Source organism: Miscanthus floridulus, unplaced genomic scaffold (assembly GCF_019320115.1).
Source record: "Miscanthus floridulus cultivar M001 unplaced genomic scaffold, ASM1932011v1 fs_742_3_4, whole genome shotgun sequence".
NCBI classification, from domain to species: Eukaryota; Viridiplantae; Streptophyta; class Magnoliopsida; order Poales; family Poaceae; genus Miscanthus; species Miscanthus floridulus.
The window spans coordinates 1-60,000 of record NW_027097206.1 but is presented as its reverse complement, the minus strand read 5'-3'; the positions used below and the strand labels follow the sequence as shown (position 1 = coordinate 60,000).

Below are 60,000 nucleotides of genomic sequence, written 5' to 3'. Positions count from 1 at the left end.
GGCGACGCGGGCCTGGGAGCCGCGTGGCCGGGCGGCGTGGCCGGGCTAGGGGGTGCTCGGGGACAGGGGATACAGGGGCGAGGGCTCGCGGTGGCGGGGGCTCGCCGGCATGGGCGCGCCACCGGCGGCGGAGCAGGGGTGGCGGCGGCGGCGGGCGCGTGTGTGAGCTTCGCGTGCGGGCGGCGCTACCCCGGGGCAGCGCTTGCGCGGGCGGGCGGGCAGGGGCTGCGTGGGCGGGCGGGCGGTGCTAGCGGGCTTGGGGATGCACGGCGGATCAGGGGTGGCGGCGGCGCGCGCATGTGCGAGCTGCGCGGGCGGGCGGGCGGACGGCGCTGGCGGGCCGAGGATGCGCGCAGAGCGGCGGCGGCGCTATGGCGGCGGCGGGCGGCGGGACCGAGCGGGCGAGCGGGCGCAAGGGAGAAGATATGGTTCTAGGGTGGGGGGTGATTTTGGGCCGGTGGCCCATTTTCTATTGGTCCTTTGCCGAGTGGAGATATCTGGGTTTTAGGTATCCGACATCACATCTTGCTCGAAACTTTCTCAATTTTTTACCACGGCCTCCGCATGTGATAACAAGACACCTCGACAAGTTTCGTGATTTTCGGACTTCGTTTGGATTTTATATAATTTAAATATACTTTCCCCGCAAGTACCTCGTCATGTTACGACAACAAGATGCTCGTAATTTCATGTGAGTTCCTGGATACGGCCTCAACGTACGCTAAACATCATGAATACCATTTTTTGAATGACCAAATTACATTATTGCATGTACCTGCAGTTCAAATTTGGAATATTCGAAAAAATTCAACGAAACAAAAATAATTAAGGAAATATAGTAAAAAACTCAAAATTGTCCCAATTTTTGAAATGGAGGTATAATTACTGTAGCAAGGCCCTACAAAAAAATGGGACAAAAAAAATTGCCGAGTGCCACCCTTGGCACTCGACAAAGAAGTCTTTGCCGAGTGCTAGGGCACGTGGCACTCGGCAAAGAATTTAAAAAAAAATAAAAAAAATTCTTTGCCGAGCGCCAAATGGCGGGGCGCTCGGCAAAGGCTGACGGCAGGTGGCCGCCGTCACGCCGGCCACCTTTGCCGACGGCCGGAATTTGCCGAGCGCCCGACACTCGGCAAAGACAGATTTTTGCCGACGGCCAATCTTTGCCGAGCGCCCGGCACTCGGCAAAGGCAGATTTGCCGACGGCATTTCTTTACCGAGTGCCGCTGGATCTGGCTCTCGGCAAAGACTGCCTTTGCCGAGTGCCCGATAAAATACACTCGACAAACTATTTTGCACTCGGCAAAGTAGTTCTCTCGGGTAGTGGCGGGCCTGTGCGGAACTCGACCATGCATTCATCATGCCAGTAGTAGGGCCTAGTACGATGTTGATGCAACTTGCATTGGGTCATGTGGAGTACATCGTTGCTCGCTTCGTACGTGTCCGCTGAATGTCTGTTCAGACCTGCAGTGCGCGTGCGTGACAGGGACGGCTTAGCCGCCGATCGAGCACTACTGCTACGATTGGTCATCAGCGTCACTCAACTGGGGAAATTAAAGCATGAATATCCCCATCAGCGACCGGACCGAGTGGCCAACGGTGTTGTACGAGCGTGTCGGGTGGTTGGTAGTTGGTACAGTACAGTACCTTGGCGGAGGATTGGCCGGCGATGAGCCGGAGCCGGAGCACGGGAGCACTAGCAGCATATATGGACCAGTACCAGCCGACCACGTCGTCGCGGCGGCGGACGGACGCCCGCCGTGACCCTTCGATCCTCGGCGCCGGCTTGCCTGAATGATCAAAGTTTAATGCTACAGTACTTGGTCATGAACGGCGACGCTTGCATGGAAGCACAAGCGCTCACGCGCTGCTAATGAAGTGCCGTGAACGGAAGCGTACCGGGTACACGTACTCATTATCTACCACACGGCAGCCCATGCCGGCTGGGACTGGGAAGAGAGGAAGAGGACCACTGGTCACAGGATGAGATGCCGGCGCATCACGTACGTCGGGATTGATGGACCATCTAGAAGCCCTGATCGAAGAATGAACAACCGCCGTCCGATCGATGGCGAGTAATGAGCCAGCCGCCATTGCGGTGGTGCCACTGCCACCCATACGTTTACGTGCATGCATATGCACGCACCGACGCCACCCGTGCCCGTGACGACCGCGGCGTCGCACCAACCATGCGTGTGTACGTGACAGCGCGAGGCTACGGTTCACGGTCACCGATGGATGGATATCGACGGGCGGGCGAACCAACCAATTATTAAGCGAGAGCCAGTTAGGTCAGGTCGTTCAGGTCAACGGCCGGTCGATCGCCCGTGAAGGACGCGCGCGCGATCCGGCCGGCGTGTCGTTAATGCTCGATCCGTACGGCCGCATCCGGCCAGCGGCGGCCGGATCGATCTATCGTCGGCGTCGCGGCGGCGGCACACCCATATCCGTACGATCATGCATATCCGGTCCGGCGCATGCATGTGCAAGTTGACTCGAGTTCCTTTAAAGTGAGTGGTGCTGATGGGCGGCTGGCTGCGTCGTCTCCACCAGCCGCCGGCCGGACATGGCCCTGGCACCTGGCGACGACGACAACAGCCCGTTCGACGGGTGCTGATACGATCGTGAATTATTATTGCTGACTGATTTGGTGTGAGAGAAAAATACTTTTCTAGCTAAAAATTTACGATCGTTTACGATGAAGCGAACAGTCCACCCGTCCGAGGTACAGTACGTAGCTGCAGGTGTGTTCTGGGCCACCCAGAATGTTCAGCGAAACGAAACACATGGCCTAGCTAGCCAAATGATGGACACACGTACGAATAAAGACGGTCGGGAAGGGAAATGGTGTTTGACAAGGCTTCAACTCTCTATACATATATTAATCGGGCTTTTTTCCTCTCAGCAGGGCATATGCTCCAAACTCCTGCACCGCTGGATGTGTACGATATACTATGATGGATACACTATTATCTTTCTCCTGCAATACATCCATCTTCATCCACATCCAATGGTGGAGGGAAAGAGGATATATAGCTAACGGTAAGCGAATCACCGAATCGTCAGGTTCAGTAGCAGCAGTTCATGATCGAGTGTAGTATGTGTAATTGTGCATCTCCCTGCACTGCAATGCAGGCTTCCTCTGAAAATCTCTCCTTGTATTGTACTCACCCGTGTACACTACAGGAACTGCTGGCTTCCCCGAGTGCCAGTTGCACTCGGGGAAGGCCCAGTTGCACTCGGGGAAGCCTTTCCCGAGTGCAATACTCGGGGAAGAGCCTTCGGCTAATCCTCTCACGGGAAATGCGCCTTCCTCGAGTGTCGAAAATCGTACACTCGGGGAAGGCTTTGCTGAGTGCCGTGCTGACACTCAGGGAAAGACTTGACGCCGTTGGCCGACGGCCGACGCCGTTTTTTTTTTTATTTTCTTCCCCGAGTGCAACACTCGGGAAAGATTTTTAAATTTTTTTTAAATACTCTTTGCCGAGTGCCGCAGCTCAGTCACTCGGCAAAGAATTTTTTTTTTAAAATCCCTCTTTCCCGAGTGCCACAGCACAGGCACTCGGGGAAGATTTTTGAAATTTCTTTTTAAATACTCTTTGCCGAGTGCCGCAGCTCAGGCACTCGGCAAAGAAATTTGTTTTTTTAAAAAAAAATCCCTCTTTCCCGAGTGCCACAGCACAGGCACTCGGGGAAGCCACCTCTAAAATTCTTTTTTTTTTGTTTTTTGCTTTTCCATGTAAACAACAGAGCATATATATATATATACACACACACACAAATCAACACCAATATATCACAAACCATATTTATATATCACAAACGACCAAATTTATCCGAAATCCACAATATATTACAAACATGATCTCAATGGGGTCCTAAAACATGATTCACCAGTAAGATAGCTACCATGTGTTTTATGTATCACATGAAAGAAATCATGGTAAGCAACAGAATCTAGAAGTCCAGCACACCACCACACTTCTGGTAAAGCCAATGTCGTGCACCTGAAACATTTAGCAAACTGTAAGAACCAGACATATAACACACCATGTTGAAACCATGAGAATTCATGGGATCAGAATTTAGAAGAGCACTCATATTACTTGATTCAGTCTAAATTTAGTGAAAGAAATCATATTACTTGATTCAGTGATCACTACAGGAACTACTATGGAATACTACAATATTTGAGGATGGAATTTAATTAGCACCAGGGAAAAGTGTTCTGATTACCTCCTTCCCTAGCTGTGCAATATGATATGCCTTCCTTCACGTCTCCGAAGGTGGCTCACGTCGACTGTGAGGGGTGGGACGCCACAGCGTGCGATCCCTGGCGACGGTCCTAGGTGGGGATGGCCCGACGTGCGATGCCGGTGACCCTTCGACATGGTTCGACGCCACCCCCGATTGATGCTACAAAAAAGAGAGGAGATTGCACGTGAGTGACAAGATAAAAATGTAAGGAGTGTAAAGAAAAGTTGAAAATTTCGGCAGCACCTCCCCTGCACGGGGAGGTTTCCAAAACCTGCAAGAAAAACGTCGGCACGAAGGCCGACAACCATATTTCCGCCACGAAGGCCAACACATCAACAAATCCGGCACGAATGCCGACACATCAACAAATCTGGCACGAAGGCCATCACTAGGTTTGACACTAAGCATGAGCAAAGAAAGTAAAACATGCGTACTCATACTCACCGGAGTAGACTCTCGACGATATGGTGGTGGTGGTGCAAGCAGCTCTGCTGGGATCTCCCAACCTTGTTGCTGCCCAAGTTGTTGCACGAACTTGAGCAAACCATCTTGCTGGGCCTCCAAAGCTTGTACCCTCTGACGCTCGGACTCCCGCTCGGCCCGCTCAGCCTCCCGCTCAGCCAGCAAACTCTTTTGCTGATCTCGAAGTTGCTGCAGCTCGGCCTGCAATATTTGACCCCAATGTTTCAATAATGCAGAGCTAAGGAACGTAAAAGTGAAAGAATGACGAATGAAACTAGAATACTTACCTGGATTGAAGCCACCGCTGTCGGCCGTTGGCTTATGGGCACGCTAGAGCTCGTGCTCGCTGCTCGTAGACGGTTGAGAGGAGGAGTACAGCCCGTCTCGAGGATGCCGTCGCCCATGTAGAACCGCCCATGCTTCTTTCCTTGCCCAATCCTCATCACTAGCTCAGGATCAAGGCGCTCCTCGGTCCTCGGATCGTAGTCCGACCCGTGGACTAACCTTGACGCCTCCGTGTACGAATTGAGGCGGGTGTGGACGCTGGAGTTGATGTACGCCTCTGGGCCCGCATCCGGGTTGTACTCGATGTTGGACTTTGCCGGGCCCATGTGGGCCAGAGCATACGCCGTGAGTTGGCCAATTGGCTGGCCACCGTGTGCCGCCTCCTGCGAGAAAGACAACATGTGGTTAGGAATCATGCAGAATTGAGCGCGGCTAGATTAGACAAGTGGTGGAGACTTACATATGTCTTTTTGTATTTGCTGAGGCTGGCGCTGCCCTGATGGTGAGGTACACCTGGCATCAGCATATGGTGCTCGCTTTTCTCTTGGTGCGCCTTCTGCCAGTCCGCGTCCAACCATTTGTCCACTATAGCAGCCCAGCAATCGGGAAAGGTGGCGCACCAGCTCGGAATCACCTACAAGCCATCAGAAGATCAAATTAGGCATAGTTAATCTAAAAAGAGATCAATAGGAGATGTTTTCTATTTACCTGTAGGTACTGCTCCCTTGTCAGAATCTCTATCTCTCTTCTTGCCTGAGTTCTGTTCATTCTTCTATTACGGTAGGTGGCGTTGTAGTCAATGTGCGCCTGGAGGCGGGACTCGTGATACAAGTCCGAGACATGCCTTCTACAGGAAGTGGCAGCCACCTCACGTGCCCTTAACTCCTGTCCCGGCTGGCATCTGAAGAAGTCCTACATAAAGACACGAGGTATCCATTATTTATTTCAAGAATGTCCAATGAATGCAATGAATTGAGGGTCGTAGAGTGAGAAAGGCTTACCCACAACTCCGTAAGCACCTGATCCGCCAAGTTTAGGTGCCCAGCGGTGGGGAAGAGGGCGTAGTGGTCGAACGAGGGTATCTCTGGGTCCTCACCCTCCGACGTCCACACTAGGCCAGGGAAGTGTTCCCTGCACAGAAGTCCCAGGATCCCATTGACATTGCGAGCCGGGACCCCCTCCTCCACAAGCATCCAGTTCCTGCACAAGTGGTTAACAATAGTTATTATTAGCTCTTATTATAATTTTTAACATATCAAATGAAGAACATATGAAGTTACTTACCTATCCCCCTCGGGTGCAATCAGTGGGCGGCGGTCAACAAGAATCGGTCGCTTCGGGAGCTGGCTGGGACCTCGCTTATAGGGTTTCGAGGCTGCAGAGGAAGTCGAACCCCCTACCCCCTCCTTGGACGTGTGCGGAACCCCCTCCTCGAACGCGTGCGGAACGACGTCGTCGTACATCTGTGGAATGGCGTCCTCGCCCACCGTGGGCAGAGGTACGTCGTCAGCCCTAGCAGAGCGCGAGGAGCCAAGGTCGTGGTCAGTCGGCGGCGGGGCCCCCCGCCTGGGCCTGCCCCTCGGACGCCTCTGCCTCTCTGACGGCTCCGTCTCCGTCTCCTCAGCTGCTGACGTGTCCCTCGATCTCGAGTAAGTCGAGGGACAGCTCCTCCTAGTGGGTCCCATCACCTACAATTAAAAAGAATAAACCATTATTAGTCATGATAAACGAGAAGTACTTAGCAAGGGATGCAAAATAAAGAAAATGTAATTACAAAATAACATAGTATTACATGTATTTCTAATATTCTTCATGATCGGGATTATCTGGACAGATACGGTCATAGATATGCGGAGATCCGCATACCTCCAACCGTATCTGTTTCGGACGGGAGACACCTAACTGGGCTACACCGATCTACGTACGACAACGGTAAGGAAAAGAGCTTAATTATACCTAGGGTGGCGGTGGAGAAAGGCTAGCGACGCAGTGGCGAGTCGGTGTAGTGGCGAGTCAGCGCTGTGCAGGCAGGACCGCAGCGCTGACGAAGACGATCGGGGTCGCCTAGGTGCTCCGATTCCCCTGCGACAGGTCCTGCTCTGCAAAAGAAGAAAAACAGCACTATAAGTACAAAATTTCGGCAGAACCTCCCCTGGACGGGGAGGTTTCGGTAACCTGCAAGAAAAACCATCGGCACGATGGCCGACGTCCATATTTGGGGCACGATGGCCCACACATCCACAATTCTGGCACGAAGGCCATCAACACATAAACGGCGCGATGGCCGACAACCAGAACGGGACGGTTCGTATACCTTGGGTGTTGGCGGGACGTGCACGCGGAGAAGAAGACGTCGACAACGGGACGGGACGCGGAGAAGAAGACGCCGTCTCGGGCTGATTAACTACAGAGTTAAGAAATGAAAGTTAGCATAGTTACGAGCACGCACCCTGTGCTGATTCAGTTGGTTGCAGGAAGAAGACATACCTGAAAGCGAGCTCGAGCTCGCAGGTCCGGTGTGGGGGCAGCTGGGCGGTGAGTTTGAGTAGGTCCGACGTCAGTGGGCAGCGAGCTCAAGCAGATCCACTGCATGAGATGAGTAAGCAACACATATTCAGAAATTAAAATTTGCAATATAGTGTTTCACAAAATCTTTTTTAAGATAAAAATATGTTGTACTTAATTAGTTATTGTATTCCATGGATAGAAATTTTAAATAGAGTTTCACATGAAGAAAAGAAATTTTCATAGTGCATCTCTACTGTATGTATTTTACAGCAACTTATTTCTAGAGCAGCTATGCAGAGAATACAGTCATGCTTGCCATCCAAAAGATCACAAGTTCCAATCACATGTTTATTATTATTAGATGACCATCCTTATTTTAAGAAAATATAAATGCTGCATAGGCCTGCACAACTTGGCCAGCTTTCAAGGAACATTTTACTCATTCATGTGAGACTACTTGTGAGACGTAGGAAGCAGCCCAAAATAAAGTTCAAATTCCATTACCATGTCAGGTGGATCAAAAAAATGCATGAAGTGATGCATACAGATAAAGATAGGAATTAGTACCTGATGAACTTGCAATGCCCAACGGGCCAAACAACAAGATGCATCGTTTAGTCCAGGTGGATCACAGGGGCTACTGCAAGAAACAAGAGGACTGTAAATGGAACAATTGCTTGATCTATAACAACAGTAGTAACTATGACAATAAACAAAAGTAACATATAAATCTAACCTATGCCTTTGTTTAGAATAACCCAAGTAATCCCTGAACCTGCCATATTATGGAAAAAATCCAAAGTACCCTCTCTCTACACATATATATACTTCTACATTTGGTAAAATATAGAAAAAACAGTTAAGGTAAATTGATCTATCATTGTCTACTATATATAGGGAGGGTACCCTCTCTCTCGCTCTCTCTACTATTTCACTAGTGAAACCATTTCACTGTATAGAGAGAGGGTACGATCTATCATGATCTATCACTGTCTTAACCATTTCACTAGTGAAACCAGTAAACACCATGAGCATCCACGCCTCAAATGAAACACCTCATTATTACATTTTTTCCAACATTGTACTGAAGAACAGCGACAGTACATTAACTATGCCACCATAAGCATCATATCTTAATGAATCCAACGTGTAACTCATCACTGCATTCATGCTAAATGACAATGGCTGGCTAGCACGCAGTACTCCTAGATGACTTATAGCATTCATCCTACAAATGCTTTGCACTGACAGAAAAGGCAAAGAACAACATCCACCCTACAAATCCTATAAAGTGCCTGGAATTTTGCAATGAACTGGAGAAGATCGTCAGCAGGGGTGAGGAAGATGAGAACCTGGCTGGAGTCGCACGTCAGATTTGGGGTGAGCCGTCTGGGGCCTGGCAGCTCCTGGGGCGGGCGGGCGTCGGCAGATCCTGGCCGGGTGTTGGCGGGCGGGCGGCGCCTGGGGCCTGGCCGTCGGAGGGGCCGGGCGGGCGGCGTCCGGGGCCTGGCCGCCGGAGGGGTAGGGCAGGCGGCGTCGGAGGGGCCGGGCGGGCGACGTCCGGGGCCTGGCCGCCGGAGGGGCAGGGCGGGCGACGTCGGAGGGGCCGGGTGGGCGGCGTCTGGGGCCTGGCCGCTGGAGGGGGCGGGCCTGGCCGCCGGGGGGTAGGGGTGTGGAGACGGGCGAGCGGGAGCGCGAGCAGAGGCGGCGCGTGCGGGCGGCGTCTGGAGCCGGAGTGGGAGCAGAGGCGGCGCGTGCGGGCGGGTGATTGCTGGCGTGCGGCGTGCGGGGTGGAGACGGGTGGGTGGCCGGTTAGGTTTAGATAAGGCCTGGTGGGCTTTTTTTTAGTCTTCCCCGAGTGCCCTGTTCTGGCACTCGGGAAAGGGCCTCTTCCCCGAGTGCCAGGGAAGGCACTCGGGGAAGTATTTTTGTTTTTTTCCTTCATTTTTTTGTGAGGCCTTCCCACATTATTTAAAACTCCATGTTCAAATTTGGGACAATTTTGACTTTTTTTGTTATATTTCGTTAATTTTTTTTGTTTCGTTGAATTTTTTTGCATACTTCGAATTTGAACTGCAGGTGCATGAAATAATGGAATTTGGTGATTCAAAAAGTTATATTAATGATATTTGGTGTATGTTGAGGCCTTATCCAGGAACTCGCATGAAATGTCGAGCATCTTGTTGACGTAACATGACGAACAACTTGCGGGAAAAGTGTTTTTAAATTATATAAAATCCGAACGAAGTCCGAAAATCATGAAACTTGCCTGGGCGTCGTGTTATCGCATGTAGAGGCTATGATAAAAAATCGAGAAGGTTTCGAGCAAGTTGCGACGTCGGATGCCTAAAACCCAGACATCTCCTCATGCCTCTACAAGTGATCATATGCGGAGATGTCTGGGTTTTAGGCATCCGACGTCGCAACTTACTCGAAACCTTCTCGATTTTTTATCATAGCCTCTACATGCGATACCACGACGCCCAAACAAGTTTCATGATTTTTGGACTTCGTTCGGATTTTATATAATTTAAAAACACTTTTCCCGCAAGTTGTTCGTCATATTACGTCAACAAGATGCTCGACATTTCATGCGAGTTCCTGGATAAGGCCTCAACATACACCAAATATCATTAATATAATTTTTTGAATCACCAAATTTCATTATTTCATGCACTTGCAGTTCAAATTCGAAGTATGCAAAAAAATTCAACGAAACGAAAAAAACTAACAAAATATAACAAAAAAAAGTCAAAATTATCCCAAATTTGAACATGGAGTTTTAAATAATGTGAGAAGGCCTCACAAAAAAAATGAGGCAAAAAAAAAAACAAAAAAAAATTTCTTCCCCGAGTGCCTTCCTTGGCACTCGGGGAAGAGGCCCTTTCCCGAGTGCCAGAACAGGGCGCTCGGGGAAGGCAGCCTCTTCCCCGAGTGCACTGTCCTGGCACTCGGGAAAGGGCCTCTTCCCCGAGTGCCAGGGAAGGCACTCGGGGAAGTATTTTTTTTTAAAAGTTTTAACGGCGTTGGCGGGTTGAACCGTCAAGTAGCATGTTTCTTTGCCGAGTGCCGATCTTCTCCGAGCGTTGCACTCGGGGAAGATGGCCTTTCCCGAGTGCTGCTCTTTACCGAGTGCCAGGATCTCTGCGGTACTCGGGAAAGCCTCTCTTCCCCGAGTGCAATTCTTCCCCGAATGCAACACTCGGGGAAGATTCTCTTTCCCGAGTGCCCGATTTTTGGCACTCGGGGAAGCCAGAGACACTCGGGAAATTTTGTCTCTCCCGTAGTGGTAGGAAGGAATCAAGCATGTACCAGTGACAAGTACTACTATGAACAAACATGTATATATATTGTCCTGTTCACTTGGCTGATAAGACATGACTGAAAGTATTGTTGACGGGTTTATTGTGAGAGAAAAATACTGTTTGTTGACCGGCCAAGCCAACAGGCGATAGACACCATGCACGGCGGCACATCGATCTAGAGCTCCGCCGCCGCGGCGACATGCCGTCAGCGGTCCGATAGCAGGGCACCGGACCACCGGCAGGAGCGGCTGCTCTCGCACGTGCCTTGTCTACGCTACTGACTGACAAGCAAGGATACACATGCTGCTAGGGATAGATCTCGGCAAAAACATGCATGTTCGTTCCAGCAGCAGATTTATTTTGGATCTGCAGATGGACTGCAGGTCGCGATGAATGACGGCGTGGTGGGGTACAGGGGTGCCCCTGCAGTGCCACTTGCGCTGTGGTGAGAAACGACGACGACTAGCCGTGGATGGCAGGCATTGGCGCTGCCACCGTCTCGCTTCGGAGGTGTTGGGCTGGTCTAAGCTAGCTTACAAGAGATGGTATAGTATTTTTCTCTTTTAAAAATTTAGTCATACAAATTAGCACCAGCGGCTTTACAGCCAGGAGAGATGGAGATCGAGACTGGCGTCCAACAGCCAACATGACAGCGGACGGCAAGAGAGATGGAGATCGAGAATGGCATCCAGCACCTCCACACTAATCTCCACAGTGTAGTGTTAGTGTTACTGGTCCCGGTAATAATCTGCACAGACACTTAGGAGCTGTTTGGTTGTAGAAATGGAAACGCAAATGTAAATAGAATTGAACGGCAAATGTTACCGGCGGGAACAGATTTGAACTAGCTAGCCTTTACGTTTGCGTTACTGTATAGGAACCAAACAGCTCGTTACTGTGGCTCATTTGAGTGCATCTCACTGACTCTGACTCTCTGAGCTCCAAGAGAAATATACGAATGGCCTTAGCTTGGAGTACAGAGAAGAGGCTGAGGCAAAAGATTCAGTCAGTCAGGTCCCAGCAGCGGTACAGGGAGAAGGTCCTTAGTGGCACGGGAAAGAGACCATATGGCTAAGGAGTTATCTGCACGTTGTCCTGCAGGAACTCTCTCACACACCAATCACGATTCACAATCAGTGTAGGAATCAAGCAGCATTTACAGAGAACTGCACAAACGTACAAGTATGATTGTATGAAGTATGAGCAAACAGAAAAAGCCCGTCTGGAACGTGTCAAAGAGACATAACATGAACACTGACTGGCCTTCAGAGGCATTTACCTCTGAATGCTGACGGCAAGTGTACTTCGTAGTGCCGGAATTATTGCATCAGAGATAGCAATTTCAAGGAGTTTGTCGCCTGGAAAGGCAGCTCTGTAGACCAGGGTTTATCGGAAATAAACATCCAAAGTTCCAAACACAAACAGCTTTGTGCTCACATGACATGACTATTTCCTAGGTTGAAAAGAACTGTTTCCATAGAAATTTGCACGAGATAAACTTGCATGCTTGTTCAAGATTCCGATGCTGTTTGCTCCAGATTCACGCACGTCTACCTTTCTCGGAGGATCTAGCTGACCGACGCTAATAAAAAAGGATCACCTTCAGGGTCAGAATACTCGTTGCAAATGTTCAATGTTGAGACAAGTATGCTGACGAATCCTGGGACTGTGCTTCAGAAACCAACGTCCAAGAGAACATGTTGAAACAGGTATGCAGAAGAATCTTCAGGGTAATGGCACGGGAATGCAGATCATTCGGCCAAGGAGTGTCAGCACGGTTGTCTGAAACTCTCACACCAATCAGTGTAGGAATCAAGCAGCATTTACAAAGAACTGTACACAAATACTGGTATGAAGTATGTACAAACAGACACACACCATGTGACCATATGGAACTCTGTTTCAGAGGCCATGTCGAGGAGACAGAACATGAACAGTGGCCTTCAGAGGCATTAACTCTAAACGCCTGGTAGCATACTGGCAAGTGGACTTGGAAATGCACGATTTATCAGAAAAGGGGCACAATGCACAATTCTTACATCAGCAACTGCAATTTCATGGAGTTGGCCGCCTGGAAAGGCAGCTCTGTAGATTAGGTTTTATTAGATTATATAAATATCCAAACATATGCAGCTTTGAGCTCACATGATATGATCCCAAGGGCGAAAAGGCTGCTTGAAAGGTGAAGACAAATTTGTACGAGATAAACTAGGCATGCTCGTTCAAGATTCGGACGCTGTTTGCTCCAGATTCACTTCCACCCTTCTCGGAGGATCTAGCTGCAGGTAGGTATAGGGCTCGGTAGGTTCCTCCCTGCAAACCACAGGTCCATACGTGAAATACTGCTGATGCTAATGAAAAGGATAAATATTCAGGGTCAGAATACTCGATGCAAAATTTTCAATGTTGAAATAAGCATGCAGAAAAATCAAGCATCTTTTTGGATCATGGCTTAAGAACACCTAGTGTTCCCACACTTTTTTGCCTAGCTTGTGGCAAAGAAAAAGCTCACCATAGCTTAGAAGTTTGGCACACCTAAGGGCCACTTGTCACAATGCCATGGGCATATGGCATGTGACCTAGCTCAAACGACGTTGCCATGCCTAAGTTGTGAACCAGATGCTTGCCTAACCAAGTCAAACCGTTATCCTAGTTGGATCATCTGGCTGCACGGCTGCACGCAGGACGCTTGAATGAAGTCCCCAAGTTGATGTCTTCTGTAAAACAGTTTTCTGAACTACTTAACTCTTATTTTTATAGGAATAAATTTATGTTCAATATCAAATATGTCATGACATTAGAGGTTTTCACACCCTTTTCGAGTCATGGCATAGTAGAAAATTATACTTCCTGTTCATTTCAGTGGCATTTAATTGCTTATAAGCTGTTCTAACCTTGGCTTGCTTAAACTGGTTGCTCCTGGCCAGGTTGCCTCAGTGCACCAACTTGGCCAAATGACTAATCAAGCTGAGATGGACATCATATTTTGACTAATCATATGCCAGGTTTCACATCTACCCTATGCATAAAAGAGCATGCCCTATCCTTCCAAGCAACCTAACTAAAAGAACCTCCTTCCCAAAAGATGCAACATAAGTACATTACATGTGGAAGCAGGCAACCCAAAAGGCCATTTTTCTGAGAGAAACTAACTAGCTGATGGCACAGCCAGTCGCCCAGTCCCAGTCCAAAAACTATGCAGGCAGACACTCCATGAACTATGGTGATTCACAAGCTATTAAGCTAATGCATGCAATTCTGTAACTATGTCAGTTATAGGGAAAATAAAATTGAGCAAATCCATGCATAGTTACTAGTGGATATCCTCAATGTGTTCCTTGCTAAACAGTTTCCAAACCAACTATGGGAGCTCATATAACTTCTGTGAGAATGCCAAAATTCATATCACAAGCTAATGCCAAAATTCTGTAACTATGTCAGCTATAGGGAAAATAAAATTGAGCAAATCCATGCAGAGTTACTAGTGGATATCCTCAATGTGTTCCTTGCTAAACAGTTTCTAAACCAACAAAACATTATCTCTTGAGAGATTAACCTTCATGAGCAATCTCCGCACTTATTCCTAGTTAATATCCTCCTCAATAAAAAAATAGCAAAGATATAGCAAACAAGATAAAGTGGCCCTCCTTAACTTCACTGTAGTCAGTACATGCTAGTTTAGATTTCCTAAATAAGAGCTTGTCTATTTCTATTTATCATCAGCCTAAATAGATTCTATGGACAAGATAAAGTGGCCCTCCTTAATGCACTAGAATCATCTAAAAGTGTCTCCCACCATATTGCAGATCAGATTAGATATGTCAAAAGCCAAGCAAATAGATATTATGAGAAGGTACACCTACCCAGGTTTTGAGCGCATGCATTGCCAGAAGAGCTTGAACGGACCTGGAACTGTCTTGAATGGGTTCCCTTCAAAGCAAGCCTGCAAAAATAAATGACAAAATAGAAGTATGTTCAACATATGTATAACTATAAAAATTTCAGACTTAACAATGCAGCACATGACCTAATGTTGACAAAATCATTAGAAACAAAGCCAATAGCTTCATCTTTATATGGAAAACATGCAGTAAGTGGCTACGTCAGATAGGCACTCACTACCAAGAATCCGAAATGGGGTAGGATCATATTTGTTAAAATCACGATTCTATGGACAATCTTAGTTTATCAGGTTGATTCTACGATTCTGCTAAGTAGAATCTATGATTTTAGTAGTTATGATCCTACGATTTACATCCCAAAATTGGAGTTCCGATTCGATAGAAGATCACGATTTTAACAACCTTGGGTAAGATTGTGGACGCTGGCAGTTCAGTGTTAGCACATAGCACGGCTACCATGTCATGACAGTGGACAACTAAGGGCGTACCCAGTGCAGAGACCTCCCGCTCTGTGCGGGGTCTGGGGAAGGGTGTCAGTGGCAAGCCTTACCCTCGCCTGTGCAATGCGAGGAGACCGCGACTCGAACCCGGGACCTTCCGGTCACAGGCGGTAAGACTCTACCGCTTGCACCAGGCCCACCCTTCGACAGTGGACAACTCCAACTGACTAATGATGGTTTTCATGCAGTTCTCTACTGAAAATGCTGCACCTATGTCCTGATGTTATCAGTACATTTTTCAGGGATATAACAGAAACAGAAAGCATCTGGATGGTTTCTTCAGCATTCCTAATTGTGTTCTTAGGCATATATATGGGGTTTATTCCATCCTAGAAGCAGGCACATCAGTTAGACAGCTAGACTTTTTGCTCCTTCCAGACTTTGCTTTCCAGATTTATATTGGAGCTTCCAACAGTAGCCTGAAAGCATTAACAGCAGTGCAAAGCAGAAACAGTACTGATTAAAGGTTGTCGAATCATGGTCTCTCCTAGGGTTAGTTACAAGGTAGGACCGTAGGAGCCTAGGTAGCAACATTGTGCACAAACATATCAGGAAGACATTTCAAGAGACCAAAGTCGAGTTATAAGCCCTGATGACTGAGAAGCATTGGGGACGAAACAACACAGTGCCAGCGGCCAGCCTGATCCCAATTTGAAGCGACTCTAAGTTGGGCACAATCAAAATCGATAGACGGTGGAAATAAGTACTGAGGATACATCACTAAACTGGCCAAGAATCATCATTTCCCCATTCAGAACTTCAGATGGTTATGAGCCGTAACTACCCCCATTCATCTGTTGGAGGACATAATGGACCGACTGCTAGAAGCAAACATGTGACAAGACTACAAGAGGGCGAACGGACCTGGACGACGTCCTCGGCGCGGTCGTTGCAGCGGTGAGCCTTGGGCTGCCGCGTGTCGCCCTCGGGCAGACCCCACGGGCTCTCTCGCCGCGGCACCGGCCTTTCCGCGCTCATCCTGCCCCACTTCTTCCACCACCACCTCTTCTCTTCTCCCCTGCCCCCCCTTCCCTCCTGAATTCAAAGAACAGAAAAAAAGAGTCAGATTCACCAGCACGACGCACCCACCCACAAATCCTGAGATCACGGCAACGCAGTAGAGAGATCGGACGGGCTCACAGAGCGGACTCGCCTCCTCCCCTGCGCGCAGCGTGCGATCCCGAGAAGAGACGACGGCTGCTTCGGTTCCCCCTGCTCGCAGCAGCCGAGCCCAGGGAGAAGAGGAAATGGGAAGAAGACGAGACTAAATGGGCTGCATTCTTATCCAGCCCATATAGTCTAAATTCTTTTTGGCCCGTTAGGAGTTCAGGCCACCAAATTACAGGCACTGTCCTTGTCTAAGAGATGGGGCCCACCCGCAGTGACAGAAGAGCGAGGGCAAAAGAGTAATTTTTGTTGGGCGATGGTGGGTCTAAACCCTAATGGGCTGCAGCCTCGTATATAAATAAACGCGCACCACTCTTCCGTCGCCCCTCTGAAGTTTCGGCGGCGGTGCAGGCGGCGGCGGCGGCGTGCTCGTGATCCCAACCCGAAGCGTGCCTCTGCTCCGGTCACCCGTCGCTCCACGCAACCATGGTAAGCGAGCCTCTTCTCGTCTGGTTAAGGCCCGTACGCGGATCTAGGTGCAAGCACGGTAGCGGGCGGTGGTTCGATTGTTTTGTTTGGAGATGGGTTCCTAAGAGCGTTGATTTGGCTGTTGATTAGGGCTATTGTTGTTTGGGGCGGTTGCCCGTGGTGGAAAGTATTGTTTGGGCTTGTAAATTACAATTGGAGATCTGTCCTTTGGTAAATTAGTTCGTACTACTATGTTGAAGATTGAAGTGATTCTGGGTCAACAGTTTTGCTAATCTGATCATGATTTATGAGTGTTCTAGGCGAACATGTTTTATCTGCCAAATGCAATATTTGAGAGATGCTGTTAAAACCGTGGAAGCACTGATATGATTAGAATCTACTATTACAAACTACAGTATAAGAGTGAGAAATGCTGAACATGTGTGGGTTTGCTTGGGTTGAATTGCTCACGAAGCTGGAAAGCATATGTTTTGTGGGGATAATTGTTGGCAATATATATCGTGATAGTCTTGTTTGAGTCCTTGATGAAATGGTAGGCTTGATTAGTATACCGTGACTGATTAGCTGTTGAATGCCGTCTATCATTTTTTGTCCAATGCAATTTTTAGTACCTTTTCCTTCATGTAAATCCACTACGGGGTACAGGCTAGTGGCTACTGTTGGTTGGCTTGAAATGGTGGGCTTAATTCTGCTTACTGTATTGAATTACTATCCTTTTGATCCCCTTAGGCTCTTATTGTCACAACACCACTATATCAACCCAGGTTCACTTGTGTACTCTGGAATAGTTTCTGGAGGTGGTTGAGACGACAATAAGTTAAATGCCATCATATAGTTGTATATGATTGCAGTCGAGGAGGAAGACCAGGGAGCCCAAGGAGGAGAACGTCACCCTTGGACCCACTGTCCGCGAAGGAGAGTATGTCTTTGGTGTTGCTCACATCTTTGCGTCCTTCAATGACACCTTCATTGTAAGTGCAGTATATGTTGTATCTGTGCATAGACCTTTTCATTCCATTCCCTAGTTTAACTGTGTCATGTTCTAATATGCAGCATATCACTGATTTGTCTGGGAGGGAAACTCTGGTTCGGATCACTGGTACCATCCTAAAACCTTGGTTCATACTTGACCTTGAAGGCCGTTGTACTTGGTTTTAACCGTGATGTGCTAAACCAACCATGTAGGTGGCATGAAGGTCAAGGCTGATCGTGATGAGTCGTCGCCTTATGCTGCTATGCTTGCTGCTCAAGATGTTGCACAGCGTTGCAAGGTATGTGTCGTGAAGTCAAGAATTTCATTAGAGGTTCTACTGCAATCACTCATCGATTTGTCTGAGTATCCAAAGATGATGTTTGCTTAATTAAATTGAAGCCTAGGATTATGTAGGGATACTTTAGAGTTGCTGTATCCAGATAAGTAATTTTTGAGTTGGCCTTTTGTAGTGAAGGCAATAATTTCATTACAGAGGTTCTACTGCAATGAGCAATCGCTCATTGATTCGTCTGTATATCCAAAGATGATATTTGCTTAATTAAATTGAGGCCTAGGATTATGTAGGGATGCTTTAGAGTTGCTGTATCCAGAAAAGTAATTTGTGAGTTGGTGTTTTGTCTTCAGGAGCTTGGTATTACTGCACTGCACATTAAGCTTCGTGCCACTGGAGGCAACAAGACCAAGACCCCTGGACCTGGTGCTCAGTCTGCTCTCAGGGCTCTTGCTCGTTCTGGGATGAAAATTGGACGCATTGGTAAGAATTCTGATTCTTTTTTGAGTTTTTAGGGCTAACTGTACTTCATTGAAGTTGCGTCAATTACCATAACATGATGCTCTATTTATTTTGTGTACAGTATACTTAATGCAACATTTGTGTTATGTGCAGAGGACGTTACCCCGGTGCCCACTGACAGCACTCGCAGAAAGGGTGGTAGGAGGGGAAGGAGGCTGTAGGCGTCTTCTTCATGCTATTTGCCATCCCTTGGCTCTGGCCATCAAGAAGCTAGTCCTCTCTGGGGTAGTGTTGCTTTTTCTATGCTTGTCAAGAGGAGCTTTAATTTTGCTCTATGTTGGTGACCATTTACCGTTAGTCCTGAATCTATGATGTTGCATGGATAATGTTTTTGGTTGAGGAATCGACTTGTCATATTTATATGCTAGGTATGCATTTTCACTCTATATAAACGTGTATTAGAGTAATTTCCCGTTTCGATGAGGTGCAGTGCAGCAGAATTGCGCGGTTTTGCTTGCTGTCTTGCTGACTTCAAAACATTCATTCCGAATGTTCAGCATCATGGTGCGATCGTGTGTTATTGTGTAGGGTTAATTTCTGTAGAAAATTTGGGCTTTTGCCTGCAATCGTGCATATTGAGCAGATCAAGAAAGATTGTTGCAATGGAGAAAAAGGCTACAACAAAAAGCAATCGTGCATGTATTTATTATTAGGGTTATACATTCGACAAATATTTGAACAAATGCAAATGCAAATGCGAATTCAAATGATGTCTCAAGTCTTCACAGTGCAAGTCATCTCACTAGAGTCACACTGGCAAAAGAAAAGAACACGCCGCAGCAGATCGTCTCAGGCTGCAAGCATGGCGTAACCGATGAATGCGCCGAGCGAGCCGACGAAGCCCGCGACCATGGGTGCAGCCGCGGAAGGCGGAGGTGGCGTGTTGGAGCTGCCGCCGCCCTCGCCGGCCGGCCCGTTGGCGGAAGCAGATGGTGGCGGGGAGGACCCGCCTCCTGGTGTTGGTGTCGTGGACGGCGACGGGGTCTGGGCAGCGGGCGCCGGCTGCGAGCTCGGGGTGGTGGTCGTGGGAGCGGGCGCCGGAGCCGAAGCCGCCGGGGACGGCGGCGAGGTAGGGGTGGCCACGGGAGCTGGTACGGGAGCAGCGATGCCCGAGGGTGGCGACGACGACGGGATCGTCGCCGGTGCAGGGGCAGCAGCAGGAGGCGAGGAGGGCGGGCTCGGCAGCGGCGCGGACGACGTCGGCGGCGCTGCGGGAGGCGTGCGGGTGCCGGAGCGGTCGGCGAGGACGACGACGATGAGCTTCTCGTTGGCGCGGCAGTTAGCCTCGTTGCCGCTGACGAAGAAGAAAGGGCCCGAGCGGTCGAACTTGAACACGGTGCTGCCGTCGTCGAACCTGGCGACGTACGACGAGGTGTTGCAGGCGTTGTAGGCGTCCGCGTCCACCAGGAGCACCGAGTCCGTCTCCTTGGGGTACACGAACACTGCACACGCACGAACAGGCAAAGAACTCGTCATCACCATATTCACCAGCGACGACCAAGATGAGCAGCAGCAGGTGACGCCGCGCGGCGTGCGCGCGCACGGCCATGGCGACTACTTACGCAGCTGGTCGCCGATCTGGAACCGGAGCCTGCCCGCCCAGGTGTTGTAGGGCTCGGAGCCCGAGGCCGGCACGCTCCACCCGCTCTGCCCGCCCACCCTGAACTGCGTCGCGCCGGCCGACGCGGCCAGGGCGGCCACGGCGCAGACGAGCACCAGCAGAGCGGTTGGCCTCGCCGCCATGCCTGGACACAGGGCACACTGGATCGCAGCACGCACCCTGCGGCTCGGTCGGGAGTCGGGAGGAGTCTCGCTCGAAGAGGGACTGTGTGCACTTGTTGGACTCTGGATCGCAGGCTGGGGAGAGACGTCTGGTATTTGTAGGTCGTCGTGCCGCGTCGACGCCGCGGGCGGGTTTTACACGGTGCCAGCTTCGCTGCTTTCACCTCCCGTTAACCGCCGCCTGGAGGCAGGAGCTAAAGCTACGCATGCAAGTTACCAATAGCTACCAGCAGGGCCATGGCGAGCGCCTGGTCTGGTCTTAGGATGGCAACGGGGTGGTACCCATCGAATATCGTCGGAACGTTCTCTTTCCCGCTACGGAGAATTCATCCCGTCCCCGTTCCTGTTAACTGTCTCGGGTATAGATTCTTGCTCATCCCCGCACCCGTCGGGTATCGGTCGGGTAACAGATACCCGACGGGTACTGCATACCCGATAAACAAGGGCACTTGGGGTCGCAGCTTTGCAATCGGAGACGTTTCTTCTTCACCCGGGTATAAGTGTCGGAGTCTCGGAGATGCCGAGGAGAAGGAGCGAGGTTGCGAGGAGAACGAGCAAATGTGGCAGAGAGACCGAACTGAGGAAGCGAGGGGCACGAGCGCTCGTGAGGCAAGCGTGCTTGTGCTGCTGGTGGAGATGGTGAGGAAAAATTAAACTACGGTTCCTAGAACACACAAACTATATATATATGTGTCGGTGCAGAAAGTGACCAACTAGTAAATATTTGTAGTTTTGATGTACGTTGTGGTCGGAGGTGGCCTAGGACTCAATGACACGGGATTTAAACTGGTTCAGACAACGTGCCCTACGTCCAGTGTGGGTCGGTCGGTGACTTTATTCCCGAGCCCAGGTGCTCGAAGTCTATAGTGGGGTTACAAACGAGAGAGAGAGATGAGGTGTCCGGTCGGTCCGGTCGGAAGGGCCGAGATCGACAAGAGCTATGCTATGAACGAAGTGTCCAACCCTAAACTTGAACTTGAAGAAGTCGACTTGGGTTAACTGCCCTTTGTTTGGAGGGAGCACATCCCCTTTTATAGAAGAAGGGGATGACTTTACAAGTGAGAGAGAAAGAATACGGACGTTTCTAAGCCTTGTTGCCCATGCCGATGGGGATGGGACAATGGTGGGCGCCCACAATACTGTTGATGTCACTGCGGAATGTCAGGTACATGTGGGAGGTTGAGCTGCTTTCTTCAAGACTGGAGGACGTCGGTACCTGCAAAAATGTTGTCTCGCCGACTGGAGGCATGGCTTTACCATGTTCGCCTGGTACGGTGAATTCCGGTGCCCACAATACTGTCGATGCCCGGAGGCACGTGGGGGGTCTTACCGTACGGGTGTTTTTGATCGGCGCCTACAATACTATAGAGGTAAATGTTGACGCCTACAATACTGTTTGTGGCAGGGCGGTTGTAAAATACTGTTCCGCAAGGTATGGTCCCTGGTGCCGTGGTTTGACTTGCGAGTCCTGTCTTGCCTTTCTTAGTATGCATTCTGGTTCTTTCCGAGCGGGCGTCCCCGGTCGGATGGCCCCAGTCGGTACTGGCGCGCCAGTCGGAGAATAGCGATGGGCAGAGTTTTCTATGAACCCCGGTCGGAGACACGGGGTCGGAGGCGGAGGCGGTCCTCGGGTCAGGCTTTCCGGGTGGAGGCCGTGCCAAGGCGGCCGGGGCCTGACGCTAGCGCTCCGATCGGAGAGGCCGTTCAGAGTTGGCCTGAGCCTGAGCTAGTGCTCTGGTCGGAAAGATGGGCCGAAGGCGGCCAGGGTCTGAAGCGAGTGCTCCGGTCTGTTGAATTTAGACTCTCGGGCCGGTCCAGAAGAAAAGAAGGCCGTCCTCCTGGGCCGAGCCCTGGTGTGGAAGCCGGTACCCGAGGGACCCCGGGTTTATGAACCCGACAATATGATTGTTCAGATTTGAACCAAAATACCTATGTTGAGCTTCTTTGGGCCTAATACTTGTATGACAGCTCAAATAGTCGGGTTCCCCAACGGGTAACGGTGACGGTTAAACAGGGAACGTTCTCGTACCCGTTATACCCGTCGGGGATGGATTTTTGCCCATTTAAATACTCACGGGTAAAGATATGATCTCATCTCCATTCCCTAATAGATTAAATACCCGTCGGGTATCAGGTATCGGGGCCGTCGCCATCTTTAGTCTGGTCGCGGCCATTCGCTGGAGGCATCGCAACATACGCACGCATATGATCCGTGCGTAGCGGATGCTCGTCGATCGACTCGTCGCTTTCGGTTTCAGAGGAGCATATGATCCGTGCCTGCCTTCCAGCAATGCAATGCACATTTGCTGCAGGCGCTGTCCGTCCATGGCGCACACACGTGGCAGGGCCTGGACCGTCCCCTGGAAAGTTCCGTGCTCCGCGCGCGTTCCATCGGTCCAATCGGATGCATCCACGTTGAAACCAACGCAGAGGAAAACAAGGAATTGAGCTCGTCGCGTCAGTCGACAGATCATCAGGACATACTAGAATGAAAGACGATAACGACAATCTTTATTTCACAGGGATGGGTCTTGACTCTTGAGACTTGAGAGCATATATGTTTCAAAAGAAAAAACTCTTGAGAGCACAGCACAGCGGACCGTGGTACTTCTGAGACCGTGTCCGAGAGGTTATTCGTGACTTCACCTGGCCGCCAGGAAAACAGAGGAGCTCCACCTGCGGCAGCCGGGCATGCACGCGGAGCCACGAGAGTGGCGAGTGGGGGGTGGAAGCGCCGGAGACGGAGAGGACCTTTCTTTTCTCGCGAGCTGCCACATGTGACTGAGACCGTGGAAGAGGAGACTCGACTCGGCCTCTCTCTCTCTCTCTGGGGGTGGTTAGTAGTTCTTGTGCAGTGCAGGTCAAAATCGCCGAATGAATGAACGAAGACTCGAAGAGGCTGCTGATTTGTCTGCATCTCTGACGTGCTGCTCTCGCAGAGCTCAGTCAGTCACAGCTCAGTCATCAGTCCGAACGGGAACCGACGGAGTGGCCGGCTTGAGTTGACGTCTTCTTCCGCTTGTTGGCTGTTGCCGACAGTTCGATCAGTTGACGAGCAGAAACCACGACACGACCAATTCAGCAAACAACGCATTGCTCGAATACAGATATACTCAGTCGCTCTTCATCCGGCTCCTGTCATTTTTTCCGAACAAACCGAAGCCGCCGCCTCCGTATCAATAGCAAGCACCGAATCGAGCACACAAACCGTTACAAGAAGGAAAGCCGTGTCATTCCTTCACGAGTGAATTTGCGTGTATACACATACGACAGTGATGGTCGGCGGAGCAGCTACACGGACGGGACAGAGGCGTCCAGCAGCGTCCTCGTCCGGCCATCCCGTCCTGCTGCTGCGACATACAGTGTCAGGCTCAGGCGGCTTGCAGGCCGGCGGGAACGTGCAGCTCGCAGGAGTGGCCGTCGCACGCCGTGGACCGCCACGAGGACGACCCGCCGGGCGATACCGCCCCGGAGGATTTCCTCGGCCTCGCCGCCTTCTTCGTGGTCGCGGGTCCGCCGCCTCTCGCGGCGCCGTCCTGGCCCGAGCTGCTGTCGGCGCAGGCCTCCGTCGGCGGCGCCGCGCCGGTCGCTGGTTGCTCGAAAAAGTCTGCAGCAGGACAGTGTCAGTATCCGAAGAACGTGTGACGGAAAGCCCAACAGGGCACTGACCACTGAAGCGTTTTTTTTTTGGCACAAGTGTAAGCAGGCCGGGGTCGCAGAGAAAGGCCCAGAATAGCGCCAAAAACACACTGCCTGGCCCGGTTGCGCCGAATACTAGTGCCACAACCAAGCTTCATTATTTTGTTCGGTGACCCTTTTCAATTGCCTCAAAGGTACTACTATCTCCATTTCAGATTATAATAAATCGTCTTACCTTTTTTTTACATACATAAATTTTACTATATATTTACATATACACTATATCTAGATATAAATTAAAAATTATGTACAAGTATATAGAAGAACCAAAACGACTTATAATTTAGAATATAGAGAGTAGAATTTTTGCTCTTTTATCTATGCATCACGACCGAGGGCGTGGTAAGTTTATAAAGTATACTCCCTCCATACTAAAAAATGAAGTCGTTTTGGACAGCGACACGGTCTCTAAAGCATAACTTTGACTACTTTTTTTTATAAAGATATTTATCAAAAAGTGATATATGTAAATTTTTGTGAAAGTATTTTTCAAGACAAATCTATACATATGGTTTTCACATTTCCAAACTCAACAACTTAAAAGTTATTCATGATTTATATTCCCAATGTTTGACCCGAGCTTTGTCCAAAACGACTTCATTTTTTAGTATGGAGGGAGTATTAAATTACTTTTTCTTATACTATTCCATGATTTCTACCACCTCCATTTTACGAAAAGGGTCATTTTGTTTTTTTTATAATAAGTCAAATGATCTTAGGTTTGTCTAAATTTATATTAAAAATTCAAATATTTATGATTTCAAATAAATATCATCTGATTCATCGTTACTATATTTTTCATAGTAAATCAATGTGTTATCATAAATGTCGAGAACCTTCTCTGTTAGCTTGATCAACCAAACATAAGCTACTTTGACTTAAACAAAACTAGAGTATCACTTTTGACGTACGGAGGTAGTAGTTCAAAGCCTTATACTCCTATCTTTAACAAAAAATTTTTTTGTTCAGGCAATAGCCAAATTTTATCATCGCTTGACTATAGAAATAAATTACCAACTGTCGCTTGTGATTGTTCTTTTAATTCTACGGCTGTATAGCTGCTCCTGTCTTTTGAAGGAAAACCAGAGCAAAGTGAAATGAGGGGGAAAAAATTTTCCGCGACACCGTCGCATGCAAGCCTATTTGCGGCACCGCTTAACCGTGTTGCTGCAGGTGGGACCTGCCTGAACCATGCAGAGGATGCCGCATGGAGGATTCTATATGCGACACCGTCGTATAGAATTTTTTTCCTGAAATGAGGGCGAGGTACTTACCTAGGGAAGCCCAGGAGGTGTGCCTGGACTGCGCAGCAGAGCTTATGATGGATGCTCCCCGTCCTCCTGCTGTCACCTCCTCTACTCCTCTGAATTCATTCATCTGCTCAAACAGCACAGCCATCAGCCATGCTCAGAATCAGAACCAGAACCAGAACTCACTCTTTTCTTCCAATGATAGACAGATTACACAAGCCAAAGCCATGAGGTGGGTGTTGATCCTTACCCAGCTCGGACAGGAGTCGCTGGCGCCCAGGCCTACGTGCGATACATGCCTCACGTCTGTAGGGTACCCGATCTCGATCTCATGCTCCCTCTGCACTGCTGCAAGGCCACAGAGATTCAAAGCTTATATCAGCCAACAGCCATCGGTATGAGCTGCACAGATCCACAGCTTATCAACTATTCCATTTTTTTTAAGTAAAAAAGAATTCTTGGCGTGTTCCATTCCATCCTGTTATGCAGCCAAGGAGGTGAGAGTGAGACATGGAAGTCGGAAGAAATGGCACTTACTGAATATTTGTGCGATGATCTTCAGACCTCTGAATATTCCCTTCATCGCTATCGCCATCGACGAGGCCTTTGGCCTTCCCTCTGAAAAACACAAGGTTCAGAAACAGGGGGAACGGGAGCTGCTGGATATACAGAAACCCCGGTTCAGAAATGGAGGCAGCGGCGAAGAGAAAGGTGGTGACGAGAATACAATGACAAGGAAGGAAGGAGATCTGAACCTTCTATCTATATTGACAGCACAGCACGGCACAGCTCCCCCTGTGATCTGATTGATCACAAATTAGGTGGGGTTTCCTCTTCCACTTCTCTCCAGCCATTTCTTGAGAACAGGTGTCTAGTCGTCACTCGCAGTCCTGTAGCTCCGTACCTCGAGTCCGTTGCGTCACTGTCCCTCATAATCCCTTCTTGTTAGTAGTAATAACTATGTAGTACTACTACTGTTCTGTTCTGCACGATGATCTTTATGAAAAGGAAATACAGTTGTTTCATTGTGTGTGTGTGTGTGTGTGTTTCAAGATGATTAGATGAAGATGGATGTGTTTCACCAGCGCAAAACATCGGTTGTACAGTCACTTTCTCACATTAGTGAAGTTATTATATTAAGTACTCCTAAGTCTCAAGGGTACGCTTTTCTCCTTTACACATTTAACCTAACATCCAAAACTTTTCCGAGACCATTTTCAAAAACAAGTTTTCTAAGCCCAAGTTTTCAAAAGGGTTTGCTGAGCTCATTATTCAAAAAGTTTTCTCAGCAAGGACACTCTACCAAATCACTGATATCGAGTGTTGATCTGAATATATAGCTGTGTTAGATATATTCTTTACATGGATGGCAAACGCTGGATCTACCATATATGCCCTCCAGTACCATATCAATATATCATGCAGCAAACTAATAACTATCCAAGCAGTGCATTGGTGTTTCCACCGGTTTATGTTCTTTTAGACGCGGATTGCACCGACTCAATCACTGGATAGAGATTCAGCATTAAAGGATGGACGCATCGTGGCTAAAATATGTCATGCTCAATGCATGCATGGGGTCTGAATGTCTGATGGTCCTATTGATTGATTTCTAATCATCACAAATTACAGCAGCAAATGCAAATGTTTGGATGCTGTACTGGAACAGTAAACAAATTAAAAGATGACTGACACCAACAAGATGCGTGCTTGTTTAGGTACAATCATTTTGACTAGTATCAAGTGGAATAGATTTTAGCTATTAAACATGTGAGTACAAAACTTGATTCCTGAGGTCAGGAGGTTTTCCTTACCAAGTACGTACAAATTTTAAGCTGAACCAGTATCATTGACCAATTCCTTGGGTTTCACTCTTTCAAACTTTTGCGCATTAAAATGTACTTTTCTAATTATTATCCAATTGAAAGGTTTCCGGTTGTTTCCATCTATGAGTGTCGTTAGCTGTTAAATACTCCTATGTGATTAAAGAATTCCAAGTCCAATTTTTAGCTGAAAGTTCAACATCAGCACCGTATTCCTTTGGTTTCACTCCTCACGAATTTGGCTTATTATATCATTTTGATTGACAAGATACTCGCCCGAATATAAATAAACCGCAGATCTTCAGACTCCAGCTTTTTCTTGATGACTTTAGGCTTGAGAAAAGTGCAGGTTTAAGCGATAACAGTTTTTTCAACCAGGAAATCATGCTTGGCTCATGTCCATGGTGACGTGTCCTTTTCCGGTTCAATTTTCAAAATTAAATCAGATCAGTAGATAATGCCAAAACTGTAGTGTAAAACGCCACAGTAAGCAACTTTTAATGCTGCCGTAAAATTTGCTCTCCCGTGTACTCAAAGAAGAAAGTTAAAAAAAAAAAAATGGGCCGGCTAATTTCAGCCCGAAAGCTTTGCATCCAGTTCGGCTAGACTTCAGTGTATATACTTACTCGGGCCTGGCCTATTGCGGTATCAGACCCACTCAGAACTCCAAGGACGTCGGTCATGGCCTCATTGCATTGGTGGTGATGGCGTTGTCGTGTGTTTTTGGAACACGAGCAGGTGATGATTTTACACAAAAATCTTTCTGAGCAGCACACAAAAAAAACCCTCTGCTATTTATGAGTAGAAAATCCTGCTTATTTCCGGCTGAATTTCTTCAAAAATACTCTCTTCATTCTTAATTATAAATTATTTTAGCTTTTTTATATACATAGTGAACAGGCACGTGCAACATGTATGTGCCATACAATTTTATTCATAGTAGAAGCATTGTATACATTCATTTAATATATTATATATTTAATAAGTTTTTTCACAATAAAAATAGTTTTAACTAAACAACCAGTAAATAGGATTAAGGACAAAACTTTAGCAAGGATTGGACACAAACAGCCAGTAAAAGCATCTCCAAGAGATTCTCCATATCCTTCATAAATGTTAGAAATAGAGATTTTGATGAAAAACTATCCTCCAACAGATTTTCTAAATGGTAATTCAAATATAGTCATCTTCTATTCCGGATTTTTCGCTAGCAAAAAATAGAAGACGATAATGGCTCTTTAGAGTACGCATGAGATATAGAAACACTGTTGGAGAGTGAAAAGATATAGAAAACGATTTTTATGCAAATGGTTCTTCAAATGATGATTTAGAGAGTGAGATTTAGAAAGACTCTTGAAGATGCTCTAAACAGGATTAAAGACAAAACTTTAGCAGGATTGGAAACAAGCTCAAATTGATGGCCAATGGGTGTAGCAAAAATGAAGCACCTTGACTATGAAATTCTTTATATCTGAATGTGCTAAATCTTTTGACACTTGTACTGTATACATGGGCAACCATTTTTGCAATAATCCATCCCAACATGGATCCCCAGATCTCTGAAGTGTATGCCGGCCGCCGTCTGCCTCGATCTCATCAAGATGCTTCATGCTGCTGCTGAAGCTGAACCCAGGAATGCTAGTCCCTCAGCAACTGCTCTCCTAGCATGGGAACAAGCTTGTCCAGCAGGCCTTGCATCAGACAGAACCATAATGTAGTGCAAATGTCAAATCGGAGTGTCATTATTAATTGCGAAAACTGACCACACTACAATATGAGCCAACATAATTTCATATGTTTGCTTTCAGAATCAGAGCTAGTTTTGAACAAGATTACCATGTTGTCGCCATCCTTCATTCAATCTGAAATAAGCCATGATGACCATGGAGCTTCAAAAATTCAAAATTGCAAGCAACAAGTGGAGCAACCATCTCTGATAAGAGCTAAAAAAAGTATCCAAAGTGAAATAATTTATTAGAAATGCTAATAGATCCCGAATGGACAGAATGCTAAAAGATAACCAGCAACCAATGATAAATTATTATTTGACCTTTAGTTCATGTAATGCTCACCTCTGGAGCTCAGTGGTTGCAGATGTATCCCACTCTCCTTGCTAACTAATTTCTTACCCTTTCCAAATGTCGGCAGAGAAGAAATTAGAGAACCACTGAACAAATGGCTATACCAAATTAGTTGAGGCTAGCATGAATGATTGAATGATCAAATTCCATGTGTACCAATGATTGAACCAATACAATCAAATTTGAGAGTATTACCTTATCTTTGTTTTGTTACTATCATCATGATATTTTTCTGCATTGAAATCATATACAACAAAATGTGAGTTACTAAGGTTTTGATCAATATTGGAGAACTAAAAAAAGTCAGACACATACTTCTTTTCTTAGCTAAAATCAAGCGCAACCTTTTTTTTTGAACGAAACATTTAAGGCTACAGTGTAGACAAGGCTGTGCCTTGAAACTGAACATAAAATCAATCAAAAGCTCAATAGGTTATAGTATTAAAATGATCAAAGTGCATTAGATCGAGTTGGCACATCCGAAATCCATGCATCAGTTTACCAAAGGTAACCAAAGGAATACGATGCAGCAGAGCAATAGAAATATGCTGATGGCTTGTGGATCTGGTGGTAGCTCTGCTACTTGGGTTGGCTGTTGATGCTGATGAGAATTTGAGAGAGACAAGTAAAAAAAAATGAGGAATCACCCGTAGGAGGCTCATCCTCCACTTGCCAGTCAGCTACTGGTGCTCCAGGAACAGGGTCTGGTCCAGCTTCTGCTTCTCCTCGTCCTCCTTCTTGAAGAGCTTGATCTGCAGAACCTCGTAGGAGCCTTCCTCCAGCAAGGGTCGCCGTACACCTACAGCCATAGCAGGGAAAAAATCGAGATTGATCAATCAGCTGCTAGTGTATTCATTCATTCACACTCGAATTGAAGCGTTGATTATGCAAACACAATACAACTCCTTGCAGTTGCTGTTCACTACTTGAAATGGTGATCGATGGAGCAGCTCGCCGCGCTAGCAGGCGTGGTGGCGCCGGCGGCCGCTGTCGGCCTCAAGTTCAGCAGCAAAGACCTCAAGTCCGAGAAGTCACTGTGGCAGCTGTATTTTTGGACTTGAGGGCGTCGCTGCTGAACTTCACGCCGGCGGCCGCCGCCGGCTCCGGCAGCGCCAGCGCCACCACTACGCCTGCTAGCGCGGCGAGCTGCTTCATCACCATGGTCTCGATCGGTGGAGCGGTCGCTAGCACTACTCTGTGGTTTGGCGATGCTCGTCTGCGAGCTACTAGCTACGTACGTGTTGTGGAAGAAGCCAAGTGATGGGCCGGCCGGACGGTGCTGCCTGCCGCCTCTTTTATAGACGATGTAGTGAGCGAGAGAGCCAGGCAGCCAGGCAGCCAGGCAGCAGTGCGCCGCGCGAGTCGAACTCGAAGATGCATGATGCGCTGCGGCAAGCCGGGGACGAGCTGCTTGCATTGGCATCGTTTGGGTGGCCGACCGGTCGAGTTCACGCGGGGTGGGTGATGGGCGTGGGCCGCGTGGCTCATGGTTGCCGTTGAGACACGAAACCCACCGCTCACGTACGAAGCCTGTCAGCCGGCTGATACGTAGCGAGAGAAAAATTCTATAGATCCCTAGCTGATAAGTCGGCTAGGGCGTGGCAATCAAAATAACATAAAAAAATGAGACAGGAATGGCAAGACCTGTGTTAGATACAAGATTTTTAAAAGTCACACAAGTTCAAGTACAGTGCTTGCTCAGTAGTCTAGAAAACGATATCTATTCGTAGTTTACAACAGTACTATGGAACCCGTCTGCAGAGAAGTAGTAGATGCTACCTTTGAAAATAGTGGAGAAAATTCTTGTGTGTTCTCTTGACACATTTTCTATCATAGGTTGGAAATGCATACATTTTCATCTCTGATTTACCACATCACATTATCAACATTTCTACTAGAAAACCAGCGCGGCTTTGCCGCGCCATCTGTTGAGTGAGCCTGTAAGTTTTTACAGGTTTTGTTGCTTCTCTTTGCTCTATATCTTCTATACCTTTCACCATATCTTCTTTGCAAGACGTATACTGATAAATAGAGGGGATAATTTTGTTCGACATTGGTAATACTGAGTTGCAGTAAAACTTTTGTTTGCTGAAATCTTGAGGACAAATGTGTATGTCTATTTTCTACCCAATCAAATGTTGTTCTTTCACGAGATAGGCTTTCAAATAATCAAAGAGGCATATATAGCCTGTGTCTGTCTATTATGAATAATAAACATGTATTAAATTGTTTTTGTGCTCAATTTATCATACTTCATAAGCTTACCTGGGCGTGGCTTTGCCGCGCTTACCTTGATTGCACCGTTGATATACCTGTGGAAATTACTGTGACGAATGTTCGAAATTACTTCCATTGAGTATTAATCTTTTGCTTTATGGGGTCGGGTTTTTTTAGCAATGCATGTCTGAGCACAAGGTTCTGCCCAGGGCATATATCCACTTAAGTTGGCACGATGGTAGAATGGACAATGCTCTCGAGGATTTATAGCTATCCTTTTTGCACGTGGATGGCTGGTGTTGTACACCCATGTTGTAGTATTTGAGACACACGATGGGTTGAAACCAATAGAATTTTCATGTAAACAATCTGTTTCACTTGCAATCACACAACATATGAGGCATCACTGCATGTGTTTGAGGCACACGACAGATTCAAATCAACAAAAAATCCATGTAAACAATCCATTTCACTTGTAATCACACAACATATGAGGCAATTCAGAGTTAGCCCTAGAGTACTTCACCGGAACAAAAGAGTTAAGGGAAAATTGGTCTCATACCATATCCAGAAAATACCATCAAAACTTTGCCACTCCGTAAAATACCACTGAAAGAACACAACGTCACCTAGATATAGCATTATGTCACGTTTGGAACAAACGTCGTCGCCTCCGTCAAGCTCCTCCCCTTCTCCTTCCTGAGGTGAGTGCGGCCGCTGCCTCTGCTCCAGGTGGGACCGTGGTCAGCGACGTTGCTGCTGCATTCCAAAACCGGCCGCTCGTCTCGCCAGCACCGTGGTCAGCGACGTTGCTGCTGCTGCTGCCGCCGCCGGCAAGGTTCTGGCCGGTCTCCCCTGAGTTGCCAGTAGCAGGCTCCTTGGTCTGCGCCTCTACGGCTTTTGGCCAAGACCGCCCACGAAGCAGTCCATGGAGAAGGAGCACGTGATGGCCACTGCACGGCGCCGGTCTTGGTCGGGAACTTGCAGGAGCTCTCGTACCCCACCCTCGGCGTGGCGTCGATGCGCCGCGCATCGCCGAGCTACAGGTCACGGCAGGACGCGTCGTGGTCGCATAGAAAGCCATGCAGCCTGAGCCCGTCGGCCCGGCGCAAGGCCCGGTTTTTTGGCCTGGCCCAAGCACGGCCTGACACGGAGGCAGGCGGGCCCGGACTGGCTCGACCCGGAGCAGCAGGCCGTGCCTGGGCCTAACCCCAGGCATGTGGGCCGGCACAGCACAGCCTGCTATAGAGCAGCCGGCCCGATAACGGCCCGGCCTGCCAGCGCCCCGGCCACTCGCCCGCCCCGCCCCCGCATATAAGCGGCTCGGCTCCCCCCCACTCCCAACCCTAACCCTCCAGTCTCCACTCTCCTCACCCCGTCGCCCGCTCCGCAGTCAGCAGTCGCCTCGCTTCCTCGTCCGCTCCGCTCTCCGCTCCAAACCCTAACCCTAATCCCTAGTTCCCCACTCTCTCGCCGCGGCGCAGGCGCGCAGCCGAGCCCCGCTCGCCCAGTCGCCTCTGCCTCACCGGCGGCCGGCTCCGCAGTCCGCTCACAACCCTAACCCTAATCCCCACTCGCTCGCCGACTCGCATCCATGATCTGGTGAATCTGAGCTCTCTCTCGTGATCTACTGATCTCGTCCGTCGTCCCCGACTTCGATGACCTCGATCCGCCTCTCCTCCCTTCTCCCTCTCTCTTCTCTCGCTCTCGGTGAACTATGTGAGTTCGTGACCGTGTTCCCATCCGTCCCTCCTCCGCCGTTCACCATCGTTTCTAATCGGTCTCTCTCCTCTAGGTGGCCCTTGTCATCTCTGGCACTGGGCTCCGGTTGCGCAGGTACTCCGCTAACCCTAACCCTAACCCTAGATCTATCTAATGTCTTCTCCACTTCTTGTGCCTCTTCTACGTCTTCCACTGACTCTGGATCTGTACCTCTATGGCTCTCTCTCTGACTCTGTTTTTCTCCTTCATGCAGGTCGGTTGCCGATGCCTCATCGTCCTCTTCCTGTGGCATAGACCGGGCACAGCGGCCACGCGCACCGTTGAGGAACGGTGCTGGAGATAAGCCGTCCGCGGTCAAGGTCGCCATGGTGGATGATGATGATGATGTCGTCTACCCACTCACTGGCAACGATGACCTGATCGCGGTAGGGCTGCTCCTAGAGGACAACGACGACATCCGTGACGACGCTGCTGTGTTGTTGGGTATCGATGTCGGTAGCGACTCTGCTCCGATCGATCTGGACGGTGGCAACGGTGGTGGAGGGGCGGAGCCGGCGCCGTCGGCGACGGCGACAGGGACACCGGTCGGCGCCAACAGCATAGATGGTACCTCATGCCTTGGTAAGCGTAAATCTAGTGTCTAGGTTGATTTTGATGAGATCTATGAGACTTTGAATGGTCGAAAGGTTAGAACTACTGCTGTCTGTAAAATGTGTAAGAGTAGATTGTCTGCTAGATCTGCTGCTGGCACTGGCCATTTGATTAGGCATAAAAAATCTTGTAGGAAAAAGGTTGATCATGCTGCTAGGGTTCAGTTTAGGCTTTCTTACAATCCTGATGGATCTGTGTATAACTGGAACTACAATCCTGTTGTTGCTCGCTCTGAGTTGTGTAGGTTGATTGCTAGGCTTGACCTTCCATTAGGTATAGGTGGGTCACAGGCATGGGAGGATTACATTGTTCTTGCTCATAACCCTAGGTTTGCTAAGGTTTCTAGACAGACCACCACTAGAGATCTTGGTAAGCTGTTTACTGAACGTCGTGATAAGCTTAAGAATTTTGTGTTGCCTGCTGCTTCTTCTATTGCTTTTACTACAAATCATTGGTATTTTGCTGAGAAGTTACTGGAGTTCCTGAAACTCTTCTATGACTCTACTATCGTACTGTCTGGTGTTTATTATCCTACAAGTCCACTTATTCTGCACCATATCCTAGAGATTGCTTCTCATTTGCATGCATGTGAAAAAGAGCATAATCTGAGAGCTATTGTATTACCTATGAAGCTTAAGTTCCTTAAATATTGGTAGAGCATACCTCTGTTATATTCATATGCATTCATTCTTGATCCTAGAGCTAAGATGAGTGGTTTCTTTAATGTGCTGCAATTACTTGGTGAATACACTAGTTCTGAGTACAGTTCATACTATGCTGATGTTAAAATTGAATTGTATAAACTGTTTAACAAATATGAGAGCAAGTTTGGTGCAGCTAGGTCTCAAAGGGTTGCACAACCATCACATCATACAGGTAAGAAAAAGCAGGCCTGGGGAAGAATCTTTGGCTGTGGATCAGGTATTGTTGGTGCTTCCCCTCTCCCTGCCACTTCATCTTCATCTACTGCTGTTTCTGAACTATCAGCTTACTTAGACAGTGACAATGTCACTTCTTATGAGGATGATTTTGACCTACTTCTGTGGTGGCGTGACCACAAGCTAACCTTTCCAATCCTGTCTATAATGGCTAGAGATATCCTATCAGTTCCTGTATCTACTATCTCTTCAGAGTCTTGTTTCAGTTTGACAGGTAGGATAATTGAGGAACGGCGGCGGCGCTTGTCACCAGAGACTGTGGAGATGCTGATCTGCTTAAAGGACTGGGAGTTAGGAGAAAAAAAGGAACAGCATGTTGTTGACAACCAAGAACTTGAAGACTCATTCTAGAACTTGTACCTTGATGAAGATGGACCTGCGGGTGGTGCTTCTGGTACTTAGTGAGGTACTAAGGTTGAGACTTGCCTCCTGAGTGTGTGTGTGATCCGTGACTGTGAAAGGGTGTGTGTGACTCGGTGACTGTGAAAGACTTGTCTATCATTTGAACAATTGTTAATTAAGAGCTGACTGCACTCTTTTTTCCTTTCTAGGGTTTCTCACAAGGGTGAGTTTTACCTAGAAAAGTTTTTAATGAGACAGCATTGCACTAAACAACTCATTTTGGTTATTTCTGTTGTCTGTCGGCCTTGGACTTTGATTCTGTGAATCAGTGAATGTATGAACTGTGATCTGTGAATGTATCGGACATTTCGACTTCGATTCTATGAATGTATGAAAATGTGACTGTATCGAATAAGTTTTGGACTTTGATTTTGTGAATGTAAGAAACTGTGATGATGTATTGATGTGAACTGTGAATGTATGAATTATGAAACCGTGAACTGTTATCTGTTTGTGAATGCAAAGGGTAACAGGCCGCGGGCTGGCACGGCCCGTGATTCTGGCCATGCTTCGCGGGGCGGGCCGGCATGGAAATTGGCCCATAGGGCCGTGCCTGGGCCGAAGGCCAGGCCCGTGGGCACGTGAGGCACGGCACATGAGGCACGGTGTGCCGTGCCGACCCGTTGGCTATCGGGCCATGCTGGCACGGGACCGTGCCGTGCCGGGCCGGCCCGTTGGCCATATATATGTGGTCGTCGCGTGCGAGGTGGACGCCACCGGTTGCGTCGGCCCGGCAGAGCGGGCAGCTGACCTTGTGGTGGAGCGCGGCGACGGCGTCCGGGTCGAGCCTGCCCAGGAGCTTAGCCTCGTGGTCGATGAAGAAGACCGCAGAGATGCACTCCAGTGGTGGTCCTCACGGCGCGCGCGGTGGAACAGGCCGGACCCCCCCCCCCCCCCCCCCCCCGCGCCGTGGAGCCAACCGTGGACGACGAGGAAATAGTAGCCGATGAGGATGAGGACAGTGTAGGGAGTCACCGGAGGCGGCGTAGGGCCTCGTACCAGGGAGCTCAGGGCTCAAGCCCGACGCTTGTCCTTGCCTCGGACGTTGCTGACAAGCACTCCAGCGCCGACGCCGTACGCCGCCGGAGCCACGCTCGCGGCTCACCGAAGCCACCTCCACCGGAGCTACGCCGCGACAACTCGTGATTCCGCCTGCAACAGCCAGACGCCGGAGCTTGCCGCCATGGGCACCAGGGCCTGCCAGTGCCTGCTGCCACCCTGCTATCCGGAGCTCCCCGCAGCGGAGCCGAGTGCGGTCAGCACAGAGCACCGGCGCGTGTCGAAGCCAACGCGCTGGACGCTTTTTCTCTTGTGCTCGTTATCGATCTCTGTGCTGTGTGAACACCAGGTTGACAACCACGGTCGCGTCGCTGTCGACCTGGATGCGTTCATGGCAACCACTGTCTGGAATAAAACCCTAAGTACGAGAAGGTACTCAGCCAGACTTACCCGACATAACCGAAAATAAACGACACCAAGGATTATGAAGGGCTTTATGGTAGGGTAGCTGACTCATTCGCAAAAAGAAGCATTTTTAGCATTTCAAGAACCTTTCTAAAAACATTATTGCCAAATTAATTATTATTAACCTGTCAACTAGATTTGCACCTATACTAGAGTAAACATGTGATTAAGCAGATAATGATAACCAATGATCATTACGCAACTTCCATACTGTCATATTCATTATAACTGTCCAAGTGTTCCATAACATTTACTACGATGAAGTAACTCAAGTCAAGTGCTCACTATCCAGGAGCGATGGCGATTCGAATCGATTCCTAACCAGCTGGTGATTTGTTCCTTACACAAATCTCACTCACCCGCTAAAGTGAGATATTGATCACCGAGTCAACTTTCCAGGAACCTCGAGTTTGCCAGGAACCACATGTACCCGGGGGCCGACCGACTGCACTTTGGCCTTATCATCCCGCCCCCGTGTCCTACCACACCTGCTTCGGCACAGTGCGCTGCGGGCAATTTACTCGGCCCGAAAAATCTCCCAGCTTCGCGGTCGGAAGGTACTTTATCCGGCCAGCTAAATGTAAGGCATGCGTTCAACATGACTCGAGGCCCAACAACGGCCGGTCCTTAATTGACACAGACGGAAAACACTACAGTCCAAAACACTGCAAGTCTCCGTCCGGTCTCAACTTCATTTAACACTTAGTTATACCATGACTTCATAGTCATCCAAGCAGATCCAGGTAACCACCTATAGCTCGCAGGTGACAGGAAATCACCCGACTTCTACCGGTCTAAGCCAGCTAAGCATTTACTTGACTGCGGATACCAGGGTAACAAGGATATAGTATAACAAAGGTAAGCAAGGTATAATGCAGCAACGGTTGCAAACAACTCCTGAACGTAATGCATCAATTAAAGTAAAGCATTTAATTAAATCATTGCAAACCGGGAGAAAAATGCTCCGGGGCTTGCCTCTCTCGAAGGAGCTCGGACGGTGATCGGGGCACTCCGGAAGTTCCTCAACGTCCTCCTCGTCGGCTTCTGGCACTTCCTGCTGCTGCACCTTGAGCTGCTCCTCTGGCTCCTCGGGTATGATGACGGGGTTCTCGGTTTGCGATCCTGTATGATGCAACGCGCGTAAGTGCTCATGCAATCGGTGCATCGAAGGAGATGAATGTAATGGATATGTTGAAATGCAAGGTAGTCAACATCGTCCAAGAAACTATACTATAAGCACATGTCATCTACTGCATTCTCTTCTACTACTAATATGTTAAGTTAACATATCTTAAGAAATGCTTCAAAGATACACCAAAGCTTTACTAATTTCTTAATCACACTTAAAGCAACACTTGCTTAAACCCTAATTAATAATATGTTTGAATAGCAACCTATATTTCTGATGCTCCTAAAAATCTAAGAAAATTACAGTAGCATAATACTACCTTAAACAGACTACCATAAAAATTTCATAGCATTTGGATAAGTAAACTATCCTACACAAAAATGACAAGCTATAGCATAAAAATGAGCATGAAATTACTTTGTACTATGAAAAGTGTCAAACAACAGAATTAATATTTTTCCTAGGTTCTTCATAGCCTATAATGACTGTACAAAAATTACCACATGAATGTTTTATACAAAGTTTGCTCTCTAGCAAAAATAACAAAATCAGCCATTAAAAGGGACTTGAACTACACCTCAAAATTTTCCCACAGCACATGTATGAAACATATTTTTCCTAGGAAGTACATGACATAAGAAGATTAACAAACTTGGAATCATATTTTTCTGAAGCCTATAGAATTTTCTACAGATTTTTCAAGTTATCAGCAATATTCAAGATTAAATAAAATTCTACAGCAAAGTATCTCAAAAATGACATGCACAATTTTTTCCAAGTAGATCTGCTGATAAGGAACCTAGAAAAATTTGTTTCAATAAATTTGGAGCTAAAAGGAGTACACAACTATTTTCTAAAGCATTTAAATAGAATTCTGAAAAATCATTTTTGAAATTCATGCTCAAAACTGCTAGATACACCCGGTTATCCACCTACAACCCGCGCCAGAGAGACAGACAGGCAGGACCCAGCGGTTCACCCGGCCCCACTGGTCAGCCGACCGGAGGCGGGGGATGGCCCTGCCCGGCCGGATTTTCACCGGCGGTGAGGTCGCCGGCGGTGTGGTTGCTACCTACGGACTCCACAAGGGGAGGCGCACCTGCTGGTGCTACTTGCGCGGCCAGAGGACCCCCAGAGCGAGGTGACCGATGGTCATGGCGCGCGGCGGCGCTGCAGGGTGGCGGTGCGGGCCTGTTCCGGCGCAAAGGTGGCCGGAGCGGCGACTTCGGCTCGCGACCGAGCTTCACCATTGCGAGGCGGGCACGGTGCGCACGAAAATAGGAAGAGAGGAAGGCGGAGCAGGGCTGGCCACGGAGGCGCGCGCGGCGGCCGAGCTCCGGCGAGTGACGGCGTGAAGGAAAACTCAAGGCGAGGCCTCACCTCCGATCGATTCACGAGGCGAGCGGGTCAACAGCGTGGCGCGCGAGATGGCAGTGCTTGTGGCGCGAGGAGGCGGGGAATGGTGCGGTGGTTGGGGTGGAACGCGGCGGCGCTGAGCTGCGCCGTGGCTGCTGCTGCCTGCTGCGAGTAGGAGGGAGCGAGCGGAATGAGGCGAGTGGGGAGAAGCGGGGCGCTGGCGGCAGCTTAAGCGAGGCGAGCGGGCGGTGGGACCCGCAGGAGCGCCACCCGGCGGGCGGCGCCGGCGTACGGTCGCCACGCGGTGGCCATTGCCTGAGCGCGGTCGGGGCACGGCGCGCGGCGCGCGGGAGGGAGGCCGAGTTAGGCCGGGCCGGCTTGCGAACTGGGCCGGGAAGTGAGGCGCAAGGCCCACGAATGTAAAAACAGATTTTTCAAATTAATTTGAATTCCTTTTTCATTCAAACGAATTTTTGGACTAAATCAAAGCAGTTTCAAACTTTGGACCAAAAATAAAAGTTGCTCAAAATTTTATCCTCTACAACTTTGATTTTAAGACCAACGTCCGATTTATTATAGATTTTGAATTATAAAATTAAAGTCAATTTTGACTCAAACCCTAATTTTTGGAGAATTATTTTTAAAGCAAAATTTGGCAATAATTCAAATACAAACCTTGCTCCAAAAATTGTGATAAACAATTCTAGATGATTTACAACAGTAGCCAAACATGTTTTTCTAACCTAGCAAGAAAAATTTAGGGTAAAACAATCCTTGAACAGGTGTATGCAACATCTAGGTTTCACGCATGTTTCAGATGTTTCGAAGCAATGTTTCAATTATTATTCACACGATTAGGCATGTATGATTATTATGCTTTATGATGCATGACATGTATGATTAGCAATGCCTAAATGCAGGCATAACACCGGGGTGTTACAGCCCTCCCCCCTTATAAAAATCTCGTCCCGAGATTTGGGTTACGAACCATTTGTTATAAAATTCTTCATAAGCTTTTTGTAGATACTCTCCTGTTTCCCAAGTTGCATCTCCCTCATCATGGTGATCCCACTGTATCTTGTATGTTTTCACCACACTATTCCGAGTAGCATGTTCCTTAGTGTCTAACACCCGGACTGGTTGCTCACGATACACCAAATCTGATTTGAGTTGAATACCTCGAGGTTCTATTCTTTCCTCCGGAACACGCAAGCATTTCTTGAGATGTGATACATGGAAAACTGGGAAAACTGTACTCATTGTCTCAGGTAACTCTAACTTGTAGGCTACCGGACCTCTTTGTTCCAAGATCTTGTACGGTCCCACGAATCTCGCGGCAAGCTTTCTTCGGATTCCAAACCTTTTCTTCTTCATTGGCGTGACTTTCAGATAAACATAGTCACCCACTTCAAATACAAGGGGTCTCCTTCTTTTGTCTGCATAGCTTTTCTGACGTGATTGGGCAGCTTTCATATTCTGCTGAATAATATGAACTTTCTTCTCGGCTTCTTCTACAAAGTCAATGCCATAATACCTTCTATCTCCAGGTTCGACCCAATTCAATGGTGTTCTACATTTTCTGCCATATAAAGCTTCGAATGGGGCCATCTTGATGCTTTCTTGATAGCTATTATTATAAGAAAACTCAGCTAGCGGTAACCATGACTCCCATGATCCCTTAGAAGATAATACACAGGCTCTCAACATATCCTCCAAAACAGCATTTACTCGTTCAGTCTGACCATCTGTCTGAGGATGATAAGCGATACTGCGAATTAAACTAGTTCCTAAGCCTTTGTGTAAATGTTCCCAAAAATGAGCCGTGAACTGTGAGCCTCTATCCGATACTATGGTCTTTGGTATTCCATGCAACCTCACAATTTCTGCGATATACCTCCCGGCATATTGAGGTGGTCGATAATCTGTTTTGACAGGCAAGAAATGAGCGGTCTTGGTAAGACGATCCACAATTACCCAAATTGAATCATGTCCTTTTTGAGTAGTGGGCAAACCCGTGATAAAATCCATGCTGATATCGTCCCACTTCCAACTAGGGACTGATAAGGGTTGCAACATACCGGCAGGTTTCATGTGAATGGCTTTCACTCGACAACATGTGTCACATCTGACAACATATGCTGTAATTTCTTTCTTCATTTTGGTCCACCAATATCGAGATCTTAATTCTTGATACATCTTACTACTTCCGGGATGGATAGATAGCTTAGAAAGGTGAGCTTCATCCATGAGTTTATTCCTAAGCTCTCGATCCTTGGGAACCACAAGACGGTCGTCAAACCACAACACACCCTGTTCATCCACTTTAAAGTGTTGAGACGGCTTTTCTTTTATTTTCTCTTTGATGTGGAATATCCCCTTGTCAGTTTTCTGACCTTCTATTATCTTACTCTCCAAAGAGCAACTAATCTGAATACTATTTAACACAGCAGGATGCATTAGATCGAATCCATCTTCAAGTAATGGCTGCACAGTCAAGTAATGTGACTTCCTGCTCAAAGCATCTGCCACTACATTGGCTTTACCAGGATGATATTGCACATTCAAGTTGTAATCTTTGATCAATTCCAACCATCTACGCTGTCTTATGTTTAGCTCTGGTTGGGTAAAGATATACTTAAGACTCTTGTGATCCGTGAAAATGTTGCACACGTTACCAAGTAGGTAATGTCTCCAAATTTTTAGGGCGTGCACAACTGCAGCAAGTTCCAGATCATGTGTTGGATAGTTGACCTCGTGCTTTCTCAGTTGACGTGATGCATAAGCTATGACTCTCCTTTCTTGCATAAGAACACAACCCAATCCAGTCTTCGATGCGTCGCAAAACACATCAAATGGTTTCTCAATATCTGGTTGTGCTAGAACCGGAGCAGTGGTCAATAGTTTCCGCAAAGTGTGGAAAGCTGCTTCACACTCTTCTGTCCACACAAATTTATGATCCTTCTGAAGGAGACTCGTCATCGGTTTGGCGATCTTCGAGAAATCTGGTATAAAGCGACGGTAATAACCCGCTAGTCCTAAGAAACTTCTAATCTCAGGAACTGTGGTCGGTGCTTTCCAATTCATAACTTCTTGCACCTTACTTGGATCGACTGAAACTCCATTCTCTGACAAAATGTGACCAAGAAAAGGAACTTCCTTCAACCAGAATTCGCATTTGCTAAACTTAGCATACAATTGATGATCTCTAAGTCTGGTCAAGACAGTTCTCAGATTCTCTTCGTGGTTCTTCTCATTCTCGGAGTACACCAGAATGTCATCGATGAACACTACCACAAACTTATCCAATTCTGGCATGAAAACTGTATTCATCAAAAACATAAAATATGCAGGAGCATTTGTCAAGCCAAAAGACATGACAAGATACTCATACAACCCGTATCTGGTGGAAAATGCAGTTTTTGGTATATCCTGTGGCCTAATCTTAATCTGATGATAACCGGATCTCAAATCTATTTTTGAGAACACCTTGGCCTTGGATAATTGATCAAACAGAACATCAATATGTGGCAAGGGGTACTTATTCTTGATGGTCACAGCGTTGAGTGGTCTATAATCTATGCACATTCTCAACGTGCCCTCTTTCTTCTTTTTCACAAACAAAGCGGGACATCCCCATTCAGACTTGCTTGGCCGAATAAACCCCTTTTTTGACAATTCTTCTAATTGCTTCTTTAGCTCAGCTAACTCATCTGGAGGCATCCGATAGGGTCTCCTTGAAATCGGAGCCGTTCCGGGGACTAACTCAATTCCAAACTCAATCTCCCTATCTGGCGGAAGACCAGGTAGCTCATCCGGAAATACGTCCAGGAATTCACACACTACCGGAATCTGATGAATAGGAATGACGGCCGTAGCACATGTAACACTTATAAGGTCTGTTCTTCAAGGCAATGGTACTTGGAAAGTACCCTCACCTAGTGGATCCTTAAGGGTAAGTACTCGACTTCCAGTATCTATGACTGCTCCCCAATCCTTCATCCAATTCATCCCTATAATGACATCCAAGACTAACCCAGGCATAACTATCAGTTCACTCGGAACTTCCTGCTACCTAATTCAAGGGTTGCCCCTCGAACCATCCGGTTGGTCAAAACATCAGTCCCTGCTGAACTTATACGGTAACCATAACCCAATTCTATGTATAGTTGTTCATGTTTCTGTGCAAATGCTTGACTCATAAAAGAATGCGATGATCCAGAATCAAATAGAACAACTGCAAGGTTTTCGTTGACAGGAAACTTACCAGCAGTGACGGGCTCTCCCTCTGGGATTTCATCCACTGTTGTACTATGCACTCTAGCATTATAAGTCTGCTGCTTCTTCTTGGGCGGGTACGGACAAAACTTCGAGAAATGACCGAGTTGATTACAGTTATAGCAGGGTCCTCTCACTGTCCCGGCAGATCCCACAGCTCCCTTGGAACTGCCTTGTACCGCAGTTGCGGCTGCTCTGTTGGGTTGTACTGCCATCTTGTACGGCTTCTGAGGTCCACGGACATTCTGGCTTCTTGGTTGAGGTGGCCTGAATCTAGCACCAGGTGCCGATGGGCGATAAGGAGGACGACCTCCCATAGGTGCTTTAGCTTGAGACGGCCCACCTTCGAAGGCTCTCTTGCGTGTCTTGGCTGCGGTGCTGGCGTTGTTATTCTTCTCCTGCTTCAGACAGTCGCTGATGAAGTCATTGAATCTAACGCGGTTATTGGTACCAACATGCTTCATCATTTTTGGATTGAGACCCCTCTTAAAACTGGCTATCCTCTTGGCATCTGTGTCAACCATGTCGGGAGCATAGCGACACAAGTTGTTGAAGGCATGCAGGTATTGCGTCACAGTTTTGGTACCCTGGTTCAATGCCAGAAACTCTCCTAACTTCATTTCAGTCAGCCTGGGTGGAATATAGACTCCACGGAAGGCCTCCGCAAACTCTCTCCAAGAAATCTGAGCATTTGGAGGGAAGGTGGTGCGATGGTGCTTCCACCACATTCCCGCCGGTCCCTGCAATTGAAGTGCAGCATACTCCGTTTTCAGAACCTCAGTCATCCTCAACACACGGAATTTATCTTCCATCGTGTTGATCCATTCCTCAGCATCGAGTGGCTCTGTGGCTTCCTTGAATACGGGTGGCCTGGTGTCCATGAAATCTTTGAAGCTGCTATATTGGTTTACTCCCATGCCACCGCCTTGATTGTTACCACGTTGCACGTTGTTGGCTATGGTGCGCAGAAAATCTTCCATGTTCTTCTAAGATTGTTCCGTGTTGCGCTGGGTGTTTGTCACCAGTTAAGCAATGGGTTTGAGCTCAAACATGACCTGTCAAGTGGTAATCAAGGTCTCAAGATCAAATCTACATGATGGAGCTCCAACTTAAACTTGGGCCACGCACAATTGCTTACATATGGACCCTTGTTAAGATTATGCAAGAGTAATGTTAAACATGCTTATTCCATGTACATTACATCCACATGCATCCATCTAGACCCGTGGAAAAGTTTCATGAAGTTTGGAATCAAAAAGTCACATGAAATGATAAGTCATATCTTTGCATGAATTGCTTTATCAAGTGACTGGAAACATATGAAGTCAACCAAACCTTGTAACCTTGCTCAAACAACTCTAATTTAACTCTACAACAAAAGTTATGAAGGGTTCGTGTTGAGCGAAGGTGGAGCAAATGTCCGAAAATAATGGAAACCCTATATTTTGTAGCAGAAAGGACTTTGCGTTGACCGAGAAATAAAGTTGACTTCTGGACCAGATATGAGGTTTGACCAAAAATGAAAGTTGAAGAAAAGTTTGAGTATAACAAACTTTGTTAAAGGACCAAGTCATGATTTAGCTTCAAAATAGATCAAAACAGTGCTCAAAGTATAAGAGAAAAAGCTGAAATCAACCCGACCGTGTTTGCAGTCCGGATTTCACCGACATCGACGTTGACATTCCGCGTTCTCCAAATTTTACTAAGCAACTTGAGTTAGTCCAAAAATAAAAGTTCAAGGTTATGTTATGGAGAAGAGAATGCAAAAAGTTGCACTAAGTTTGATCGAGTTTCGACCTCCGAAAGCGAGTTTCCGTGATCGCTGTTAACATATTGACACTATCATCTTGGAGCTTAATTATCCACTGTTACAAAGCTCAAATGGCTGGGCACCTTAAATAAGAAATGTAGAGCATGTCGAGGTGAACAAACTTTGTTTTGGGCCCATGAACCAAATCGGCCCGTAGCTAGCCCAAACTCAATGGGCTTTCTTCTTTTATCCGCATAGCTTTTCTGCCTAGCTTGAGCGGCTTTCATATGTTTTTGGATAGTGCGAACTTGTTGTTCAGCTTCTTCGACAAAATCAATGCCGTAGTATCTCCTTTCTCCAGATTCAACCCAGTTTAAAGGAGTTCTACACTTGTGACCATACAACGCCTCGAAAGGGGCCATCTTGATGCTTTCTTGATAACTATTATTATAGGAAAATTCAGCCAAGGGTAACCACTTATCCCATGAGCCTTTGGATGATATGACACAAGCTCTTAACATGTCTTCCAATATTTGATTTACCTGCTCCATCTGTCCGGAGGTTTGGGGATGATAAGCAGAACTTCTAACTAAGTTGGTCCCTATCATCTTATGCAGTTGTTCCCAAAAACGAGCGGTGAACTGAGGTCCTCTGTCAGATACAATGGTCCTAGGAACACCATGGAGACGTACTATCTGGTTAAAATATAGCTCAGCATAGTCACTTGGCCGATAGTCAACCCTAACTGGTATGAAATGAGCAGACTTTGTTAAACGATCCACAATCACCCATATGGAATTAAAATTCTTTTGGGTAGGGGGAAGTCCAACAATAAAATCCATACTAATCTCTTCCCACTTCCATCCTGGTATAGACAATGGTTGGAGAAGTCTGGCCGGCTTCATGTGAATTGCTTTGACTCTACAGCAATTGTCACACCTTGCAACATAAGCTGCGATTTCTTTCTTCATCTTTGTCCACCAAAAGCGAGATTTCAAATCTTGATACATTTTACTACTTCCTGGGTGGATAGATAACTTGGATGAGTGAGCTTCTCCTAAGATTTGGTTTCTAAGCTCTTTGTCCTTCGGTACTACTAATCTGTCCTTAAACCATAGAACACCCTTCTCATCAATACGAAAGTGTTTTGTCTCTTGTTCCTTTATCTTTCTTTTGATGTGGAACACACCCACATCGGTTTTCTGAAGCTCAATGATCTTACTTTCTAGAGAGCAACTAAGGGTAATACTGTGCAACACAGCAGGATGTAACAGATGTGTCAAATGATAATCTGCCTCCAAGAGAGAATTACAGTGGGATTTCCTACTCAAAGCATCGGCAACAACATTTGCTTTACCTGGATGATAATGAACTTCTAAGTTATAATCTTTAATCAACTCTAGCCACCTTCTCTGTCTCATGTTTAATTCTGGTTGAGTGAAGATATACTTAAGACTTTTATGATCGGTATAAATATGGCACACGTTACCGAGCAAGTAATGCCTCCAGATCTTCAAAGCATGCACAACCGCAGCTAACTCAAGATCATGAGTTGGATAATTAGCTTCATGCTTCCTTAGCTGACGTGAGGCATAGGCGATAACTCGACCTTCCTGCATAAGGACACATCCTAAACCGGTACCTGATGCATCACAAAACACATCAAAAGGTTTCTCGATGTCAGGTTGTGCCAACACAGGAGCTGATGTCAACAAGGTCCTCAAAGTGCAAAAAGTAGTCTCACACTCTGGAGTCCAAACAAACTTCACATCTTTTTGGAGCAACCTGGTCATGGGCTTGGCTACCTTAGAGAAATCTGGGATGAATCGACGATAATACCCAGCCAAACCAAGGAAACTTCTGATCTCATGTACTGAAGTTGGTTTGAGTATTGGTTGAGTAAAACATCGGATTTGAGAGATATCTTGTCGGCTCGGTTTGCTGCCATTTCAGAACAGAGCAGTTTTGGTAGATGAATTGTTTGGATGGTCAAATGGTGTTCGGTTGAGTTGAATTTTGGTGAGTAGTTAGAAGACATATGGATCTACATGCCTACCAAAATTCATGCACAATGGAGCACTAGTTTGTGAGATATGAATAGAAAACAAAAGGGTACAGAATCTGCAATTTCGCTGTGACTGCGATCATCCTTTGCATTAGACGGTTGTGTTTGTAATTCATGCCAAGAAATTACAACTTGTAGATGTCTTGCTGTTAGACAACCCTCCATACCTTTGAGAAGACTAATTGCACCCCTATGTGCCTTGCTTTTGCCCTCTTAGATCAGCAATGCGTGAGCAGTCAAGGTGTTCTAGAGGTCAATTGTGCCGTGCAATTCGAATGTAATTGGAAAGGTGTCAAACCATGGATTTTTGGATTATGGTTTTTGAGATATCGATTTGCCTAAGAATGGAAGCCTCGACGTCAAATATAGTTTAAGAAAGCTGGTTTTGCTACAATGCAAGTCAACCAACTTGCTGTGCAACTGCACCACGAAGGCAAATTGTACTTAACCTGCTTGGTAGTGAACTAGTCCCTAGTTTTGTGATTACTTGCAACTTGTGTTGCCCTCCAAGCCTCGCTAACATCCTTCTGCATCAATGGTTCTTCAATGCTGACATGCCTAAGGTGTCTTCCATGTGTTTTACCCAAGGGTTTGCCTCAGATACAACTCAGATAACTATTACCGTTTGGATATGAGAATTCCCTTAAATAATGGTCGTCGAGAACGCTGAGTCAATAGAGTCAGCTATCACATTCACCGCTCACTCAACAGACTCAGATAATACAGTGTCGTTATCAGAGAAAGAGCACTATATATAAGGAACATTATGTAGCTTTCCATCAGTTGACATATGAGTGAGTGCACCACTACAACCAGTTTGAATATTGGTTAACTAGCTTCTCATGCCCTCAAAGGATGTTTACCCTATCTATGATCACATCCTTTACGAGAAGTTGTGCTCAAGCCACTTTAGTAGAGAACTGCTTTTCAACCCTTAGGAACAAATATAGCACCGTTGCAAGGAATATCTGTCAACAGACTGTGGGCTAGTGCAAAGTCCATAGGTCTATGCTATATCCACTGGGGAAGTAGATGTTACAAGTATTGAGTCTACACTTGTATCACTCTTCGTACATCAAGGACGACGTACGTAGGACAATGCTATTTTGGATTCCTTCCAACGTAACAATGCTTTATGGACGCCAACGAAAGAAATTCTTCAAACAACAACTTACGACGAAAAGCAAGTATCAGAAAGTGTCGTGACCAAATTAGCCTCTATGATACTTCAAAGTTAAGTGGCCTAATGCCATCACTGATGTTGGAAACTGGATGACAAGTTTCTCTTCCCTTAAAAGTCTTTCGCACCGAATCTCGGGACGCGATTCCTTTAAGGGGGGAGGGCTGTAACACCCCAGGTGTTTGTCACCAGTTAAGCAATGGGTTTGAGCTCAAACATGACCTGTCAAGTGGTAATCAAGGTCTCAAGATCAAATCTACATGATGGAGCTCCAACTTAAACTTGGGCCACGCACAATTGCTTACATATGGACCCTTGTTAAGATTATGCAAGAGTAATGTTAAACATGCTTATTCCATGTACATTACATCCACATGCATCCATCTAGACCCGTGGAAAAGTTTCATGAAGTTTGGAATCAAAAAGTCACATGAAATGATAAGTCATATCTTTGCATGAATTGCTTTATCAAGTGACTGGAAACATATGAAGTCAACCAAACCTTGTAACCTTGCTCAAACAACTCTAATTTAACTCTACAACAAAAGTTATGAAGGGTTCGTGTTGAGCGAAGGTGGAGCAAATGTCCGAAAATAATGGAAACCCTATATTTTGTAGCAGAAAGGACTTTGCGTTGACCGAGAAATAAAGTTGACTTCCGGACCAGATATGAGGTTTGACCAAAAATGAAAGTTGAAGAAAAGTTTGAGTATAACAAACTTTGTTAAAGGACCAAGTCATGATTTAGCTTCAAAATAGATCAAAACAGTGCTCAAAGTATAAGAGAAAAAGCTGAAATCAACCCGACCGTGTTTGCAGTCCGGATTTCACCGACATCGACGTTGACATTCCGCGTTCTCCAAATTTTACTAAGCAACTTGAGTTAGTCCAAAAATAAAAGTTCAAGGTTATGTTATGGAGAAGAGAATGCAAAAAGTTGCACTAAGTTTGATCGAGTTTCGACCTCCGAAAGCGAGTTTCCGTGATCGCTGTTAACATATTGACACTATCATCTTGGAGCTTAATTATCCGCTGTTACAAAGCTCAAATGGCTGGGCACCTTAAATAAGAAATGTAGAGCATGTCGAGGTGAACAAACTTTGTTTTGGGCCCATGAACCAAATCGGCCCGTAGCTAGCCCAAACTCGCGCTCCACGCCGGCCACTCCGTCGCCCGCCAAGTGTTCGCGGAAACGCCTCAAAGGACGCCGCGTGGCCTGCTCGTGGCGACCATGCGCGCGCTCACGCCCCACCATTGCCGAGCGCTGCCGCCGCGTGGTCTGCCGCTCTATCGCGCCCCTGCCCTCCAAAGCGGACGCCCGAGCCTCCCCACTCCTCCTCCCTCGCGCACGCCTTCGCCCTCCTCTGCTCTGCTGCCGTGGGCGTCATGGCCATGGCTGCCTTTGCCGCCGAGCGAGATTCGAGCTCTCGCTGCTGCTCGCGCAGGCTGTGGCCATGCCGCTACTGACCGCTGCTGGCCAAGCCAGGGCCCGGCGCGGCTACGGCTCTCCGTCGCAACCGGCCGGCCAGGTCTCAGCACTCTCGCCCTCGTCTTCGGTCGCCGGTGAGCCGCTCTTCCGGCGCCGCTGCCCGCTGCCACAGCAGCCACGCCGCTGCTGGCTCCAGCCAGGCCATCCCAGGCCGAGTCGCGGGCACCCACGGGTGCACAAGGGGTGCCTCGTCCCCTGCCCGCCGCCTCCGGGAGCTTCACCGCCGCCCGCTGCTACTGCCATGCCGCTCCACCGCCGAGCCGCGGGCTCGCATGGCCGGGCCGACTCGGGCCGCCCCGGGCCGAGCCGAGCGGTCCCCTGGGTGCGCACGACTTCCCTGGTGCTCCACCGCCACTTCCCCGACGCCGGCATGGCCTCCAACGGCCGGAGCCGCGAACTCCGACAACCTCCTCTGTTTTGATTCGCGTGGAGGACTTCGCGCTCGAATTCGAGAAAAGGGAGGGTTCCTTCTGCAAAGTCAGTGACTCAAAGGAATAGTGCCGATAAGGACTTATTTGCAGTAAATTTTCTGAATCTTTGGAAATTCATAGTAATTCATAGAAAATTCGTAAAATAGCAAATGAGGACTTTTTGGAATCCTTGTGAAATTCTCTACGCAATAGATCTATAATATTACATGTTTTACTTTAAAGTTTTAGCTGTAAAAATATATTTATGCAGCTAGGTTTGTAATGCTAGTGGTATTTGTCTTTTTCATAACTGTAGATCTAGGGCTCCAAATGAAGTGAAATTTTTGTGGCATGCTAATCATGTGATAGTTGATGTGTGGTAAAAATTTCATGAGTATTGGATGAAGTATGAGTGAGTTATTGGTTTATCTTGCTCTCACATGATTTCTTGCTTTAGCGACTTGTCTTTTTCATAGAGGGTGCTATACATATTAAAATGGAGTGAAATTTGGACAGTAGACTATTGAGAGGATATGTGAGCCACTGTAATTTTTGTAGAATTTATTGTATACTTTTGGTATATGTTCCTTAAGTCACCTTGTTATCTAAAATAAATTAAGAAATGCATTAAAAGAATTTATTTGGTCATGGACACTAGGTTTTCTGGTGTTCTTTAGTCATGTGTGACATGTTGGTAAAGTTGGTTTTGTCTAATTATGTGTTTGCAACATAAGTTAATATTTAATTTCTTGCAAATGTGGTTTATGGACAGATCTGGGAACTTAGCAAAGTTCTTCATGATAATATGCTTTGTTGTGAAACTTGTTTATACAAAAGTTGTAGATAATTCATGTATCTAGCGGCTGTTAAAATTTGGTATCATTTGACCAAGTAGTTTGTGAGTTATGCCTGTTTAAAGTTGGGTTTCAGAAATGGCTGCTCTCTGTCAATTGGAGACCAGTTTCTGTAAATGTATAATTTCGACCTACTTAACTTGGGAATCATGCTGAGATGATTAAAGATGAAATGTAGATAATTTCCTAAGCTTTCCATAATGTCTTGTTTCATATCGTTTGGATTTATAAAACTCCAGATATGATTGATTTATGAAGCCGCTGTTTGCAAGTCTAGAAATTGGCATATTCCGGTTATAGTTGTTGCTTCACCTTGACTTGCTTTGCATGTTGCTAGGTGTGGTTCACGTCCTTAGTAATTAAGTTAAATACACCTGAGATCTTGTGAGACTTATGTGCCTTGTATAATATTCTTTGTTATCTTAGCATGATAGATTGTGTGATGTTAAGTTAAGCATCGCAAAGTACTTAAGTGTGTTAGTGTAAACTATGCTTGTCTTGCTTGCTATTTTGTGATGCGTCTCATGGTGCTATTCTTCATATTTATGCACTTGCATCTTGCATCTCATCTAGGTACGCTAGATGCACCACGTGAAGGATGAGATGTTGGAGCCGAACCCGAAGACGGTGTATGGTGGACCTATCCCGAAGGTGGAAGGACTGGACAAGTGCTAGGACGGGAGATGCTCACTTAGCGAGTGTCGTCTACCTAACACTGACTTGTGTCGGATCCTAGGCAAGCCCCGGAGCATTCTAAGACTCCTATGTTTTTCAAAATGGTTACTTTGAGTATCTTTATTTATTGATGCATTAAGTGATAGGAATTGGATGCGAACACTTGTTGCATATATACCTATTCCTTGGCCAATTATACGTACCCTGAATCCTATTTAGGTCCAGGAGCGAATCAAAGCTTAGCCATGCTTAGACCGGTAAAAGTCAGGTGATTTCCTGTCACCTGCATATTAGCAAAATGTCTGGTCACGGTTGGCTATAATTGCTATCGTGGAGAATAACCATGTGTTAATAATGAATTGTGACCGGGCAGGAGGTCGATAGAGAAGCAACAAGGCAAGGAGGTCTTGGTTGTGGATCTATCCCCGTCTGTGTCGGTTAAGGACCGATTCGCTGTACGTCCTCATGTCATGTTGAACGCATGCCTATCACTTAGTTGGCCGGATAACTCGTTCCGACCGCGAAGCCGAGTAGCTCAACTCAGGCCGGAAGACCGAGAAGTGAAGGTGCGCACCCTGGCGGTAGTAAGGATGTGCGGGGAGCTATTGTCGTAAGTCCGTGGTGAGATTGACCACCTGGCAGAGTGGACTCCCTGAGGGTGCGGCGCTGCTCGGAGCCACGATTCCTGAGATGTACCAAAGGTGACCTAAGGCTGCCTTCGCGAGGTATGCCTGGGTTTGTGTTAGGAATACCCCTCCAGCTGGATAGGAATCGATTCGAATCGCCGTCTCTCCCGGATAGTGAGAACTTGACTGAGCAGCGGCAACGTAGATGCACTTAATTGAACTTGATGGTTAAATTGATGATGATGATACCACATTATACCGGATATGGTTACTAATGTTTGGAGTTAATCAATTGCTTGCTCTAGTACAGGTGCTAATCTAGTTGATAGGTTAATATTGTTAAATTGCTGCTTACTCATAAACCAAATTATGCTCTCGTATCACTAAAGCGTTTTTGCAAAATGGTTGTCAAGCTAGATCCTCCGATAAAGCCTTGCATAATCCTTGGTGTCATTTATTTCTGGTTTACGACGGGTAAGTCTAGCTGAGTACCTTCTCGTACTCAGGGTTTATTTCCCCCTTGTTGCAGATGACGTGCTATATAACGGTTACTGCAAGTATTGTCTCCACCCTGCGGGGGATGAAGACTAGATCATGGGCATGATCATCTATGTTTTCTCATCTTACTGCTTTTGCTGGATATGACTATGGTACTGGCTGGTATTTGATCTAAGTGTGTGTGATGGCGTTAAACTACTTTGCTTCCGCTATTTGTGAACTCGTTTTGTAATAACTATGTGTACTCTGATGTATGTGGTACTTATGAACTACTTGTGAAATGGATGTAACATGTGGCTTGTTATGTTGAATTACTGTGATCTTGATTGTATGCAAGTTGGTTTGAAATCCTTCGTGGTTTCAGTTGACTACCGGGTTTATATGGGTTCAAGTATGACGGTTTGATCACTCCGGTGCCTCTCCGAGGCCGGGCCCGCTTATATCTGGCAGCTTCTCTAGGATATAGACTGCCCTCACAGACCAACACAGGTCTTTTCTGCGCACTTTGTCCTCACTCGTGCGCACTCGAGAAGAACTTCCCGGTCGGTCACCCATCGCTCCAGGCCAAGCACGCTTAACCTCGGAGTTATTTGCAGATGGGCTTCCGGAAAAGAAGTTGCAACTTATTAGTATGAGTATCCTATTAATCCTATTAAGCCCTGGGCCGGGATGTTACATCCTCACCCCCTTAAGAGATCGACGTCCTCGTCGATCAATCCCAAGCCAGGAGCATCCTCTCTTGGCCACGTCCGTGTGTCCAGAGCTAGCGCATGTGCCATGCTGTGTGACCACGACGGATCCACACCAGCCATGCGCACCATGCCTGCGCAACTACGACACATGCGCCCGTGAAACCGCGAGAGTCGGCTCTGATACCATTCTGTAACGTCCCGCCTCTCCGAGGCCGGGCCCGCTTATATCTGGCAACTTCTCTAGGATATAGACTGCCCTCACAGACCAACACAGGTCTTTTCTGCGCACTTTGTCCTCACTCGTGCGCACCCGAGAAGAACTTCCCGGTCGGTCACCCATCACTCCAGGCCAAGCACGCTTAACCTCGGAGTTATTTGCAGATGGGCTTCCGGAAAAGAAGTTGCAACTTATTAGTATGAGTATCCTATTAATCCTATTAAGCCCTGGGCCGGGATGTTACATCAGAACCTTAATCTGGCGCCTTAGACCAGTTCAAATCAATATAGATGGGTATTGATGTGAGACACATGAAGATATTCCAATAACACCACCCAAGCATATATCTTGAAAATGGGTCTATAGGCGAGCAAAGGTGCAATATCCAAGTTTAGGTTGGGGCTCGTTTCTATAGGTTTGACCTTGACATCTTCATCATCACTTAATATACCATGTTTTAGCTCAAACTCATTGCTTAACTGGTGGCAAACACCTGGGGTGTTACAGCTCTCCGAGGCCGGGCCCGCTTACATCTGACAGCTTCTCTAGGATATAGACTGCCCTCACAGACCAACACAGGTCTTTTCTGCGCACTTTGTCCTCACTCGTGTGCACCCGGGAAGAACTTCCCGGTCGGTCACCCATCGCTCCAAGCCAAGCACGCTTAACCTCAGAGTTATTTGCAGATGAGCTTCCGGAAAAGAAGTTGCAACTTATTGGTATGAGTATCCTATTAATCCTGTTAAGCCCTGGGCCGGGATGTTACATCCTCACCCCCTTAAGAGATCGATGTCCTCGTCGATCAATCCCAAGCCAGGAGCGTCCTCTCTTGGCCACGTCCGTGTGTCCAGAGCCAGCGCATGTGCCATGCTGTGTGACTCAATTTGGATCTACCAATTGGGAGTTACAAAAATCACAAATCAGCATTCAAAACTGAAAATTTGAACTAGCCCTAAGACAGCACAGCTGTCACAGAACCGACCAATTTATAAGAGCACAAGTACAAAAACAATCGCCGAAACGATCAAATTCTCGAACTTGAGCCCATATAAACCCGGTAGTCAACCGAAATCTCAAAGGATTTCAAACCAACTTGCATACAACCAAGATCACAGTAATTCAACATAACATATCGTACGTTACAACATTTCGCAGATGTTCACAAATAGATTACATCATCACAGAGTCATTGTTATTACAAAACAAGTCTTGTAAAACATGCGGAAGCAAATAGTTTAACTCACACACCGAGTTCAAATACACATACTGGTTGGTTGATCACAGACCGCAAAAGCATTCAGATAAGAGAAAGGAGATCATGCCCATGATCTAGTCCTCATCACCCGCCGGGTGGAGACAGTACTTGCAGAATCCCTGATATAGAAGGTCATCTGCAACAAGAGGGAATAAACCCTGAGTACGGGAATGTACTCAGCTAGACTTACCCGTCAAAAATCAAACAAATGACACCAAGGATTATGCATAGCTTAATGTAGTGGAGCTGGCTGACACTTTCTTTTTGCAGAAAAGCATAAGTAATAATGATCAACTCTTAACCTGAACTAGCAGTAACTTTTTAGCCATTAACCTGTCATCTATATTAGCACCTGTACTAAGCAATCATTTTATTAGGGTGCAAACATTAATAACCATATCAGGTATTCATTGTGGCAACCTTATCATCATCCATTTAACCATATCGTTAAATTAATTGAATCTACGTTGCCGCTGCTCAGTCAAGTTCTCACTATCCGGGAGAGACGGCGATTCGAATCGATTCCTATCCAGCTGGAGGGGTATTCCTAAACACAAACCCTGCTTCCCCCGTCAGGGTCGCAAACAAGTCACCTTTGGTACGATTCAGGAGTCGCGAGTCCGAACAGATCGACATTCTCAGAGAACCACTCTGCCAAGGTTGTTCGGGACTCTAACCCGCCTTGGACTTATGCCAATGGCTCTCCGCACATCCTTACTACCTCCAGAATGTCGCCACCGCTCGCGTCCCCGGCCTGAGTCGAGCTACTAGGCTTCGCGGTCGGAATGACTTATCCGGCCAGCTAAGTGTTAGGCTGCGTTCAACATGACATGAGGACGTACAGCGTATCGGTCCTTAAACGACTCAGACGGAGTCACTATGTTCAAACCTACACAAGACCCTGCCCGGTCTTAATTCATTATTCACATGGTTCTTTTCCACGATAGCAAATATAGCCAACCGTGATCCACCTCATCCTAAAGCTCGCAGGTGACAGGAAATCACCTGACTTCTACCGCACTAAGCATGGCTAAGCATTTAACCCGTCCTGAACTTAAATAGGATTCCAGTGCGATATCTGGACAAGGAAGGATATATAATGCAGCAATTGGTTCCAACCAATTCCTATACTTAATGCATCATCAACAATAAAAGATACTCAATGTATTTGTGAAAACATAGGAGGCTTAATATGCTCCGGGGCTTGCCTTTCAGGAACGAGGAAGGCTGGTGGTCAGGGCACTCGGGCAATTCCTCCGCGGCGACTGCTTCGTCGGCTTCCTGCACCTCGGGTTCCTCCTCCTAGTTGGCTCCCTCGAACTCCAGCAACGTCACTCCCTCCGGCACACCTATTGCATGAATGCGCAAGATAAATATCATGGATGCACATGAACGCATGTCAGGGATGCTCGGGGAATGCACACGTTCGCGGTAGTTTGCATATTCCAACTTAAGCCCTATTCAAATCACTTTACTTACCAAGTTTATACAACCTAATGTATAATTGCTCATCTTCAGTTAATGACCTAGCACCTGCACCTAAGCATATTCTCAAGTTAGGCTAGCCCCTAAACAATCAACGAGAACATTGCAACCACACACACTCAAGCAATTGTATTTCAGCAAGATAACTACTATGTAGCGGTGCAGTAAACTAGCCATAACTGGAGATTTATAAATCCAAATGATATGCAACAAGACAATCTGGAAAGCTTATAAAATTATCTACAAAACATATTCAGACCTCAAAGCATGATTCAAACCTTTACCAGGTCGAATTCATCAATCAACAGAAGTCTATCCTCACAAGGCAGAGAATCAGCAAAAACTGCAACCTAACTTTAAACAGATGTAGTTTCTAAACTACTGGGCCAAATGCCCTCAAATTTTGACAGGAGCCAGCTACCTAATTTATCTACAACTCTTGTATTCAACTCATTCACAGAAACCCAAAATATCATGGGGAACCTTTCAAAGTCCCCAGATCTGTCCAGAGGGACATAATGCAAACAAATAATTAGCAACTTATGATGTAAACATATAATTAGACAAAACCAACTTTACTATCTCATCACACATATCATAAGAACACCAGAAAGTAGAGTGTTCATCACCAAAACATTTCTTATAAACATTTCTTAATTTATTTAATTAATTAGTGGAAATAGTAAACATATATGAAAACTACCCCATTAATTCTACAAAAATTATAGTAGACACTACATGTCCTAAGTAGACTACCATAAAAATTTCACACCATTTGAGCAAGTATAAAAGCCTACACAAAAATGATAAGGCATAATGGCTTAAATTGGCATAATTAGGAAACCCTAATGAAAAGTGTCAAGCAACAGATTTCATATTTTTCCTAGCATCCTTAGGGTACTAGGATACTACCTACCAAGTTTCATGGCCATCGGATTCATAGATTAATTACTAAAATTTACACAAGAATCATCCAATGATAAAAGGAAAATCTATAACTCAAAAACTACACATGCAATGACTCTCAAATTTTAACCAGAGCTTCTACTAAGCAATACCAGCTTTCCCACAAAATTTCACAATTTTTGGATCACAGAAACTCAAGATATGATTTAAACAATTTTGCATGCACTCAAAAACACTTTTTAAGTTCCTATTTAATTCACCCAAAATTTCTACAAAATGTGCTCAAGATATATTTTTCTTAAATACTAGACCTAACTGTGAGTCTAACAAAATTGGAAGTACTCAATTTGGAGCTACCAAACTCTAGATATAGATTTTACAAAATAGCATCAAAACTGGAAATAATTGAACTGGCTTTCTATTCAAAGTGACTGACAGGCGGGGTCCACTTGTCAGCTGGGCCCGCACGCCAGTGACACGAAACAGGGGAGGGAACTGCCGCGACGCTCCGGCGAGCTTTTCGTCATACTTGAACCCATATAAACCCGGTAGTCAACTGAAACCACGAAGGATTTCAAACCAACTTGCATACAACCAAGATCACAGTAATTCAACATAACAAGCCACATGTTACATCCATTTCACAAGTAGTTCATAAGTACCACATACATCAGAGTACACATAGTTATTACAAAACGAGTTCACAAATAGCGGAAGCAAAGTAGTTTAACGCCATCACACACACTTAGATCAAATACCAGCCAGTACCATAGTCATATCCAGCAAAAGCAGTAAGATGAGAAAACATAGATGATCATGCCCATGATCTAGTCTTCATCCCCCGCAGGGTGGAGACAATACTTGCAGTAACCGTTATATAGCACGTCATCTGCAACAAGGGGGAAATAAACCCTAAGTACGAGAAGGTACTGTTATCTTTTATTTCCCTTTTTACTGAGTAGGTGGATATCTCTACAAAACAAGTTTTACTTAGATTTAGCAATTTAGTTTTCAAAGGGGCGAATTTTTTTTAACTATTAACTCATTATCTATTTCCTTTGGAAGCCAACATACGAGGCAAAACTAATCACACACTAACTTCAAGCATAGCTATTCAAGCAACATGGGACAAGGCATTTTGGCTAGCTTCACACAGGGAAAATAGTGACATCCCATTGATCACAAGTTACTTAGCATTAGGACAAGGTGAGGAAAGCATATTTATGCACAAGCACAATCATGATGCATGCTCGTCCTACTCGTCCTCACGAAATTGACAACCTAAGGCTGCCTTCGCGAGGTATGCCTGGGTTTGTGTTCTGATACCAGCTGTAACGGAACCGACCAATTTATAAGAGCACAAGTACAAAAGCAATCACCGGAGTGATCAAACCGTCATACTTGAACCCATATAAACCCGGTAGTCAACTGAAACCACGAAGGATTTCAAACCAACTTGCATACAACCAAGATCACAGTAATTCAACATAACAAGCCACATGTTACATCCATTTCACAAGTAGTTCATAAGTACCACATACATCAGAGTGGCGCAGCGGAAGCGTGGTGGGCCCATAACCCACAGGTCACGGGATCGAAACCTGGCTCTGATACCAGCTGTAACAGAACCGCCCAATTTATACAAGATCAAGTACGGCTGTCCCCGCTAACACGTTGACACGCGCATACTTTCACTCATATAAACCCGGTAGTCCGCCGAGTGTCCCGAAAGACCTCGGTAAATCAACATCACAACCAAGATCGCGGGATTAAGCAAATACACATCACATACGCAGGGTTGCAGCGGAAAATAATATTACAATTGAATTCACAAATCATAGTACAAGTTTGGGTTTCAAAACCGATTAGTGAAAACAACATAGCTTTCAAAAGATTACATTAATATATGTTCCAACTACATTGCTAGCATAAGTGACATCATCCGACAAAAGCATAGAGATGAGAAGTAAGTATAGAATCACCGAGCCCACCGGCGGTTAGCCACCATCTTCAACAGGCTGAGAACTTCACCTGCAACATGGTGGGATAAACCCTGAGTACGAGAATGTACTCAGCCAGACTTACCCGTCGTAAACCAGAAATAAAGTGACACCAAGGATTATGCAAGGCTTTATTTGATGGAGCTAAGCTGACAACCTTTTTGCATAAAAGCTTGAGTAATCATTAGCATTATCCGCCTATACTAGCAGCGACTTTTAGCCATTACCTACCATCTATATTAGCACCTATACTAATCAATCACTTAATTAAGTTGCAAACAATAATAACCATATCAGGTAATTCATAGCTCATTATCATAGTCATCATCATCATCATTTAACCATATCATTAAATTTAGTGAGTCTACGTTGCCGCTGCTCAGTCAAGTTCTCACTATCCGGGAGAGACGGCGATTCGAATCGATTCCTATCCAGCTGGAGGGGTATTCCTAACACTCACCCAATCCACCTGATCAAGGGTTTCCTCGGGTCACCTTTGGTACATCT

The 60,000-nt window shown here is 46.7% G+C and overlaps 3 protein-coding genes, 1 long non-coding RNA gene and 2 pseudogenes across 5 annotated transcripts; 1 reads left to right on the top strand and 5 right to left on the bottom strand.

Moving 5' to 3' along the window:
* Nucleotides 1-12,616: 12,616 nt before the first annotated feature.
* Nucleotides 12,617-16,488, bottom strand: LOC136532936 (uncharacterized). 2 transcript variants are annotated; one of them, XM_066525507.1, is made up of 4 exons: nucleotides 16,352-16,485; nucleotides 16,084-16,254; nucleotides 14,681-14,760; nucleotides 12,617-13,130 (listed from the first exon to the last, which is right to left on the bottom strand). In XM_066525507.1, exons 2-4 carry the CDS (start codon nucleotides 16,195-16,197, stop codon nucleotides 13,040-13,042), a joined length of 285 nt encoding a protein of 94 aa, XP_066381604.1. In that variant the 5' UTR covers nucleotides 16,198-16,254; nucleotides 16,352-16,485; the 3' UTR covers nucleotides 12,617-13,039. The 2 variants fall into 2 exon arrangements, with proteins under 2 accessions (XP_066381604.1, XP_066381605.1); XM_066525508.1 differs by having other exon boundaries at nucleotides 12,619-13,130; nucleotides 16,360-16,488.
* Nucleotides 16,489-16,679: 191 nt separating this feature from the next.
* LOC136532935 (small ribosomal subunit protein uS11z-like) lies at nucleotides 16,680-19,009 on the top strand (annotated as a pseudogene).
* Nucleotides 19,010-19,218: 209 nt separating this feature from the next.
* On the bottom strand, nucleotides 19,219-20,469 carry LOC136532934 (early nodulin-like protein 18). Its single transcript, XM_066525506.1, has 2 exons — nucleotides 20,165-20,469; nucleotides 19,219-20,044 (listed from the first exon to the last, which is right to left on the bottom strand). The coding sequence occupies exons 1-2, from the start codon at nucleotides 20,343-20,345 to the stop codon at nucleotides 19,392-19,394; spliced, it is 834 nt and encodes a 277-aa protein (XP_066381603.1). The 5' UTR covers nucleotides 20,346-20,469; the 3' UTR covers nucleotides 19,219-19,391.
* A 2,438-nt stretch (nucleotides 20,470-22,907) lies between these two features.
* Nucleotides 22,908-26,052, bottom strand: LOC136532937 (CRIB domain-containing protein RIC10-like). Its single transcript, XM_066525509.1, has 4 exons — nucleotides 25,871-26,052; nucleotides 25,584-25,681; nucleotides 25,358-25,460; nucleotides 22,908-23,991 (listed from the first exon to the last, which is right to left on the bottom strand). Exons 1-4 carry the CDS (start codon nucleotides 25,926-25,928, stop codon nucleotides 23,756-23,758), a joined length of 495 nt encoding a protein of 164 aa, XP_066381606.1. The 5' UTR covers nucleotides 25,929-26,052; the 3' UTR covers nucleotides 22,908-23,755.
* Nucleotides 26,053-28,559: 2,507 nt separating this feature from the next.
* LOC136532933 (uncharacterized) lies at nucleotides 28,560-30,054 on the bottom strand. The gene is made up of 5 exons (XR_010778354.1): nucleotides 29,885-30,054; nucleotides 29,433-29,469; nucleotides 29,229-29,323; nucleotides 28,993-29,099; nucleotides 28,560-28,847 (listed from the first exon to the last, which is right to left on the bottom strand). It is a non-coding gene; the product is annotated as an uncharacterized lncRNA (long non-coding RNA).
* A 1,863-nt stretch (nucleotides 30,055-31,917) lies between these two features.
* On the bottom strand, nucleotides 31,918-49,780 carry LOC136532932 (uncharacterized; annotated as a pseudogene).
* Between the last annotated feature and the right edge of the window lie 10,220 nt (nucleotides 49,781-60,000).

Bases quoted from the DNA above. Each gene is read 5' to 3' on its own strand.
- LOC136532936 (XM_066525508.1), bottom strand. From the start codon at position 16,197: ATGAGCGCGGAAAGGCCGGTGCCGCGGCGAGAGAGCCCGTGGGGTCTG. The intron at 14,761-16,083 runs GTCCGTTCGCCC...TTATTTTTGCAG, and splicing joins GCGCCGAGGACGTCGTCCAG to GCTTGCTTTGAAGGGAACCC. The intron at 13,131-14,680 runs GTAGGTGTACCT...TGTGGTTTGCAG, and splicing joins TGCATGCGCTCAAAACCTGG to GGAGGAACCTACCGAGCCCT.
- LOC136532934 (XM_066525506.1), bottom strand. From the start codon at position 20,345: ATGGCGGCGAGGCCAACCGCTCTGCTGGTGCTCGTCTGCGCCGTGGCC. The intron at 20,045-20,164 runs GTAAGTAGTCGC...GTGCGTGTGCAG, and splicing joins CCAGATCGGCGACCAGCTGC to TGTTCGTGTACCCCAAGGAG.
- LOC136532937 (XM_066525509.1), bottom strand. From the start codon at position 25,928: ATGGCGATAGCGATGAAGGGAATATTCAGAGGTCTGAAGATCATCGCA. The intron at 25,682-25,870 runs GTAAGTGCCATT...GTGGCCTTGCAG, and splicing joins GATCATCGCACAAATATTCA to CAGTGCAGAGGGAGCATGAG. The intron at 23,992-25,357 runs GTAAGTACCTCG...GTCCTGCTGCAG, and splicing joins CACCTCCTGGGCTTCCCTAG to ACTTTTTCGAGCAACCAGCG.